General features: G+C 40.8%; 1 protein-coding gene across 1 annotated transcript; it reads left to right on the forward strand.

Moving 5' to 3' along the window:
- The first annotated feature begins 16,364 nt into the window (after nt 1–16,364).
- tbxa2r (thromboxane A2 receptor) lies at nt 16,365–44,169 on the forward strand. The gene is made up of 3 exons (XM_072594090.1): nt 16,365–16,634; nt 39,390–40,237; nt 43,813–44,169. Exons 2-3 carry the CDS (start codon nt 39,413–39,415, stop codon nt 44,062–44,064), a joined length of 1,077 nt encoding a protein of 358 aa, XP_072450191.1. The 5' UTR covers nt 16,365–16,634; nt 39,390–39,412; the 3' UTR covers nt 44,065–44,169.
- The last annotated feature ends 27,920 nt before the right edge of the window (nt 44,170–72,089 follow it).

The raw sequence follows: 72,089 nt of genomic DNA on the forward strand, positions 1-72,089 counted from the left end.
TACAAAGTTAAAAATCACACGACACCAGGTTATAGTCGAACAGGTTTAATTGGAAGCACTAGCTTTCGGAGCACTGCTCCTTCATCAGGTGGTTGTGGAGTAAGAAACAGAATTTATAGCAAAAGCCAAGTGTGATGTAACTAAAATTATACATTGAAAAAAACCCTGATTGTTTGTTATGTCTCTCATCTGTTAGAGTGGCCATGTTAGTTTCATTTCTTTTATATGTAAATCACATAACTTTTTTTAAAAGTTACGTTCTCTGGTTAACTTTAACAATTGGTGTCAGCCCAATAGCTTCTCTTTCAGTCCATTCTGGAAGATCAAACACAGTCTGTCTGTCTTGCAGTTGCAGTTTGCCTGCTGTAAGTGAGTTTTAAACCACAGTTTAATTTTTAATTAAATCTTTAATATTCCTATTCTAAACACTTTCCATTGCTGATTTTCCAAAATCATCTTTTGAACCCCAATGATGAGTGCAAAATTCAATCATTATGCAACACTACCATCTGTAAACAAAACTTGTTTAGAGGGGACATTACTTTCTTCACTTTGCATTTCCTAATCTGTCTCTGTCACTTTTCCCTCGATTTTTGGATGTAAGCATTTGTTCAAATTATCTACATCAATATTTAAGCTTCAATCGATTATCTCTCCCCAATCCTGACCTTTTGACTTTACTCTGCAATTTGAGAGGGAGAAGATCAAATCAGAGGTTTGCAGCTGAATAAAGGCAACTGCAGAGGCATGAGGGAGGAGCTGAGCACAATTGACTGGGAAAGGAGCCTAGCAGGAAAGACAGTGAAACAGCAATGGCAGGAGTTTCTGAGAGTAATTCAGGAGACACAGAAACAATTCATCCCTAGGAAAAAGAAGCATGGTACAGGGAGTTTGAGGCAACCATGGCTGACCAGGGAAGTCAGGGACAGCATAAAAGCAAAAGCAAAAGCATATAATGTGGCGGAGGGCAGTGGATTGAGAAGCTTATGAAAACCAACAGAGGGCAACAAAAAAAAGAAATAAGGAGGGAGAAAATTAACTATGAGGGTAGGCTAACCAGTAACATAAAGGAACTGTAACAACTTCTTTAGATATATAAAGAAAAAAAGAGGCAAAAGTGGATATTGGATCGCTGGAAAGTGACACTGGAGACATTGTGATGGGGATCAAGGAAATGGCTGAGTACCTGAATCATTACTTCATGTTAGCTTTCACTGTGGAAGACATAAGCAATGTCCCAAAAATTCAAGAGAGTCAGGGGGTAGAGCTGAGTATGGTGGCCATCAGCAAGGAGAAGAGGCTAGAAAAGTCTGAAAGTGGATAAATCACCTGGACCAGATGGACTCCACCCAGTGTTCTAAAGGAGATAACTGAAGCATTAGTGGAAGCATTAGTGGTGACCTTGAGTCAGGGAGGGTCCAAGAGGACTAGAAAATCATTAACATGACATCTGTGTTTAAAAAGGGAGTAAGGTAAAAGATGAAAAATTACAGACCGATTAACCTAAACTAAGATTTTGGAGTCCATTGTGAAGGATGAGATTTCTGAATACTTGTAAGTGTGTGGTGAAAAAAGGGCAAAGTCAGCATGGTTTCATCAAGGGGAGGTCAAGCCTGACAAGTCTGCTTGAATTATTTGAGGAAGTAACAAGCAGGTTAGACCAAGGAGAGCAAATGGATGTTATCTACCTGGATTTCAAGAAGGCCTTTGACAAGGTGCCACACAGAAGGCTGCTAAGTAAGATAAGGGCCCATTGTGTGAGAGGCAAGATGCTAGCATGGATAGAAGATTGGCTGTCTGGCAGAAAGCAAACAGTGATGATAAAAGGGTTCTTCTCAGTGGTTCTGGAAGGCTCAGTGTTGGAACCACAACTTTTCATTTTATACATTAATGATCTAGATGAAGGAACTGAGGGTGGGCATTCTGGCTAAGTTTGCAGATGACACAAAGATAAGTAGAGACGGGTAGTATTAAGGAGGCATGGAGGCTGCAGAAGGATTTGTACAAGTAAAGAAAGTGGTCAAAGAAGTGACAGATGGAGTATAATGTGGGAAAGTGTGAGGTTATGCACTTTGGTAAGAACAATAGATGCATGGACTTTATTTTCTAAATGGGGAGAAATTAGAGAGGTCTGAAGTGCAAAGAGAGTTGAGAGTTCTAGTCCAGGATTCTTTCGAGGTAAATTGACAGGTTGAATCAGTAATTAGGAAGGCAAATGCAATTTTGGCATTTATTTTGAGAGGACTTGAATATAAAAGCAGGGATGTGCTTCTGAGGGTTTCAAAGGCTCTGGTCAGACCACATTTAGAATATTATGTGCAGTTTTGGGCTCCATATCTCAGGATGGATATACTGGTCCTGGAATAGGTTCAGAGGAGGTTCACGAGAATGGTCTCAGGAATGAAAAGCTTAACATATGAGGAATGTTTCAGGACTCTGGGACTGTATGCAATGGAGGTTAGAAGGATGGAGGGGGATCTAATTAAAATTTACTGAATGCTGAATGGCCTGGAAGATGTTTTCATTGGTAGGGAGACTAGGATCCAAGGGCACAGCTCTCGATGGTGAATCTGTGCAATTTACTGCCACAGGGTGCTGTGGAGGCTAAGTCATTGAGTATATTTAAAATGGATATAGATTGGTTGTTGATTGTCAAGGGGATCAAAGGTTACGGAGAGAAAGTAGGAGAATGGGGTTGAGAAACTTCTCAGCCATGATTGAATGGTGAAGCAGACTCAATGAGCTGAATGGTCTAATTTCTGCTCCTATGTCTTATGGTCTCTCCCTTTTTACAACCTTCCTTTGCCTCCCTCCTGTGTGAATGACCTTTTAGAGGTAGCATTGACACCATTGATTGCTTTGTCTTCCCTAACCAGTGGGCTTCTTTAACTGCCTACAAACATTTGCTCAAGGAATTGTACTAGCTCTTTCAATTTAATTTATTGTTTGTATGTCTACTTTACAATTACCGAAAAAGTTCAGAATACTGTAGGATCATACCTTTCCTTCTACATTTTACCAAATAACAAACTTGGGACTGTGGCTAAAGTAGGCCTTTCAAAAAATGCCCCTTAGATTACTTACAGCGTGGAAACAGGCCCTTCGGCCCAACAAGTCCACACCGCCCCGCCGAAGCGCAACCCACCTATACCCCTACATCTACCCCTTACCTAATACTACAGGCAATTTAGCATGGCCAATTCACCTGACCTGCACATCTTTGAACTGTGGGAGGAAACTGGAGCACCCGGAGGAAACCCACGCAGACACGGGGAGAATGCAAACTCCACACAGTCAGTCGCCTGAGGCAGGAATTGAACCCAGGTCTCTGGCGCTGTGAGGCAGCAGTGCTAACCACTGTGCCACCGTGCCGCCCACATTATCAAAGCTTATCAAAATGCTTTTAAGTTTAGGACTGCCTCTTTACATAAACCTGATTAAATTCCCTGATGTTTCATCCTATTGAGAATCTTATCTCATCCATTATCTCTAGATGGAGACCAAAAGTCTGGCTGTGATGTACGTCTGGAAATTCCTTTTCAGCCATGTTATGTCAACTGAAAGACCTGAGCAGCCAATTGTTAACTTTAGTCTTGAGCCACTACAACACCATGTTCTTGTGCCAAAGTGTATCAGATCACACTTCTCTTCATTGAACTTCATTTGTCACTGGTTTGCCTAGTTCATAAATATGTCAATGTCCTTTTGAAATTGTGCACTGTGCTGATCACTGTTGCAATCGTCTCCAGTTTGGTGTCCCAAAGGGATCTATGAGTGAATGTGAAAGTAGCATCTGTTAAAAAAAAGTGAACATGTGGTGTTGGCTGGCACCTGGCACTGCTTATTTTAATAGTTTCCTGTCACATATTGAAAGCTGCTATTAATGGACAATCACTGGCAAAATGCACACAGGAAGGAATACCAGACTGTCTTCAACTAAGGACAGAGAGTGCTGGATTCAGTTAAACTAAGTGAGTTGCCAAGTTGAAAACTTTGCAGCAACATTCACTATCAATATTTATCCATTATCAGATAGTGCTACAGATTCAAGGAAGGCTGTGTTTGCTAGCTCAGCTGCTGAATGCCTAATCCTGTAAACTTTCTGGATACAATGGTGGTTCAGTGATTAGCACTGCTGCCTCACAGCACCGGGGACCATCCTAGATTGTATCCTCAGGCGACTATTTGTGTGGGTTTGCATATTTTCCCTGTGTTTGTGTGGGTTTCTTCCAGTTGCTCAAGTTTCCTCCCATAGTCCATAAATGTGCAAGTCAGGTGGATTGGCCAAGTTAAATTGCCCATAGTGTTGAAGGATGTGTAGGTTAGGTGGATTAGCCATGGGAAATGCAGGGATAAGGTAGAGGGGGTGGGTCTGGGTGGGATGCACTTCAGAGGGTCAGTTTGGATTCTGTGGACCAAATGGCCTACTTCCAGACTGTAGGGATTCTATGATTCTATAACAAGTGAAGAGGGAAATGCACCACTTCAGTACTAGCCTGACGTCCCGTTTATTTATTTATGTTGAGCTTAAAGTTGGGCACGTGCATGGAGACTTATAATCTCACAAAGTAGCAAGATCTAAAAACATCTCTGATCTTTGTAAACATGGACACACAGACACTAATCTCAAAGGACAGTTGCGCACTGTGTGAAGTTGATCATTGTTTATATTTGACCTCAGCGAGGATCATATTTTAACTTCAGTGCTTCTGATAAATCATCCAGGGCTACTGCTTCTAGTTAACACATTTGGTGATAATAAGATAGAAAAAGGTGAAGGAGCCCCTCTTTGGCATTTTAAGTGTGAGCAGCAGTGGAGGTAGGATGAACTTGGAAGACTGCAGATAAGGTAAGGCAGTTTTTATTAAAATTACCTACCGGAAACGGGCAGCGGTGTTTTTCTCTTTCACAGAAGGAGCGGGAGTAGCGGAGGAAGTGACGGGGACCAGAGGGGAGCCGGGAAGGTAAGCAGTGAGTATAAATATTCACCCTTCGACGCCAACGGCTATTTTAAGTGCGAGCAGCAGTGGGAACAACAGAGGAAGTGACGCGGACCGGAGGGGCAGCCGGGAAGGAAAGCAGTGACCATATATATCAGCAAGGTGGCTAAACCCGAGACTCTACTACTGTAGTGTCTTCCACTCACCATCCTCCTCTAACCTAGTTAATAAGTAAGAAGAGCGGGAGCGACAACCAGGGGACTGCCAGTAATATATCTGGGCAGTGGCTGAACCCGAGACACTACACGGGTCGTGTCTCCCACCTCCTCCCCCCACTCCCTCCCACCACCCAACCAAAAATAGGACTCTGGTTTGTTAAGGTAAGGATTTTCTATTTCTTTATCAGTGAATGGTTAAAAATTTACTTTTTATGGGTTATCTATCAATTGGTTTTTAGAAAAAGACTATTGCAGAGAGGTATCAGAAAGTATTTTAACTCAAACCTATACAAAGTAATAAAGTAATTAACTAAGCAGGGATGGCTGGGCAGGTGATGTGCTGTAGCTGTATGATGTGGGAGCTGGTTGATCCCATTGTGAATGGCAGTGACCACATCTGCAGCAAGTGTTGGTTGCTGGAAGAACTCCGGCTCAGAATTGATGATCTGGAATCTGAGCTTCAAACACTGCGGCACATCCGGGAGGGGGAGAGTTACCTGGATGCCTTGTTTCAGGAGGCAGTCACACCTGGGAGATTAAGTAATTCACATTCAGTTAGTGATCAGGGACATCAGAGTGTGACTGTTAGTGAGGCAGGTAGGGGGAACCTGAGTTCAGGAGTGCAGGAGCCTCAGCCCTTGACCTTGTCCAACAGGTACGAGATTCTTGCTCCCTGGACGGATGAGGAAAAGGGCTCTGAACAGGATGAGCCAGCTGACCACAGCACCATGGTTCAGAAGGCCATTCAAGAGGGTGGAGCAAAAAGACAAGTAGTTGTTATAGGGGATTCTATAATTAGGGGGACAGATAGTATCCTTTGCAAGCCAGATTGGAGGTCTCGCATGGTGTGTTGCCTGCCCAGTACCAGGGTGCGGGACATCTCTGACCGGCTTGAAAGGATATTGAAGCGGGAGGGGGAGGATCCAGTTGTTGTGGTCCACGTTGGGACCAACAACATAGGCAAAGCTAGGGTGGAGGACCTGTTTGGGGATTATCAAGCACTAGGAAGGAAATTGAAGTACAGGTTCTCAAGGGTCATAATCTCTGGATTACTGACCGAGCCACGTGCCAATTGGCATAGGGATAAGAAAATTAGGGAAGTAAACACGTGGCTAAGGGATTGGTGTGGGAAAGAGAGATTCCATTTCATGGGGCATTGGCATCAGTTTTGGAGCCGGGGGGATCTGTACCGTTGGGACGGTCTCCACCTGAACCGATCAGGTACCAATGTTCTCACGAAGAGGATAAATAGGGTGGTCAGTAGGACTTTAAACTTCTGAGTTGGGGGGAAGGGAAAGTGAAACTCCACACAGGGAGTGTGGAGTTAAATGGAAAGATAAGCAGGAGGATAGCATGTATGCAGGTGGATTTAACGTTGAGGAAGATTAGGAATGCAACAAAAAGGAAGGATAATTTAGGACATCTTATGACTTCCAATATCTCTAATGAAAAGAAAGTTAGCATTAAGGCACTTTACCTGAATGCTCGTAGCATTCGTAACAAAGTAGATGAACTAACGGCACAGATCTTCGTGAATGATTATGATGTGGTAGGCATCACAGAGACATGGTTGCAGGGGGTTCAGGACTGGCAATTAAACATTCAAGGATTTACAACTTATTGAAAAGACAGGGAGGTGGGCAGAGGGGGCGGGGTGGCCTTGTTAGTTAAGAACAAACTTAAATCTATGGCACTGAATGACATAGGGTTGGATGATGTGGAGTCTGTGTGGGTGGAATTGAGGAACCACAAAGGCAAAAAAGCCATAAAAGGAGTTATGTACAGACCTCCTAACAGTGGTCAGGACCAGGGGCGCAACATGTACCGGGAAATAGAAAAGGCATGTCAGAAAGGCAAGGTCACGGTGATCATGGAGACTTCAATATGCAGGTGGACTGGGTAAATAATGTTGCCAGTGGATCCAAAGAAAGGGAATTCTTGGAATGCTTACAGGATGGCTTTTTGGAACAGCTTGTCATGGAGCCCACAAGGGAGCAGGTTATTTTGGACCTAGTGCTATGTAATGAACCAGACTTTATAAAAGATGTTAAAGTAAGGGAACACTTAGGAAGCAATGATCATAATATGGTAGAGTTCAGTCTGCAGTTTGAAAGAGAGAAGGCAAAATCGGATGTAATGGTGTTACAGTTAAACAAAGGTAATTATGAGGGCATGAGAGAGGAACTGACGAAAATCGACTGGAAGCAGAGCCTAGTGGGGAAGATAGTAGAGCAAAAATGGCAAGAGTTTGTGGGTATAATTGAGGACACAGTACAGAGGTTCATCTCCAAGAAAAGAAAGATTATCTGGGGAGGGATTAGACAACCATGGCTGACAAAGGAAGTCAGGAAATGTATCAAAGAATAAGAGAGATCCTATAAAGTGGCCAAGACCACTGGGAAATCAGAAGATTGGGAAAGCTACAAAAACAAACAGAGGATAACAAAGATAGAAATAAGGAAGGAGAGGATCAAATATGAAGGTAGGCTAGCCAGTAATATTAGAAATGATAGTAAAAGTTTCTTTCAATACATAACAAACAAATGACAGGCAAAGGTAGACATTGGGCCACTTCAAACTGATGCTGGAAGGCTAGTGATGAGAGATAAGGAAATAGCTGGAGAACTTAATACGTACTTTGCTTCAGTCTTCACAGTGGAAGACATGAGTAATATCCCAATAATTAAAGGGAGTCAGGGGGCTGAGTTGAGTATGGTTGCCATTACAAAAGAGATAGTGCTAGAAAAGCTAAAAGGTCTTAAAATTGACAAATCTCCTGGCCCCGATGGGCTACATCCTAGAGTTCTGAGGGAGGTGGCTGAGGAAATAGCGGAAGCATTGGTTGAGACCTTTCAAAAGTTACTGGAGTCAGGGAAAGTCCCGGATGATTGGAAGACCGCTGTTGTAACCCCATTGTTCAAGAAAGGATCAAGACAAAAGATGGAAAATTATAGGCCAATTAGCCTAACCTTGGTTGTTGGTAAAATTCTAGAATCCATTGTTAAGGATGAGGTTTCTAAATTCTTGGAAGAGCAGGGTTGGATTAGAACAAGTCAACGTGGATTTAGTAAGGGGAGGTTGTGCCAGACAAACCTGTTAGAATTCTTTAAAGAGGTGACAAGTAGGTTAGACCAGGGAAATCCAGTGGATGTGGTCTATCTAGACTTCCAAAAGGTCATTGATAAAGTGCCACACGGGAGGCTGCTGAGTAAGGTGTGGGCCCATGGTGTTCAAGGTGAACTACTGGCATGGATTGAGGATTGGCTGTCTGACAGAAGGCAGAGAGTTGGGATAAGAGGTTCTTTTTTGGAATGGCAGCTGGTGACAAGCGATGTCCCACAGGGTTCAGTGTTGGGGCCGCAGCTGTTCATGTTATATATTAATGATCTGGATGAAGGGACTGGGGGCATTCTAGTGACGTTTGCCAATGATATGAAGATAGGTGGACAGGCAGGTAGTACTGAGGAAGTGGGGAGGCTGCAGAAGGTTCTAGACAGTTTGGGAGAGTGGTCCAGGAAATGGCTGATTAAGTTCAATGTGAGCAAATGCGAGGTCTTGCACTTTGGAAAAAAGAATACAAGCATGGACTACTTTCTAAACGGTGAGGAAATTCATAAAACCAAAGTACAAAGGGATCTGGGAGAGCTAGTCAAGGATTCTCAAAAGGTAAACATGCAGGTTGAATCAGTGATTAAAGAAAGCGAATGCAATGTTGTCATTTATCTCAAGAGAGTTGGAATACAAAAGCAGTGATATGCTACTGAGACTTTATAAAGCTCTGGTTAGGCCCCATTTAGAGTACTGTGTCCAGTTTTGGGCCCCACACCTCAGGAGGGACATACTGGCACTGGAGCGTGTCCAGCAGAGATTCACACGGATGATCCCTGGAATGGTAGGTCTAACATATGAGGAACGGCTGAGGATCCTGGGATTGTACTCATTGGAGTTTAGAAGGTTTAGGGGAGATCTAATAGAAACTTACAAGATAATACATGACTTGGAGAGGGTGGATGCTAGGAAATTGTTTCCGTTAGGCGAGGAGACTAGGACCCGTGGGCACAGCCTTAGAATTAGAGGGGGTCAATTCAGAACAGAAATGCGGAGACATTTCTTCAGCCAGAGAGTGCTGGGCCTGTGGAATTCATTGCCGCGGAGTGCAGTGGAGGCCGGGACACTAAATGTCTTCAAGGCAGAGATTGATAAATTCTTGATGTCACAAGGAATTAAGGGCTACGGGGAGAATGTGGGTAAGTGGAGCTGAAATGCCCATCAGCCATGATTAAATGGCAGCATGGACTTGATGGGCCAAATGGCCTTGCTTACACTCCTATGTCTTGTCTATTCACAGAAAGGGATATACTAGTTCAGTTAACCTTCATTGAATAGTTATGAAGCTTTTTCTACCAATAGGCTATTTGCTCTGATACCAGTCAAAGTCATAAATCTTTGTGTGAAGTTCTTCCTGACAACCTTATAAACTTATATGCATGCATTCTAGTCTCCTAGATAAATCTAATCCAGCCAAATTAAACACTTTGTAAACTCTGTTGAATTCCTTTTTCAGTATTTAAAGCTGAAGGGCTTTAATTTCTCCACTCTAGATCAGCTTGTGACATCTATGTTGCTATCGCAGTCTGGTATTGATAAAAACCTCTTGAAATCGAGTTGACCACATACCTCTTTATCCCATGTTCAAACCTTGATTATCTTCAGTGAAGGTACATCAGAACCCCTGTGGCTTAAAATATGAAGGATTGATGTCAGGGTGTATCTGGAGCTGATACCTATTAGTTTTCTTCTTGTATTCTTTTCTGCAATACCTCTTGCATCACCCACATACCCAAAAATGTTTACCATGGGGAAAATAAACTATAGCATAGGAATTACCTGGCCTTTAGCAGGCAAATACAAATGATGAGAGAGTGCTAATGCAGAAATAACTGCTGCTTGCTGGGGTATCACCATAATCAGGCATCATAATCCCAGTCCGAGGATGCATAGTATATGTAAAATGAAGAAAATTGCCTGCATTTACAGAGTATGTTTTACAACATGAGGACATCCCAAAGCATTTTACGTCAAGTTTGAAATGCAATCACTGATATGTCAAAAAAGATAGTTGTCAATTTGTACAAAGCAAGCTCACAGAATTAGCATGTGATATTGATCAGATAGTCTATCTATTATTCCAAGATGGTGTTTGAAATATCCAATAAGAAATTATTAGGGTTAACATTCTGGGAAACCAGTTTTCACCAGTAAGCACAAATAGAGTTGTTTTGTATAATATGTTGGCAGAAGAACCACAAACTCTTCAATTTTTCCAGATGCATTTCCAAAAGCAAAAATATGTGCACCATAAAATAGCAAGAACACAGAATAGGCTCTTCGGCCCTTGATGTTGCATCGACATGTGAACTAATCTAAGCCCATCACCCGACACTATCCCATCCTCATCCACGTGCTTATCGAAGGACAGTTTAAATGCCCCTAATGTGGCTAAGTTAACTACATTAGCAGGCAGGGCATTCCACACCCTTACCACTCTCTGAGTAAAGAACCTGCCTCTGACATCTGTCTTAAATCTATCACTCTTCAATTTGTAGTTATGCCCTCTCGGACAAGCCGACGTCATCATCCTAGGAAAAAGACTCTCACTGTTAACCCTATCTAATCCTCTGATCATTTTACATGTCTCTATTAAATCCCCTCTTAGACTTCTTCTCTCCAATGAGAACAGACCTAAGATACTCAGCCGTTCCTTATAAGGCCTTCCCTCCAGACCAGGCAATATCCTGATAAATCTCCTCTGCACCTTTTCCAGTGTTTCCACATCCCTCCTGTAATTGGGTAACCAGAACTGTACACAATATTCCAAGTGAGGACGTGCTAGCATTTTGTACAGTTGCAGCATGAAATCACGGCTCCAGAACTCAATCCCTCTACCAATAAAACCTAACACACTGTATATCTTCTTAACAGCACTATCAATCTGAGTGGCAACTTTCAAGGATCTATATATATGGACACTAAGATTCCTCTGCACATCCACACTACCAATAATCTTGCCATTAACCCAGTACTCTGCCTTCCTGTTATTCTTCCCAAAGTGAATCATCTCACGTTTATCTGCATTGAACTCAATTTGTCACCTCTCAGCCCAATTCTGAAGTTTATCCAAGTCCCCCTGCAACCTGCAACATTCTTCCACACTGTTCACTAATCCACCGACGTTTAGTATCATCTGCAAACTTAGTAACCCATCCATTATGACTGTGCCCAAGTCATTTATAAAAATGACAAACAGGAGTGGTCCCAAAATGGATCCTTGTGACACACCACTAGTAACCGGACTCCAAGCTGAATATTTTCCATCAACCACCACTCGCTGCCTTCTTACAAAAAGCTAGTTTCTAATCCAAACTGCTAAATCTCCCTCAATCCCATGCCTCTGCATTTTCTCCAAAGGCCTACCATGTGGAACCTTACCAAAGGCCTTACTGAAGTCCATGTATACCACCACGTCAACTGTCCTACCCTCATCTACATGCTTGGTCACTTTCTCAAAAAACTCAATGAGGTTTGTGAGACATGATCTGTCCTTGATGAATTTATGTTGACTATTGCGAAGCAAATTGTTGCTTGCTAAATGACTATAAATACTATCTCTTATAATCCTTTCCAACACATTTCCTACAATAGGTTGAAGGCTCACTGGGCTATAATTACCTGAGTCATCTCTACTGCCCTTCTTGAACAAGGGCACATTTGCAATCCTCCAGTCCTCTGGTACTAAACGTGTAGACTATGACGACTCAAAGATCAAGGCCATCTCCTCCCTCGCTTCCCAGAGAATTCTCAAAAAAATCCCATCCGTCCCAGGGGACTTATCTATTTTCACACTTTCCGGAACTGATAATGCATCCTCCTTACTAACCTCAATCCTTTCAAGTCTAATAGACCATATCTCAGTCTTCTCCTCCACAACGTTCTCCTTTTCCTGACTGAAAACAGATAAGAAATATTCATTTAGCACTTTGCTAATCTCCACAGGGTCCACTCACAATTTTCCACTTCTGTCTTTGACTGGTCCTGTTCCTACCTATGTCATCCTTTTATTCCTCACATGCCTTTAAGATTCTCCTTTATTCTACCTGCTAAATATGCTCATGTCCCTTCCTTGCTCTTCTTAACTCTCTCTTTAAATCCTTCCTAGCTAATCTGTAGCTCTCCATTGCCTCATCTGAACCATCTCGTCTTAACAAGAGATACAATTTCTTTAGTAAACCACGGTTCCCTTACCTTATCACTTCCTTCCTGCCTGATACGGACATACCTATCAAGGACACACAATATCTAAATTATGGTCACTCTCCAAAATGCTCACCGATCACTCAATTAGACACCTGGCCTGGATCATTACCAAGTACCAGACCCAACGTGGCCTCCCCTCTTGTTGGCCCTTTGACATACTGTGTCAGGAAACCCTCCTGCACACATTGGAAAAAAATTAATCCATCCGACATATTAGAGTTATAGCATTTCCAGTAAATGTTGGGGAAGTTAAAGGCCCCGATAATGACCCCCCTGTTCCTTTCACTCCTGCCCAGAATCAATTTGTCAATCCTCTCCTCCACTTCCCTGGAACTTTGCGGAGCCTATAGCAAAAACTCCCAGTAATGTGACTCTCCTCTCCTGTTTCTAACCTCAGCCCATAAAACCTCAGTAGACGAGTCCTCGTTTAAAGCTCTTTCAGCCACTGTTAATACTGTCCTTGACCAAGCAACACTTCCCCCCCTCTTTTACCACCTTCTCTATTCTTAATGAAAGATCTAAACCCTGGAACTTGCAACATCCATTCCTCACCCTGCTCTATCCATGTCTCAGAAATGGCCACAACATCGAAGTCCCAGGTCCTTATCCATGCTGCAAGCTCACCTACCAAGCTCATCTGGATACTCCCGGCATTAAAGTAGGCACACTTCAAACAAGCTTGCTGTCTGCAAGCACACTCCTGTGACCCTGAAATCCTGCCCATGTCCTCCCTACTTTCATCCTCCTGTGCACTGGAACTACACCATTGGTTCCCATCCCCCTACTGAGCTAATTTAAACCCACCCAGATAGTACTAGCAAATATTTGTGCCATTGCCAACTGTAGCAAGAGGCAGAATTCAGAAAACAGATGGGCTCAAGGCATGTCTATATATTTCAAAATAAAAACAGATCTAATAGAAAGGAATAAATGGTTATGATTATTTTTTATTCATTTTGGGTATCATCAAAACTAAATTCACTACAGAGAGTTTCATTTTCATTTTAACTGGAAACCAGATATTTTACAAAAAGATTTCTATCAGCCACGATTGTTCTTAACTCCTAAACATAAACTGTAGCAAGTTCGAAAAATGCTAGGCCATTGTTCAAATTGGGAGGGAGGTTTTATCTAAAATCCCTAATCATATTATCAATTTAAGTTTATTTTGATTGCTTGAGGTTCCACTGCTGTGTTGCATAACAAAGAAGAATACAAATTAGCTTGATATCTGTTTTATGGACCTTTGATCTTTATTATTAGCCAATTTTGTCATTTATACGGTACACAATGATGTGTTTCAAGTTTGCACAGAACACTGACGGTCAAGTAAATGGAACATATTTTATTTATGCCTGGTTTGAGTGATTTGTTCAGTTAGAATGAAAGAATGGATTCTGGCTTCTGTATCTTTTGAACCCTCTGAAAACTTGTTGAAATCATCACCAATTATACGTCACATTTGCTGTACCTCAGAGGAACATTTTTCAGATAAGCTGTCATGATATTTCTGTTCCTGAATTCTTGAAAGACAAGCTGTTCATGCGGCCGTTGTATTTGTTTATTCCAAAGTTACTTCCTAAACACAACTTCCGGATGTAACTATTCTCGATCTCTTTTTATATAGCATTACCTTTCTTTTCCACAGTTAGGGATCCCTCCAACCATATTTAATATTCCCGTTTCTAAAGGCGGGCTATACCTCACTCACGGTTGACTTCACTACTGTCACGTTTTTCCCTGTATAAGTATTTTTTTTACAGAGCACTTCAGATTCCGAAAGCAAAAGATAAAGTTTGTTTTCTTCTCACAGCACTTCAAAGCCATCTCATTTATCTTGAAAATATCTGTTGCTCAATCATACAAATAAACTTAACTTATAACCCTCACGTCTCATGATGTCTAACATGCAACACTCCACTATGTCCAATCGTTATAAGAAACCGACTTACAACTCACATCAAGTAATGAACTGCTCCCCATTTCAAGTGCAGAAACTTTTAAAAAAATATACATATTAGCATTGTATTTGTGGGAAAATTAATTGCAATTTAACCAAAATAATTAATGAAATAATCTGATAAATATTAATTGTTTATTTTTAAAGAACTAATCAATAAGTCTTTATCTCATGCATTATGTCCCACCTTCATACAGATTCCATATTCCAGCAACCAATTTAAATCTCCATACAATTGCACACATACATATATTATAATATTTATGAATCAAGAGTTCTACAACATAAATCACATCTTAAAGTGTCTAATTTTATTATTGATAGGAAACGATCTTAAAGTAAAAGAGAAAGCAGACCTTAGCATGGAGTAGGAAACTTGGAAGCGATTTACTGACCCCAGTTACATTGTCTTTGGTAACGTAGTCACTAATAAATATAAATAATTCAGAGTCATGTTCCAGATTCCAAATTAACCATCACATTAGCTGCTGCTTAATCACTTAAATGCAGCTGCCGTTATGAATGGACATTGTCAATCTTACCATCTTTTGGATGACATGTGACATTAATGCCACAATTGCTTATTCAATTGAATGTAAAAGGACCCATTTCAATGTTTGAAGACAGGAAGGAGATCTCCCAGTGGCCTAACAGAGTGTGAGTTTAACTACATAACACCACTTCAACAATAATGCATTAACTATAAATGTTTCGGTTCATCCTGCATATCTAATAAATCACTATCCAAATGCAGAAACAAAACCAGAAATTACTAGAAAAGCTCAGCAGGTCTGGCAGCAACTGTGGAGAGAAATCAGAGTTGACATTTCGGGTCCAGTCACCCTTCCTCAGAACTGGTCCCGAAACTTTGATTTCTGCTGCTAAATCTGCTGAGCTTTTCCAACAATTTCTGGTTTTGTTCCTGATTGACAGCATCCGTAGTTCTTTCGATTTTTATTGTATGAACAGCCATTCTTCCTTCCTTATTCCTCCAAAGAGAGAGCGTTGGAAGATACCTAATACAGTGGACCGAAAACCTGCTTCAATTGGTCTGCCTGCTTTTTGGAGAAATTATATTGGGGTAGTCAGCGAACATATTAACTGCATGGTGCTTTAACTTTTCATGGAAGGGGCATTGTGTATTTATGAATTCTATAGGTCAATGATCAATTCGACAAGTCGATCATAATGGTCGACTTTCTGAGCGATATATTAACTCCTCCACAATCCACTGCCTCGAGCGAAAATTAGGGCATTACAAATGTCAGGGAACATCAGAACCTGGCAAATCACTTGATGAAATATGAATATTGAGATTTCAAACCACAAGCCTGTCTACCCAATCTCCACCCCAGAGGTATGCAATATGAATGGGTAGGTGGTTTAAGAACTGTTTTTGAACTCCGGGACGTTATATGAACATTGATGAACGTTGCTATTGGACGGCCTCGCACACTGTGCTCTGTTCACGTTTCAGAAACAAATAAACCAAACAGGTCTTTTTTTTTCGTCATTTTGGGGATAAACGTCAATAATTCCCTCGGGTTCTCCAAAACGGATCCGTAAGCAAAATTCTGGAATTCTGACGGACTTCCTACATTTTTTTTGTAGTTACTAATTGTAACAAGAATGGTCATTGGGAAACGGTCTATATCCGAGGATTTATCCCGCCTGTTTCCCCCTGGATGCTGGCATCAATCCTGTGTGACATGTTCCTGTTGGTACAACCTGCTGTGAGGAGGTAGGGCGACCAGAATGGGGCAAAGTTAAAAATCACACAACACCAGGTTATAGTCCAACAGGTTTAATTGGAAGCACTAGCTTTCGGAGCGTCGCCCCTTCATCAGGTGGTTGTCAGGAATGGTTTCTCTTCGGAAAGGGACAGGCGCCAGCTATTGGGGACTTGCTTTGAGTTGTGGGATCTTGCTGTACCCCCTACTCTCACTGGGAAGGACCTCAATTTTCAGGGGGAGGGGGGCGCGGTTAGAGGAATGCAAGGGCAACGATTTCAAAGAAGCTATATAATCTGAGGAATGTTCCTTTGGAATCGTTCCGCCAACCACTGAGCTCATAACATGGAGTGGAAGCTGACGTCTGCAAGTCTGGGGAATTAAACATCCTCTTCAGCTTCCTCGAATGCACAGTCAGTGGGGACAAAGGCTGCAACTCCGAGGGATCGCATCTTCAAACAGTCAGACCAAGGTAAAGTCTTTTGTTTAAGTTAAAAAGCGAAGATGACAGTGGGAAATGTGTTGTTACTGAGACTCCTGGAAGTTGAATGTAGTTGCTAACGGTCACAATAAATTAGGAGCCAGCGAGAGTCGCTTTGTTAAAGTTAAAGTCGCTGGTTAAAGTTCGCCCACATAATGTGCAAACTGGTGTCATTCATATTTGCATTTTTGCTACTCGATCACAAAAACAAAAGCGGCGTGGCCATTAAAGATTAGTCTGGTGGGATGCACTATGAGATGCCACAGTTACTTCATTATAATCGAGGTTGATAGATGTTCGGATTTAGCAGCGAGTTTCATTGTGTTTACAAACAGGGGCATGGAAGGGCGGAGATGCAAGTGGTTTTCCGCGGTTATCTGTCAAGACTGAAGCAGCATTGTCTGTGAAAATGTTTCCTAGAATGACAGGATGCGGGACGGGTACAGATATGTGTGTGCGAGCGCGTGTGTATGTGTATCTATATTGTTATTCCGGAACTATTGAGTTTAGGGCGATACAACGAGCCCCATAGATGCAGCTGACGGGACTAACTAGGCTGAGGTGAGTTCGACATTTCAAGCATCACTCTAATCATTGAAGTGGAAACAAACACTTGGATAGCTTTGCTCATTTATTACGGTCACCGTATGTTATGTTTTCTTTTAATGTGAAACCTAGAATCGTGGGTATTTACAGCACAGAAAGGAATCAGTTGGGCCATTGCGTCATGTCGGCAGAAAATACAATCTTGTCTCTTTCCCACTCCTGGGCCCTTCCCTTGTAGGTTTCCCTGTTCAATTGCACATTCAAGTATGTCTTAAATGTAGAGATCAGTTCCGCTATCCATTTTGAAAATCAATTCTGCATACCAATGGGTTAAAAATAAGGCTGTTTGTCTTCTGGCCCATATTCTAGTGTAAATTAGGAGACAGACATATGAAAGGTACCACTCCATTTGCAGTGTCATCTGAAATCAACTGGGATATAGTCAAACAATTATTTAATTTAGCTTTACTCATGCCAATGTTTATAATAGTCAGGATTGTACCAATGTGATGTGCCTGCTATCTGTCATGGGATCATAACATGATTACAGGACAGAAAGGGCGTCCAGTCCATCAAGTCCATGCCAGCCATGAACTCTATGCCTTTTCTCTGGAACCTTCCAAGTCATTCTTTCACTTTCAAATGTGAATCCAATTCCTTTCTAGAAAAACAGGCTTAACATGCCTCCCCCACCCTTTCAGCAATTGTCTTCAAGATCATAACTATTCATTATTTACATCTTGGCCTTCGGTTCTTAGCCAGAATGGGTCGCTTCAAGTTCTTGACCTTTCTGTCTATGGGAACAGTTTCTTTCTATTCTCTCTGTGTTTACCCCTAATGGTTTTGAGCACCTCTATCAAATCTCCTCACAACGTCTCTAGCTCTAAGGAGAACCACCTCAGCTGATCTGTTCTGCCACACAATTGAAGCCCCTAATCCCTAGAATCATTCCAGTAAATCTTTTCTCCATTGTCTCTTAGCTATTCACATCATTCTTAAAGCGTGGACCCAAGAACACTGTGCACCTACATGGCTGAACAAAAATTTAGAGATGCTCTTAATAATTTTGTTTGCTTTTTTATTGCCTCTGCTTGTAAGACCCAGAATAAGGTGCTTATTTCACCAATTTTTTAACCTACCCTGCCATATTCAATGATCGGTACATACATATACCACCAAGTTTCTTTATTCCATTACTGCATTTATGACTGCACCTTTTATTTTATATTGTCTCTCCTCATTTCCTCTACTGAAAAGTATAATTTTACAGTTCTATGGGTAAAATTTCATCTGCCACATGCTTGCAAGTTTGTCTACGTCCTCACAGTCTATCACAAACATTCTCACAGTTTGCAATATTTTGTGCCATCTACCAATTTTAAAATTGTGCTCTGTATATCAAGCACTAGATCATTAATAGATATCCTGAAATGTAGTTATCCTGGTCCTGACCCCTGAGGAACCTGACTGTGTAATTTTTCCAGTCTGTAAACAACCACCATCAATCCCTTTTTTTGTCTTTTACCAAGTTTCATATTCATCTGCTCCTGTACCTGCTATTCCATATACCACATGCTTTGTGATAAACGAACTTAATAAGTGGCATCTATGAAATGTCTGTTGGATGTCCACACACCACATCAAATTCATTCACATCAACCCTTCCTGTTAGCTCATCAAGAAGATCAATTAGTTAAACACAATTCATTTTCAACATACACATTAATTAAAGTGCAATGGTCCAAGTTAGTGTTAATTTGTCCCCGATTATCATTTCTAAAATCATCCCATAACTGAAGTCAAGCTGACTGACTTATAATTACTAGGTTTATCCGTACATTTTTGTCCTTAACCATTTCTTGAATAAGGGTTTAATACTTGCAATTCTCTAATATTCTGCTTCTAGCCAGTTTGTCCAGGGAGATAGTAAGATTGTGTCCAGCAGCTCAGTAATCTTGACAGGCCAGCCCATTGTGACTTGATGGAACATCTACTTTAAGTCAAATAACCTTTCCAGTGCCTTCCTTTTCTCAATTATTTTAACCCATCCAATGTGTCCAATATTATGCCTGTGACAAGATCTTTTACCTTGGGAGGGCACTTGGTTAGATTCTTAGGTATACCTTCTGCCTGCATGTAAATCATCATCAGACAGCCCATTTACTCTTTGTATGCCCATAGAATACTTTTGAATTCCTTTTTGCTTCTATTCTTATACTCCCATTTCCTTTTTCACTTCCCTCTGAGCATCTTATATTCATCCTGGTTCTAACTTGTCATTCCTGAAGAAGGGCTTATGCCCGAAATGTCGATTCTCCTGTTCCTTGGATGCTGCCTGACCTGCTGCGCTTTTCCAGCAACACATTTTCAGCTCTAACTTGAATTGGGTAATTATCTGAAGTGAAAATAATTTACGTGCCACATGGGAAAACTGAGTAAAAGCTCTTAAAAGGGAGGAAGCATGGACATGATGAGCCAGATAAACCTCGTCTGTGTTGTTATCATTCTATTGTTCTATGCATTATCAACCTGCCAGCTGTCACATGACCTCCTTTCCTGCTGGATCTTTCTTTCCATCTCTTTCATCATCAAGGGAGCTCTGGTTTTGCTTCTCCTACTTCCATCCTTCCCCTACCATTTCTTTGTGGAAAGTATCTAGACTGTATCTAAACAATCTGATGGCAATTGATAACTGATATATTTCAGTAGCTTTAATAAAATGGGATTGGTAAGGAATTAAGTTTGCTACTTTCTGAGTGTCCGAATTTGTTTGAGCTTTCAAGATATACCGTTCTACATGATGGTTCACTGCAGACACAGCAAACAAGTGACAACACTTAAATTATGTGCATTAGAGAGCATAATGGATATTCAAAGCTTTAAGTAAAATGACATCAAAACAACTCAAAACATAGGCACAATGTTTATGTCTCTTGACTAGATGGTCCAAAGTTCAAAGTTTCTAAAATGCAGGTCCCTCAGCATAATTGGCCTTTTCAGGTGTGAATCAGCTTTCAATGTATTTCTAGAAGGTTTTTCACAGTTAAACGTGTTAACATTATATCTCTAGAGTCAAGTAATATGCAAATAATTTTTACTGATTCTTGAATTGTTCCATCAGAATTTGAGGATTACATCTAAACACAAGGACAGTCGCAATGTCCGCACTTGCAGTGAATCAGTTTGTATTTCACTGGCAATTACTGGAAAACTCTGCTGTGGTATTGACTAATCATTGAGTTATTTACAATATAATACAAATTAGATTAAATCAACCATTCTGTTTCTGCAGGGCACAGCAGGTTACTTTTGAAAGGATCATTTAAAAATTTTCTACCTCTTATCAGCTGCCAATCATTTAAAAATTTTCTACCTCTTATCAGCTGCCAACCCACATTGGAAATTTGGTAATTTGCTGCTGTTAGATTTCATGATAATTTAAACCAGTGTGTTCAGCAAATGATTTGTGAACAGACCCAAACTTCCAACATGCGCCAACACTTTGTAGAATCTTGGCTAAAAATTGTGTTATATTAGCTGGGCAAGATGACATGTTAAACTAGAAATCATACAACACCTGGTGAAGGAGCGTCACTCCGAAAGCTACTGTGCTTCCAATTAAACCTGCTGGACTATAACCTGGTGTCGTTTGATTTTTAACTTTGTACACCCCAGTCCAAATCATGGCATCTCCAAATCATGTTAAACTAGTGTAGCAACTTTCAAATGCATTAGTGTGTTATCTATGTAGTGGTAGGAAAGCAAACATGGAAATACTTCTCAAAACAACAGTCACTTCATCTTGAACATTAAATGTGATGATCGTAAGCAATTTCTCATTCTATAAAGAGAGAGTGGTGATTAATTTCTTATTTCACAATCACCAAAAAAACTTATAATAACAAGAAACCAGTCACTGGATGAATAAGTTAATATACTGTCTTCCCCCCTCTGGTATTTGACACCAATTTGAGCTGGTAAGGTCAACATTACAATCTGATTATTGTACAAATCCTGAGATGTGTAAGTACCTGATCTCGAGTGAGCATGGAACCATAATACAACAATAGTGCGAATTTAGGTAGCATCTTTTATGTAGTAAAATGCAGCCAGGCCCTTCACGGAAGCTGGAGGAGATTACAGAGATACAGTGGATGGATTTGAAAACAAGAATGTGAATTTGAAAATTGAACTATTGCTTAACTAGAAGTCAGACTAATGTTGCAAGTGCAAGGATGATGGGTGAACAGGGCAGGGAACAAGTTAGGACATGAGAGGCAGAATTTTGGATGGTGTCAGAGTTATGGAGGGTAGAACATTGGAGGCCAGGAAGAAATGTGTTGGAATAGACAAGTGAAGGTTTCCTTCATAAATGAGCAGAGGCAAGGACAGAACTGGGCACTGTTAGCAAGGTAGAAATACGGATGTATATGTGGAACACTCCAATATAGCACCAAATTGGAAACCATAAGGACGACTGGCAAAGGAAAGAAAATTATTATAACTGGTGAAATAGCATAGTTGAAATTACGCTATGTTACTCAGTACACTATCATTTATCACCAATCCTTTTCTCAAAATGTTGTCTTCCTGCCAGGGGCACTGGTCATCCTATGGCAACTTGCCAAAATAGCTCTTATCCAAATGAGAATCATGATACTAAATATCAGACTAACCAAACACAGACAGCATCACTCAATGCCCTACATGTTTATTTTGAAAAGGGTTGCATGACTATTCAGAGCGCGGAATCAGTAAAAAATTGGAAAAATGCAATAAATCAATATTTCTCTTTTCAAATGGACATTTGTCAGTTAAATGTAAAGACATATTCAGAATGTTCACTGACAATCTGTCTCCATTAGTCATCAGTGAGTTAATATTGAGTGATTTTAACGTGCAATACCTGATGCAAGTCAGGCAAGAGTCAATTAAAATGGAGTGGTGGGCTTACCCAATCCTTTATTGCCCCGATCTGATAGCCTATGATTTAAAATTGTAGGTGCCCAAAGCTGCCAACAATTTGCCTCAAATATGTGCGTTTGGTCATCTAATATATCATTCCCAAATTCCCCAAATTTGGTGGAAGTAGGATTGTAGGTCAGAAGAGATCCAGCCAGGTAAATTACTTTATCTTCTAGAGTTTTGCCTGGACCAGGGAAACAGGACTAATCCTTTGGCCTCTAAGTGGAAACATCAGACCTTTACTTGTGTAATGTGAGCCAATATTTATTGTCCATTCCTAATGCCTTTGAGATGGCAGTGGTGAGCTGCTTTTTTCAACCACCTTAATCTATATGGTTTAGGTATCCACATGTGCTGATGGGGTGAAAACTCCAGGATTGTAACCCATCAGCATTGCAGGACCACTGAAATGCTTCCATGTCAGGGAGTGAACTTGCAGTCAGTGGCATTCCTATGTGACTATTGCCCTTGTTGGTCTCAGAAGTAGAGGTCATGCGTTTTGAAGTCTATGGAGGCAGTGATCTGCTTCAACCAAACCAGCTTTCCTGTCTGTCAATCTAGCTAGTGATTTTGACCAGATTTTGAAGGGAGCGGAGACAGGCCCAGATATAGAAATAGAGCCTGAGAGATGAAATCTCTCTGGACATTGGCATGCCTCATGTTGCTAAGCCCAGGCTATTTGCATGAAATGTGACTGCTCCATAATAAAGTTGGAGATGTGGATTTGGTTATGATTTTTAAAAATTGGCAAACTTTAAGAAGATGTATGTGCATGGACAGCAATTGTTGGAGGTGAATCTTTTTGTGGAATTTCTTCAATGGTTACTGTAACTTCAGGGAAGGTTGGTGGAAATCCCAGTTTTGTGAATAATAGCATTAGTTCTGGAGGCAGAGAATGAGGAACCAGTCAAATTCTTTCCTCCAGATTAAGGAGGATTTTAATCATTCATATAACTCCAAATCATAGTACTTTACTAAATTATTATATATTAAAGTCCACATTACTTCAATCAGTTCTAGAAGCAGCCTAAAATGGAAATTATTGGCAGGAAATGTACAAATTAGATCTAAACACATCTTGAAATAATGGAATATACCTACAAATTATGTCTTTTTGCAGAAATGTTAATAATGCATCATCTTTAAGTACAGGAAGATCAGTTTTTTTTAATGTTATTAATTGAAGTATACCCAGTTGAGAAAACACAGCCAGCCAAATTACTGACTTTAAAAAAGTGAAACTTTCCAGGTCATGATTAATTTTTCAGTAAGGAATTACTTTCTTCTGAAAACAGCAACAAGACTGAAAGTTGTTCAGTCATTTCTCTTCACAATGTTCAGTGTTTCTTTGAGTTATTTTTAACCATCCTGGTTAAACATATTATGATACCTCTCTGAAGCAGGTGGGACAAGAACCTGGCTGTCCTGGCTCACAGGTAGGGACACTGTCATGGCCACTGTGCCCTATGTGACTTTATCTGGAGAATAAAGCATCTTAACAGGTAATAATTGAAGTATTACACATAAAAACAATAGTTTGTGTCTGACTTGTAAATCAGTGCTATTAATTTCATATTTTGTGTTGTTGAGTAGCTATTATCAAACAAATATCATTCCAACACCATTGAATACTGGACATGATATTTAACAGGATTGCAGCAAGTACAATGATGATGGTAATGCTGTGATTTGTTTGAATGAGAAACAGATGGAGCGTGTGTGTTATGAATTACAATGCTTGTATGGTTTCAGGACATAAACCAGTTGACTTGGCTGACATTTTATATTGTTTTGAAATTGAACGCAACTGTCCAAGTTGAATCCAAGTCAATCTTACTGGAGACTATTAACTTGTGTTTCAGCTTTGAGTTCATATTTCACATATCAGTCACGTGAGCTGTTGCTAGGCGAGTTCACTTTTCATGGTTACCCTGCCTGACAAAGTGAACACATTTAAAGGATTTGAAAGGGACTGGCTGTCTGAAAGGAACTGGTTCACTTTTATCAAACTTTTACCTTGAAATAATTTCCAAATGGAGCTTCAGTTGTTCATGAGGTCTTGTTAAACCACATCAGTTTTTTTTTTGTAATTCATCCATCCCATGTTAAAGTCAGGTAGACCTGGTTATATATATATTGTTTCAAATCTTGAAATCTGCCCAAAGAATAGAAACGCAGATAATCTGGGCTGGAACTGTAGCTAGCATGAGAAAAGTTTGGTTTCTCTTTTCTCTTCCGGAGCTTCATTGGTTGGACAGGTGGCAGTTTTGAGAGTCTGAAGTTGGAAACAGGAAAAGGGCTGGAAGGGATGAGAGACATTGGGTGTGTTTAAGTCAATAGTCTATCATCACACCATCAGCAGTTGGTTCAGCATGCTAAATAACCGTTTGACAGAGAGCAAGGAGTTGAGAAGAAGCATAAAACAGGAGCATACCATCATTCTGGATATTGTCAGTGACAAAGGGTGCCATGGATTCTATCACAGCTGATCCTATGATTTGGAGAGTCATCTCTTCCACAGGTCTCAGGTGTCCTTTTCTCTGTCAGCTCTTCCTTGCTCCCTATAGTTACAGAAGACCTTATCTTTCAAAACTTGAAATGGCCTGGTTGATTGTATGGCATTGTGCTTGAGTGATGTGTCAGCCACGGTTCTGCTGTCAGTGGTAGATGGAAGCAGCATGGGCTGTGTGTGTGAGTGAGGCAGTCAGTTTGGGTGAGAGGCACGCATGCTGCTGCTGAATGATGGGATGTGGTGCAAAATGGGAGGTTAGCAGTGAGGTGGGTGTGAGGTCCTTTAAAGATGCACTCAATTGCCTTTACCACCTTTGTGAGATTGTCAAACTTCTTATGCCACTGCTGCTGGATCCCTGGGGCCAGAGCACTTGAATCCACCTTCCTTGGCACCTGCTGCTATTCCCATTGTAGGGGTTTTTTGTGTGCCTCTGGCAAAACTGTGGCTTTTCTTCTCCTGTTGCCTCCATAATTAAGGCCCCTAGATTGTTTCCCTGAATTGAAAAGCCCCCTCGCCTCCCCAGTGCTCCATTTATGCACCTCTTACATGGAGCCAGTGCTACTATAGGCATCCAGCAGCAACTCCCTTACATGGGAGTTTAGCTGCCCTTTAAGAGAGAAAGACTTGTTGCTCAGGTGCTATTGGTTCAAGCTGCTCAGAGCCCTGCTGAGTGGTCAGTCAGCCAGCAGCATAGGCCCCAAGTGGAACCAGACTGCAATCAGCTAAATGAGGAAGCTTATGTGTTGTTTGCCTTTTCGGGAACAGCTGTGGGCAGGTCCTGAATTGGGTCTTGAATGTTTTTAGCCTTTTTTTTTGGTGGTTGCCATTTTAAAAACCTTCTTGAGTTATGAAATAAAAATAATCCCTTCGCTCCTCAGTTGTTGTGTATTTTGAGATTATTTTTCCTGGTTTTAGTTTTGGAATTACAGCATTTTATTGTTGGCTTTAATTTTAGGAAATGGGTATTGTCAGCAAGGCCAGCATTTATTTTCAATTCAGTGGAGTCTTTTTCTTGAACTGCTGCAATCCATGTGATGAAAGTTTTGATAATCCCAAAAAGTATTCCTGTGAATACAGATAACACAGCAAGAGTCACAATATTCTTGTCAAATTAGGCCTTTAAATCAGACACATTGATATACACATGAGACCCCATCGTTTCACTTTGTGCAAGTGTCTGAATTTGAACATGACAAATAATAATAAAACAGAATCTCGTTCAGTTTTTTTGCCGAGTCAAGATTCAGGATGAAAGAAGACTCATCAGTCTCGAAACATTAACTCGGTTTCTCTCTTCATAGAATCTGAAAGACCAGCTGAGTTTTCTTCTGCTATTTTCTGTTTTTAATTCAGGATAGAACCATTGACTAAACCATTGAACCTGAGCTAAGTGGCAGACCAATTTATGCTTTCCATTCATTTTCAGTCTGTTCTGCCTGGCTATCCAGTTCAACTGTGACAGCTCATTCATATGTCAGTAGAACAACATTGTGTGCTTTCATTTAAATGCTGATTGATAATGGCTCGCTAAAATTCTCAGTTTCCATAATTATTTTTATTTTACATCCTGAGTCCCTCTTCCTCAATCTCAATTACTGCTTTCATTTTTCCCAGATATCCTATGCCTACACCTCCCAGAGGTTCTTTGTTTGCCACAACTGACTTTATAATTCTTTTGTAAATAATTGTTTTTCTCCATGCTTTTTCCAAACTTTCACTAACCTACTTTTCTTTTTTTTTCTGAACGGGAGGCCCATAAATGTGTAAACAAATTGGTTCAGTTCTTGAGTATACAGCTTTGAAAATGAGCCAGGAGATTATCATGGTTAAATAAATGTGATTACTCAGTGTTTACGTAAGAACTCTTTTGTATCGTCTTTACCAGAGCTATTTTGCAAGGCATAATACCCACTACTTAAAACAGGGAAGAATATTATGCAAACCCATTAAACGTCCAAGCATTAAAATCGGTACTAATAATTTCTATTTACTTCTGAAGCACTGTTATTAAATATTTGGCATTAAGTTCAATATATTAATTAACCTGTTTTAATTTTTACATCAGTTGTGAATAGATAATCTCTATGTGGTGTTTCCTGAGAGTTAAAATATTTACGTGGCATTTTTTAGCTGCAACTTTCACCACAGTTGTCTAATGTGTACTATTGGATACATTGGATTGCAGACAGAGATGAGAAGGAATTGAAATCCTTGACCCTTCTCTTACTGCCATAACCTCTGCGTCTTTTGAAAAGAAAGAGCTATGTGTTTCTCAACCGCTGAATATCTGGTCTATTTGTCAAACAGCAGAAAGATTTTTGTGGGTTTACATAAAGAGGATGGTGTACTCATCGCAAATATCTAACACTACATCATTACATGATTAGAATTGTTAAGTGTTGTTCTTGACCAATGCAGACTCAATGGCCTTTTTTTATTCTGTAGACCTTCATGACTTATTGACTATCATTCACACAACTACACGCATACGTGTACACGCACATACACACACACACACAAAACCTGTTGAACTGTAACCTGGTGTTGTGTGATTTTTAGTGTTATGTAGAATATACAGTTAAAGAGAATAGTTTGTTTTTCCAAGTTATGAACAAAAGTATAGTTTGTAATTCACATGATTTGCTCCTTTGGAAAAGTATCCAAATGGAAAAGACGGTTTTTATGTAGTATGTAGTTTAATAATAGTTATGTAGTTTAATAATCAAAACCATGTGCCACACTTGATGCAGGATTCTCTTGAAGAGATGGACTTCCTGCAAGTCATGAAGTTATTTACATGCAATGTTTTTACCAGAAGTTCAGTTTGATTTATTGACTGATTTGAAGCTTATAACACTGTTACAATTTCCATCTCTTCAAACACGGTGTGCAGTTGTGTCTAACATTGTTGTAATTTGCATATTTTACACTCATGATTTATGAAATAAATAAGGAGAACACCATGGCTGCTATGCAACATGCTTTCTCACTGTTCCTCTTTCCATATATCCAGAATGATAGCCACAATTGAGATTATTGTTTGCAGGCAGTCATTTAGCAAACATTTATTGCACATACACCACGTGGCTTTAGGACGGTCACCATCTTGGTTCCTGAACAGCCATTCGATTCAGGAGATACTATTTTGGATGGTTGATAAGTAGTGACACTTCTAAGTTGGCATGTGTCCTTTTATCCTCTTAGGACAATGAGGCAGATTATTGAACATATTCAAGGGGCGGCTAGATAGAGCATTTGAGGCGAATGGGACCAAAGGTTACAGGGAGAAAGCAGGATTAGGCTATTGAGTTAGATGATCAACTGTGATTGTGATGAATGGTGGAGCAAGCTCGAAGGGCCGAATGGCCTCCTCCTGCTCCTATCCTCTACATTTCTATGTTTCTATGAATCCATCATGTGATCCTCAGCAGTTATCTTTTGCAAGCTATCATTATTCATTTTAAAATGAAAAGTCAGTTCCAAAGCTACATTAGTGAGTACAGTTCATGTTTAAAATGTTATGGATATGACTTCCCTTACTGAGCATGACAGGATAATTTATTTTTCTTTTCTAATGGTGCCCCTTCCATAAATGGAAACAAGTAATTTCTTTTGGTTAAATGCTATGGGGCTAGGGAGCATCAAATCCACTAACTGGATTAGAAATAATTATGTTGATATTTGATATCTAGCCTCTTAGTTTTGTATCACAGTCCATTTAAAATAAGATAATATGATTGGCATTGTGCCTTAACAGAGTTCAAAGTCAACAAAATAAAACAACATGGTTATAAAAGCTTGTATCAAGTATACAAATTATCTCCTGAGATTGTACAACGATGTAATACATCCACATAATTCAATACTTCTGTATATAAACAAAGCATTGCTATTTGATGATATCATGTTCTTAGAGACCCTCTGTCTCTCTAGTTTTCAGTTTCAAGTTTTTTTTGGACTTCCACAAAAATATTAAGTCATTTCAAACTACTTCATTTCTGTTAAGTGCAGGAAAGTTTTTTAAAAAGGCATATTCAAACCCTTTAACATTCATGCTATCCCCTATGGAGAAATTTGTACTTTTTTAAATCTCTTGGCAATAACAGGGGTGTAACTTTTGAGGACAGATTTAAAAAGTTGCTAAAGGTAGCACTGAAATCCTGCTTGAAGAAGAGAGTTCCATAGTGTTCAGGCAGAATGGCTGATGTGTTTAGCTTGTTGGTTTTGTTACCGTTGGTAGAATGAAAGTCAGGCCGTACATAGCATTGCAGAGTCATTGGGGTTTGTGCTGAGACACAGAATTGAAAATGATCACAGTGGTGGCATGGGAGAAATCAAGGTTAATTTGACTGTAAGGGCAAGAAAAGCAACACAATGGCATTGGGGAACAAGAACAGAAGGGTGTAAGGATCAGAGGTAGAGAGGTATGAGACATGGTGAAGAAAGAAAGAAAGTCTTCTATTTAAATGCCTGTAGTGCCTTGCCAAGCCAGATAATATCATTAGATTTTATAACCACTTAGGTATTTTTGAAGTGCATTCACTGTTGTAAGAAATGCAGCTAATTTGTGCACAGCAACCTCCCACAAACTGAAGACAGAGGAGGTACTGTTCTTAGCTACCAAGATAGCTTGGTAGCAAAAAGCACAATTCTATTACTAGGTGAGCATAATTACTAGGAGTATCAGTAGTAGTACTGAATACAGCTGCCTGCCCCCTGTGAAGATTATGTACAACTACTCGCCTCCACCCAAGGACATAGCCATAATTTTTCTTTTCTTTATTTATTCATGGAATGAAGGCATCACTGGTCAAGCCAGTATTTAGTGCTCATCACTAACTGCCCTTTGAGAAGATGTTGGTGAGCGATCTTTTTGAACACAGCTGTCATGCTATTTCAGAGTCAGCCACCTTATCATGGCTCTGGAGAAACCTTTTGATTAGAATAATCCAATAGTCTCATGATCACTATCACTTGCAATCATTTTTTATTCCAGATGTTTTGAATGGAATTTATATCCTCCAACTGCTATGATGGCATTTGAACTCAGCTCCAGATCCTTAATTCAGTGATGGCATCAGTCTGTCGGAAATGAACGACTGTGCTCTGAATAGATTTTGTGCAAACTAATGGTCCTTAAGGAGATAATGCTCATTGAGCTCCACCCATTTTGCAGGTGTCACGCCAAGTCCATGGGTAGAGACAAGTAATTGCACACTTAACCTTCACATGAGGCAGCTGTGTTCAGTACTGCTCCTGATACTCATGGTAATTATGCCTGCCTAGTAATGAAGTTGTAATTATTGCTATAGGCAATAAACTATTCTGGTAACTAAGATCATTGCCTTCTCCGTCAAGATTGTACACCAGCATATCTTCTACCACTAATCATTACATGGGGCTGTAGGATCGATAGCAGCAAACTGATTTCGATAACTTTGACACCAATATACTTTGATATAGAGTCATAGAGTCATAGAGATGTACAGCATGGAAACAGACCCTTTGGTCCAACCCGTCCATGCCAACCAGACATCCCAACCCAATCTAGTCTCACCTGCCAGCACCCGGCCCATATCCCTCAAACCCTTCCTATTCATATACCCATCCAAATGCCCCTTAAATGTTTCAATTGTACCAGCCTCCACCACATCCTCTGGCAGCTCATTCCATATGCGTACCACCCTCTGCGTGAAAAAGTTGCCCCTTAGGTCTCTTTTATATCTTTCCCCTCTCACCCTAAACCTATGCCCTCTAGTTCTGGACTCCCGGACCCCAGGGAAAAGACTTTGTCTATTTATCCCATCCATGCCTCTCATAATTTTGTAAACCTATAAAAAGTGACTAATACCACAAATTGACAGCAATGGCAATCAGGATAATAGCACGTGGTGATCTACAGTGGACATTGTTGTTGTGAACCTAAAATTTCAATGATGAAAGGTATCTAGAAGATTCAGAAGATAAAAACACATTTTCAATAAAAGTAAATATACTATTTTATGAGCATATGGCTTAAAGAAAACATAAACAGCAGCTTAAACACAGTGACTAACAGTGACAGACTGTAGCAGCCATAGAAGCAACTACAAGGCAAGCTCAGCACTTCATCATTAAAGTTGGTTGGGGAGATGCAGAGAGAGTGAATGTTTAAGTTGAGAGAGACGTCAATGAATATGTACATTTGTGCGAGATGCTATCAATGCTATGGTGTAATGCTGATCTGTACTCTTGTGAACAAGTGAAGGGCAATGTATCACATGCCTGACCTGTGCCTTGAACATGGTAGACAGGTTTTGGGGAGTTCAGAATCTACTGACTCCAGGATGCTGATCATCAGCAATTCAACAATGGTAAATGCCTTTGACTACCAAGTGGAACTGTTTAGAGATTTTTCTGTTGGAGATAGTTATTGAGTGGTATGAATGTTATTTCAACCATATTTTCCCATCCTGAGTGTTATCCTGGTCCATGCAGGCCATGGATATTTCATGAGCTGAGGAATTACATTTGCAACTGAATACAGTGCAATCATCAGCAAATATTCTAAGTTTGGATTCAAATTGGATGGTAACTAATAGGACCTTAAGTTCAGAGGAACACCTGCAGCAACAATCTTGGGTCTGGGTTGATTGACGTTCAGCAATGACAATCATTCTTTCCTTGTGAAAGGTATGACTGTGACTATTGAAGAATTTCTGCCTGATTCTTGTGGAATTTAGTTTTGTATGAGCATCTTGATACCACACCCAGTCAAATGCTGCTCCATTTTGGACTGTATTGAGGTCTTGAGCAAGTGGTCACAGTAGAATCTAAACTGAGCCATTGTTCAGTGGAAGACTGAGACTTGCCTGATTAGATTTGTCATTTTTATTTATTTGTGGGCAGGATGTACTCAGACAATTTTCCACATTGTCAGGTAGATGTCAGTGTTGTAGCTTTACTGGAGAAGGCTACTACTGGAGCAAAGGCGACAAGACTACAGCCAGAAGTTTGTTTGCACTCATTGCCTTTGTTGCATTTGGCATACTGTGAAGATCAAAATATAACCTCAACCCAATATATTTCAGTTAACACAAGTTTATTTCTCATCAGCCTCTGCTGAGCTCTCCACTCTCGCTCTCGCCGAATTATAAGCTTTCATAGATTTTTTACTCAGCCCATTTGCATAAGACCGTTAGACATAAGAGTGGAAATAAGGCCATTCAGCCCATCAATCCACTCCGTCATTTAATCATGGCTGATGGGCATTTCAGCTCCACTTACCCAAACTCTCCCTGAAGCCTTTAATTCCTTGCGAGATCAAGAATTTATCAATCTCTGCCTTGAAGAAATTTAGCATCCTGGCCTCCACTGCACTCCATGGCAATGAATTCCACCACTCTCTAGCTTTAGAAATGTCTCCTCATTTCCATTCTAAATTGACCCCTTCTAAGTTTAAGGCTGTGCCCACGGGTCCTAGTCTCCCCGTGTAATGGAAACAACTTCCCAGCGTCCACCCTTTCTAAGCCATGCATTATCTTGTACGTTTCTATTAGATCTCCACTCAACCTTTTAAACTCTAATGAATACAATCCCAGGATCCTCAGCTGTTCATCATACGTTGGGCCTACCATTCCAGGGATCATCCGTGTGAATCTCCACTGGACACACTCCAGTGTCAGTGTGCCCTGCCTGAGGTGTGGGGCCCAAAATTGGACACAATATTCTTAATGGGGCCTAACTGGAGCTTTATAAAGTCTCAGAAGCACATCACTGCTTTTATATTCCAACCTTCTTGAAATAAATTACAGCATTACATTCACTTTCTTAATCATGGGCTCAACCTGCATGTTTACCTTTAGAGAATCCTGGATTAGTACTCCCAGATCCCTTTGTACCTTGGCTTTATGAACTTTCTCACCGTTTAGAAAATAGTATATGCCTGTATTCTTTTTTCGAAAGTGCAAGACCTCACATTTGCTCACGTTGAATTTCATCAGCCATTTCCTGGCCACTCTCCTAAACTGTCTAAATCTTTCTGCACCCTCCCCACCTCCTCAGTACTACCTGCCTGTCCACCTAACTTTATATCATCAACAAACTTCGCCAGAATGCCCCTGTCCCTTCATCCAGATCATTAATATGTGAAGTGAACAGCTGTGGCCCCAACATTGAACCCTCCACTTGCAACTGGCTGCCATTCCAAAAAAAGAACCTTTTATCTCAACTCTCTGCCTTCTGTCAGACAGCCAATCCTCAATCCATGCTAGTAGCTCACCTCAAACACCATGGGCCCTCACCTTACTTAGCAGTCTCCTGTGAGGCACCTTATCAAAGTCCTTTTGGAAGTCTATACAGATAACATTCACTGGGTTTCCCTGGTCTAAACTACTTGTTAACTCTTCAAAAGAATTCTAACAGGTTTGTCAGGCATGACCTTCCCTTACTAACTCCATGTTGACTTGTTCTAATCTGACCCTGCACTTCCAAGAATTTAGAAATCCCATCCTTAACGATGGATTCTAGAATTTTACCAACAACAGAGATTAGGCTAATCAACCATATTTTCCATCTTTTGTCTTGATCCTTTCATGAACAAGGAATTACAACAATGATTTTCTAATTATCTGGGACTTTGCCTGACTCCAGTGATCTTTGAAAGATAACAACCAATGCCTCCACACCTCCACGATTTCCTCAGCCACCTCCATTAGAACTCTAGGATGTAGCTCCTCGGGGCCAGGAGATTTATCAATTTTTCGACCTTTTAGCTTTTCTGACACTTTCTCTTTTGTAATGGCTACCATACTCAACTCTGCCCCCTGACTCTCCTTAATTGTTAGGATATTACTCATGTCTTCCACTGTGAAGACTGAAACAAAGTACTTATTAAATTCTTCAGTTATTTCCTTATCTCCCATCCCTAGCTTTCCAGCATCAATTTGGAGCAGCCCAATCTCTACTTTTGCCACTCGTTTGTTTCTTATATATTGAAAGAAACTTTTACTATCATTTCTAATGTTACTGTCAAGCCTACCTTCATATTTGATCCTCTCCTTCCTTAAAAGTTAAGATAAAATATCCAAAAAATGATGGGCTTCTGTCCCATGTCACAACAAGGTCTTTGATAAGAGTGAAAGGCAGAAAGACTAATTTCAGCTGGGAGTTTCATACATCATACAGCTGCACAATTTAACATGGCTGGATGCACCCACCTACAGTTATGCCTCCAGATCTCATACACACACATGATCAAGACATGCTACTACAACTGCTGAACACTGCAATTTCTAACAGCAGTGTTGCAATGTCCACCAAGTGGACATCCACCCACCCCCATGGATTATCTCCCAAACTGCATACATATTTTGTGTGTTTTCCCTTTACAAAATGCACAAGGACAGGGGTGAAAATATTAGTTTTAACTCTACTACTAGGTGCTATTGGGATAGGATATTTTCATATGTCATTGCCTGGGTTCAAAAAAATAGTGTACTGTAGAGGTCACAGTCAAAGAACTGTCCTAGTCCTCTAGTCACCCCTGTGTTGTAGATGAAGACACTGTCTGATTCTCGAGTTCTCAAAATCAGCGAGCTAACAACCAGCCAAGCTCAATCCAACTCAGCCTTGAAATTGTGACCATGATTGTTTACTCAATCAAACATTCAGTCACACAATGTTTTCTTAGCGCAAACACTCTAAAGCTATCTTTTACCCCTATGTTCCCAATGCTCAGTGTGGCATGTCTGCCCCACTTCACAGCACACTGGGCCATTTCTTGCTCTCATGTAGAATGAAAGAAATTGACTGAAATGTGGCTGAAGTGATGGTGGGAACCACTGGAGGAGGTTAAAATTGACCATGTACCTTTTGGACAGGAGTTGTTGGAAATGATAAGGCTATTCTGACTTACACTTCCTTTAAGTCCATATTTCGTTTCTTCACTTGTCCTATTACTGTCCTGTTTTGCCTTGCACTAGTATCCCTTTTGTCATCTAGTCTTTCTTGCCTTCCACTATATCAACGACGTTGTTATGACCATGGGACGGAAGCCCATCGTTTTTTTTGGATATTTTTAACTTGTAATTCCAAACTATATTTTTTTTTAAAAAGAGGCTGATACAGCCAAAAATGGCTATGAATATAAATTACATGGCTCTGAAGAGAGAAGCATCATGGAATATCCCACCTACAGATGCAATGGAAACTTCAAAAACATAACATTTCAAAGGTTGGGAGGGAAAAGACTAGACTTGACTATAGTATCTTGCCTACAAAGATAATAAGGAGTGAATAAGCTGCTGCTCAACTGTAAGCTATACCCCACCCCCCACCCCTGCCGTGGATTATCTTCCAAACTGTGCACATATTTTGGGTGTTTTCCCTTTAGAAAATGCACAAGGACCAGTGTTAAAATATTGGTTTAAACACTACTACCAGGTGCTATTGGGATAGGATATTTTCATGTGTCATTGCCTGAGTTCAAACAATTAGTGTTCTGTGGAGGTCACAGTCAAAGGGCTGTCCTAATCCTCTAGTCACCCCTGTGTTGTAGGTAAAGACGATGTCTGATTCTTGAGTTCTCCAAATCAGCAAGCTAACAGCCAGACAAAGGAAAACAGCACAACAGAAGGCTTCTCTTTCACTCTGAATGCTGCAATTCGATCGCAGTCAAAAGGAATCAGAATTAGAGAATCTGAGCCAATCTAAAAATCTAAGGAGTGTGAAACTAACTGAAACCAACTAACTACCAATGCCAACATTACTAGTAACCTCCTCTACTATGGCCACAACTATCTGGTCATTGAAAATGATGCCAATATACTGATCAGTATATCTTTTTTAAAATGTTTATTCTTTTGGACTCAACTCATATCTAATCTGCGTGTACATACATTGTGACTAATCATTATTATCCTTAGCAATTAATTAACTCATGCTTTGTTAAAATGAGAGCCTGTTTGGGTTGAAGGCTTTTGAAACACAAGTCCACGGGGATCTGGGAGAAAGGAATCTACAAGGCAAAGGTTCCATTTTTTAACTAATCAAGTCAGTTCATATGCCATCTGGAACATATTTAGGAACCTTGCATGGGGTCTGGGCATAACACTGTTTTGTTCTTCTCTTTTTGTCCTTTCTCTACTTTGTAATTGCTGTTTTTCCAGTCCTGGTGAAACACTAGTTATGTTTCTGTTTCTGTAAATGCTGTCTGGCTTTCTGTGTATTTACAGCATTTTTTGTTTCATTTTCTTTTAAATGTCCAGCCTTTACATTATTTTACTTTTGCAAGATATTGCCAAATAATGATACCCTACACCTTTTAAAGTGTGGTGGCGTACCTTAACTTCAGTAAGAGTGATGGCATCATTTTGAACTGAATATTGACAATATTGATGACATGTTAAAATATCTTTAAAATTTTATCTTAAAATGATAAAGCACAATTACTTTTAACATTTGGTTCAATCGATCACTCCCAAGCTCCAATGCAAGCTACATTACATCACAAATATGAATGTTAGGAATCAGTCATTATCCCCACTGCCACTGGTCCACATTTGATTTAAAGTTTTCAGCCTTACCTTCATATCACCCATTGCCTCATTCAACCTTCCTTCCAATTTCCACCAGCCTTGCATCTCTTCCCACACCATTCATGTATTCATCTTTTTGCCTGCATGTTCATACAGCCTGGAAGATGGTTATTCACCTTGTCTGCCCTTTGCTAACTCTTGAAAGAGCTATCCAATTAGTCTCACTCCCTTGATCTTTCCCTTTGGTCCTTCAATTTATTTCAGTTCAATTATAAAGTCAATACACTTTGAAGGATAACATTGATCTGCTACCACTACCTTTTGAAGCACTACTTTCCAAATCATAACATTATTCAAGGTTTCCTAGCCTTCACTTTCCTCATCCTAGCCTCTTGGGAATTGCCTCTCTGAATTTATTCAAGTTTTTACTTCCAATTGACCTTTGAAAGTTTTCTTCAAGGTAAATCTTTCTGGTTAAGCTTTCAACCATTTGACATTTACCTTCATACATTGAACATTACTGTTTTTGACTGTTGTGTACAAAATGTAAGTTACATTTTGGTATATTTAGGTTAGAGGTGCTAAATAAGCTCAAGTATTGTTGTTCCACACAATTTCCAGTACATATGCAACAGTGTATAAATATATCCATTTGGAATAAACATGATCAACCAAAATGAAAATTTAAGTATGATTCTTAAAAATCTTCATTTTTAATATGATTCTAAATTTAAAAGGCAGGAGACTTGTATAGGATTAAGGATGTTTCATTTTGCTTTCAGAAATAATGTGATACTTAAACTTTTAAAATTTCTGCCTCTTATTAGAGACCAGTTTAAGCTGTCATGAAGTATGTGAAATATGCATCATTGTCACTGTGAGATAAGATAAATATTTGCAATTTAAGTAAAAAAGTGAGAGAGCTCTGGCCATTCTTAGGAGAAGCAATATTTGTCCTGTTTCATTGCTGGTCATAATCTCATGACCTCAGTTATTTCTTTTGCCATGTATCTGATGGAAAATGTCATTCATAATATTTTGATGATATCAGAAATTTTGTATACAAAACATATCTCTACAATATACATGTGTTAATGTCAGACATATTCATGGTCCGAGGTTGCTAACACTGTGAAATATATCAAGCAATCAAACTTACATTATGCTTTATAAAAGATATGATTCAAATATGTTGAGATTATTGTGCTAATAGCAAGTGAGAAAAGTATTAATGTTGGCTATGACTATGTGGAATAAATAATAAAAATGGAAATAAATACATGTTAACCTGTTAGATAGTTGACAATATCCTATTCAGATGGAGTTGCATAATTTGTAAGTTATTTTTCAATGGAGTATAAATGGTCATTTATTTTGTTTAAAATCAGCATGGATTAATTCCACTCCATGCAACAAGCACAATAATATTGAGTGGCTTGTCTTCTCTGTCATGCCTTAAACTATCATTCATTATTTCCTCATAGTTGACATCAATGCATGATTTATAATTTAGTTATCGAGCAGGAATATAGAGACTTGATTACTTTTTTAGCCAGTACATGAGGCAAGAGAATTTAAAGAAAGATGATAAATGGAAAAGTAATTTAAAATACTTTTTTTAAGAATTGCACTCCAACCTCCCTATCACAATTACCCCCACCTGATCCACCTATCACCTTCCCACCTACCTTCCCCCCAACCCCCCCCCCCCCCCCCCCCCCCCCCCCCGCCCGCCACCCCAGCCCGATTCCATGTCCTATTTATCTCTCATACCCTTTACTCCTCCACATTCCTGATGAAGGGCTTATGCTAGAAACATCTACTCTCCCACTCCTCGGATGCTGCCTGACCTGCTGTGCTTTTCCAGCACTACCCTTTTTGACTCTGACTCTCCAGCATCTGCAGTCCTCACTTTCTCCTCATTAAAATTAATAGTTTGCCTTTCCAAGTGAGAAGATATATTTGCAGTTTCTTTGTTTAGACTGCCTGGTGTATTGGGGCAAAATTGGTACAACCTTCTATTATCTTCATCTTAGTGATGAAAAATTATGGATTTTTATAATTTTGGAATCATTTTCAAAATAGTTGGAGGATGGTGATTCCTTTCAGAAGTGTATTATATGTCTGTTTCTAAACTGTAACTAAAATTTAAATGGGAAGAAAAAAGAAAGTTGACACTTTTCTCGGGTTTTATGTCGAATAACTGACTAGAATAATTGAATTCTGAAGAATGTCATTGTGCTTGGTTGTTCAGATATCTCCCAATATCTTTTTGCAGTTCAGCCTAAATACTATATTGCATAGTTTATTTAGACTTTGAAAGAAATAAATGAAAATTTCTTAGAAGTTTGTGATTGATAAGCTGCAACTTGTCTTCCAAAATCAGTTTCTAAATTTTTTTTACCCTTAGGACATTTACATTCTCTTGTCAGGCAATTGGCAATTTTTAATTTCTATTTCAAGATGCTAAGGTGGAACTAGGAATGAATACTGTAAACTTTACTGTAATTCAGAAAACATGAATTGCCTAAGCTGGAACCAAATGTAAATTGGATGTTATGAGGTTCTGAGTTAGCAGGTTGAACTGAGTCATTGTGTCAGCAATCTAGGTTTGATTCCAGACTTGGGTGACTGCGTGGAGTTTGCAAGTCGTCCTTGTGTTTGTGTGGGTTTTTGTCCAGGTGTTCTGTTTACCTCCCACAGTTCAAAGATGTGCAGGTTAGGTGGATTGGCCATGCTAAATTGTCCATTGTGTCCAGGGATGTGTAGTTTACATGGATTAAGCATGGGAAATGCAGGGTTGAGTCTGGGTGGGTTTGCGTGGTCTTGATGTACCAAATGGCCCACTTCCAGACTGGAGGGATTCTATGATTCCAATGTAACAATTACTTTGTAGAGGAGAATAATAAAAATGCATCTTGCCTAAAATAGTATCACTGTTTGTGCCATTCACGATATTTAAAAGATTTTTCAACCTTACTAACAATAATTGTCCTCTTAGCTTATCTGTATTCTGGTCCAAATTAAACATTATAATCCCACATTAGAAAATAATATCAAGAGACATAATATTTCCATTGTTTTACGTACATAATTTTATAACAGTTTGGAGTGAGACGCTTTTGGCAAATTGGAGATTTGTTAGAATTGTTATCAGTGAAGGCATCTTATATTTACATATGCTAACTTTGGTTTCTTGTTTTGTAGGGTTCCTAAAATTAAATCAACCAATGCACAGTTCCAAGAAACTAAACCGAACCTTAAACATCATGAATGAAACCACTGTGATGCCAACTATGTGCCATTTTACGAGGCTGAGCCAGAACAGTTCTAATAGCACACATGCTTCCCCTTGGTTCTCAACCGCGTTTGCAGCTGTCGGACTTATGTCGAACCTGATTGCTTTTGTGGTGCTAATTAGTGCATACAGAAAAGCACAAAGCAGATCAAGATCCTCCTTTTTGATTTTCCTATGTGGCTTGGTTGTGACAGATTTTTTAGGTCTTGCTACAACTGCATCTATAGTTGTTACTTATCATCATTTGGATTTCAAGTGGGATGAAGTTGATCCTCAGTGTCACCTTTGCCGATTTTTGGGATTTTCAATGGTGTTCTTTGGACTCAGCCCTCTGTTGCTTGGGGCAACCATGGCAGTAGAACGGTTTTTAGGAATAAACAAGCCATTTTTACGTTCTACCAATTCCTCAAAACGACGTGCTTGGTGTACTGTGTTTATTATTTGGCTATTTTCTTGTTGTATTGCACTGCTTCCCATTTGTGGACTTGGACATTACACACACCAATGGCCGAATTCCTGGTGTTTCTTTAACATGACAAACAGTCCAGGCGATGTTGGATTTTCGATATTGTTTTCTAGTGTGGGATTGCTGTCTCTGGCAATATCTGTTTTTTTGAATACAATCAGTGTGGTAACACTGTTCAAAGTTTGCTTCAATCGATTAAGCGTTGAAAGGAGCAGAGACTATGAAGTGGAGATGATGGTACAACTGTTGGGTATAATGGTTATTGCAACAGTCTGCTGGGCACCATTGTTAGTAAGTACGAATTCATTCAAATTCTGTTTTAACATCGTTAATCACTAAATAGCTTGCTAACTGACCTTTCAAATACCACATACAAGTTAGTAATAGAAGGGCCCATTGGTGAAGCACAGGTAAATGTGATGGACCACATATTTCAGCTACTCAGATTAAGTATTAACTTCACTGTGTAGTTCTTTAGCCCTGGTTATTCTTTCCCTTGTGTTTTTTTCCATCAGATTTTTGATGTGTTTAAAATGTGAGTTTATGAGGGTGGAAGCTTCATCTTGCTATCTAACTGGACACAGTTAACTAAGTGAAAGGAACCAATTCTGATACTCATGGAAATAGTGAAATACAAGCCTGATGTCCAATAGTTTAAGAATATAAACCGAAAGAAATGTGGATGCTGTAAATCAGAAACAAAAACAGAAATTGCAGGAAAAGCTCAGCAGTTTGGCAACATATGTGGAGAGAAATCAGGGTTAATGCTTCGGGTCCAGTTCTGAGAAAGGGTCACTGGACCCAAAGCATTAACTCTGATTTATCTCCACAGATATTGCCAGATCAGCTGAGCTTTTCCAGCAATTTCTGCTTTGCTTCAGAATATCATTGAGTTTGCACTCACAAACCTGAGATTTTATTTTCCAATGTTCCTTGCTAATCCAGACATATTATCAAAGCTCTTCAAAATATAATTGCAGAAATATGGGGGCATAATTCTTGTTGCTAACTTGTGGCTGTCTAAATTTGCTCTGTGTTATCAATGTTTCTGGCATACCATTTACCACAATGAATCTAAACTCGGAATGACACCGCTGCAAGATTTTGAACTAAAGCCAGGAAAGAAGGAATTATATAACTTTTCATAATCTCAAGACATCACAAAGTACTTCACAACTAATGAAGTACCCTAGAAATTTCCTGACTGTTACAATCTAGGGGAATGGTGCAACCAATTTGTACACAACTTCCTTGAACAGCAATGAGGGAGCAGACAATCTAATTTTTGGTCATATTGTCAATAGATAAATAATGGCAGAACATTGGGTGCAATCCTTGTTATACTATGAATAGTGCTAATACATTATATTTACCTCAGAGAACTACATAGCTGTGATTTAATGTCTCTTTTGCAGAAGGCAACATCCCTAAAAGTACGGCAATCCCTCAATACTCCAATGAAGTGTGAGCTAGGATAATTGAAATAACTGCACAGAGACTGGTATCCCATCACCAAGTCATTCTTTATTCACAGGTGGATTGTACATGGGCTGTGACCAGCCAGCTCAAAGCCAGTCCCTAGACCGAGAAGATCTTCTGAATAATTAGCCCAAATTAACAACTCCAATCAAGGATCTCATAGTCAGCGAGATCAACCTGGTCCTGGTTCCAATCCTACAATAATAAACTCCTATTCTCAGCTCTCATTACCACTTATTCAGCTTCTCTTCTGTCCTGGCCTATTATGAATATATCAATAATCCCCTCATCTTCCTATTCTTTTCATATCTCTCTCTCTCTCTGGGCTCCATCTCCAATTAACCTTTACCACCATTACCGCCACTACCCTCAGCCCAACACACCCTTAACACAACTTCGTCTTCACCTTTTCCTACCTGCTTTCTGTTCTGATGAAGAGTCACTGAACTTGAAATATCAACTCTGCCAAATTTGCTGAGTTTCACCAATAATATTTGTTTCAGTGTTAGCCAGAATTGTGCACGCAAATCTCTGAAATGGAGATAAGAATCCAGACTTAGCTCCTCTACTTATTGAGATGTAACCAAATGATGGCATGGCAACACTTGTAGAGTGCTTTTGGTCCATCTAAAATGTCTTCCTAAATCAATATCAACTGTTAACGAACCATGAATCTCATTGCTGTTTGTGGAGTTTTGCTTTTCACAAAAATAGGTTGCTTTGCGTGCACTCAAAGAATCATTGCACTTCAAACAGATCACTGCCCGTGAACCATATTCAGGCATTTCCACATGATCTGATAAGCAGTGAATGAACCTAAGTTATTCGAATTAACTCTAGTGAGCACTTATTATGTTTTGCCAGTCAAAGCTAATGGGATTACAAGGTAGTTTATTGTCTGGTTTCATAATGTGGTCTATTCCATTTGTTTTATGTAACAATGCCTGTCTTGATAAAAATAAAAATTGAACTGAGATTATGAAAAATATTCAAGGAATTGAAAATTATATGAATTATGAAGTTCTGTAAATTAATATTATTTGACACTATTCAAAGAGAGTATTATATATGAAAGGATGCAAATATTAATAACAATAGATTAGATTCCCTACAGTGTGGAAACAGGTCACTGGCCCAACAAGTCCACACCAACCCTATGAAGAGTAACCCACCCAAACCCATTCATCTCTGACTAATGCACCAACACTATGGGCAATTTAGCATGGCCAATTCACTAACCTGCGCAGTTTTGGATTGTGGGAGGAATTGTGCAGAGCCTGAAGGAAGCCCATGCAGACACGGGGAGAATGGGTAAACTCCACACAGGCAGTCGCCTGAGTTGGGAATGGAACCCAGGTCCCTGTCACTGTGAGGCAGCAATGCTAACCACTGAACCACCATGCATAAACTATTATAAAGTCTCCTCTATAAGACCATAAGATGTCGGAGCAGATGTAGGCTATTCAGCCCATCAGGTCTGCTTTGTCATTCAATGAAATCATGGCTGAATTGTCCCTACCTTATCCTTATAAATCTTGATTCCTTTATTGATTAAAAATCTGTCCATCTCAGCCTTGAATATACTCAATGAGCCAACCTTGATAGCTCTCTGTGACAAAGAAATCACAGCTTCATTGAAGGGTAAAGTTGCCATAGTCCGACTGGACTGTAGGGTTGCTCTCTCATTTGAGAAATACAGCTGGTGGTGGTTTAACCTGAGGTTCACGGCACCTCGGATGAAGGGAGAGGTTGAGATGGACATAGTAACCTTAGCCAGGGCAGGAATTGAACCCCACTCTTTTGCACTGCTCACCAATCATCCAAGCTAACTGACCCCGATGACACATTCACTATCTTCTGAGAGTAAAAAATTTCTCTTCATCTCAACCTCTTCTTCTGAGTTTATGTCCGATGATCCTAGAACCTCTCACAAGAGTATTCACCCTGTCAAGACCCCTCACAATCTTATATGTTACAAATATCAATGAGTATAGGCCCAAACTACTCAATCTCCTCTCATAAAAAAATCCCTCCATACTTGGGGTCAACCTAGTGAACTGTCATCAATGCCATGTAATCGTTCCTTAGATAAGACTAAAACTGTTCACAAACATTTTGGTGTGGTCTAACTAGTCCCTTTTTTGGTGTTAGCAGGAATTCCCTATTTTTATACTCCACTTCCTTTGAAATAAAGGCCAAAAATCCATTGTCTGTTACCCACTGAACGTATCTGTTAGCTTTTTGTGATTGTGTCTGTTCTGTGTCTCATGTTGCATTATTGAAGTGCATTTACTGTTTTCATGTAGTCAAGCTACATTTGCAACAAATATAAAGTCAATGAAAATTTAAATTCAAAAGAAAATGACACTTTTTGTTGATTTTCACAGGTACTTATCCTCAAGAAAGCTTTTACAGATACACCAAATGGCTTAACCCTGAAAAAAATTCTAGTTACTTGCATTCGAATTGCTACTTGGAACCAGATCCTCGACCCTTGGGTTTATATATTATTCAGAAGGTCCGTTTTGAGGAGATTCAGCCCAAGTCTTCGAGCAAGGCCTTCAATCTCATCATTATATCCATCTGTAAATGCATCATATACTCGAAGATTTACACAAGCGTCAATGACAACCACATAGTCTGTTATTGCAGCTGAATTCAGCAGAGGTGCCACCACATTAGACTGATTTGTACTTAACTATAAATGTGTATTTTAGATTACATTAAAGCATACTTCATCTAAATATGGGTCAATCATAAAATGGCTTCCTGCCCCGACCTTGATTTTCAGAATTGCACATGCTAAATAATTTTTACATCAAACTATGCTTGTTATATAAATTCAGTGTTCAGGTTTGGGTTTTACATAATAACAAGGCTATGCTAAATTGGCTAGCAATCCAATGAAGCTTGTATTGTAACAATGAAAAGAACTTCAATTGTTTTAAATCAGAAACAAAAGCTGAAAAAGCTCAGGAGGTCAGACAGCATCTGTGGAGAGAAATCAGAGTTAACATTTCGGGCTGAGTGATTCTTCTTCAGAACTGATGGTAGCTAGGAAAATGTTGGTTCATATCTTGAGCTTGCATTGTGTCCATTCAAACCAGCTGAAGTTCAATTGGCTACTGAGAATGTCTTAAATATGCTGGTTTAAAAGAAAATATATTTTGAGGGTTTTGAAACATAAAAATGAACTTGGTAAGCTACCTTTCAGTAAAAAAAATACATTAACACATCAGTGAGTGTTTGAAATAAAGGAAATCATTATTTTGTTACCACTTGAGACACAAAGTTAAGTATTAATATTACAAATTTATTCAGCCACTACCCTTGCCTGGTTCCTGCTCAACACTGAGATTTCCATGGCATTTAATGCTGATTTTAGTTCATATTTAAATCACAGTTATTAGTGGTCATCTTCCAGAAATCTAATTGTTTTTCAAATATACGTAACACTGAAGCGATCACATATTTATATTCTGTGCTATATGTTTCTATGATTCTATAGTTCTATTATTAAACAAACTGTATGAAGAAGACCTAAGCCCTGTGGCAATCTGAAAACCACCCATGAGAAAGAATAACAAGATTCACATCATTATTTTCATCAAAGATGGCAGTCATATACTGCTTGATGAATGATGACCAAAGGATCTGATGACTAATATCAATAAGGAGAGGAAGGCAGAATGGATTAGATGCAGCCCAGAGAGAGAGAGAGAGATACGTAAGGGATAAATAAACAATGCGATTATGGATAGCAGGCCAGGACAGAAGAAAAGCTGAATAAGTGATAATAAAAGAGCTAAGAGAGTTATACTGAAAGCAACCCAAATAATGTGATATAGGCCTAGGAATAGGTGAGAATAGGTAACTATGCTAAAAGCAACCTATGTCATCACAGGAGCATGTGTGTGATGGGTAAAATCATGGAAGGATAGAATAAGGCTCTAAAGTTATTGAACTCGATGTTGAGTCCTAGAGGCTACAGAGTGTCTATGAGGAAATTAAGAAGTTTTTCAGGTTTGCACTGAGGCTTACTAGAATGCTGCAGTAGGCCTGCGTCAGAAATGTTGGTGTGGGAATACGGTGGTATGTTGAAGTGGCAGGCAACTGGAAAGTCTTTACAGAGAACTTAGCTTGGAGCAGCAGAGTTGCTGGGTGCAGGGAGAGACACAGTAACAGGTAATCCTAGTCTTTACAGGCACTAGTCTTTACAGGCACTTAGCTTGGAGCAACAGCAGCAGCAGCAGCTGGGAGGTAGAGAGGGACACGGTAAGCTGCAGGAACACTGTGAGAATCTTCTGTGTAGCTCCTGTTGACATCATAGAGCTTCAAAAGGTGAGAAAGGCTCCCGATTGGTGAGTACTGGACACCTCACAATTACTGGTTCACTTAGGGAACTTAGTTACATTTAACTTTGTGACAAAGTAGGAAATCCAACAACATAAGGCTAATAATTCTCGTCTAAGGCACTAATTGTAATTTTAAGAGATATCAGGAGAGGCCAATCATGCAGAATGTGTGGTCTGTCATAGGTGGGGAGTCCTAGGTGCTGACAGTGTCCTAGGTGACCACCTATGCAAGAAATGCTATCAGCTGCAGAAGTTGGAGTTCCGGATTTCGAAGCTCGAGCAGTGGTTGGAGACACTGTGGCACATCTGCAAGGCTAAGAGTTGTGTGGCGAGCAATTTTCAAGAGGTGGTCACACTGCAGCTCAAGGGACTAGTGGAAAGAAGGGAATGAGTCAGTCCAGAAAGAACAGGCAAGTAGTGCAGGAGTCCCCTGGGGTCCCACATACTATCCGGTATACCATTTTGGATGCTGGTTAAGGTGTGGTACCTCAGAGGAATGTAGTCAGAGCTATGCTTTTGGTACCACAAGCGGCTTGACAATACAGAGGGGGTGGGGGTGTGGTGGTTGTGTGGAGGAAGAAGAAAGCAAGACCAATAACGGTAGGGGGTTCTTTAGCCAGGGGAGCAGGCAGATGTTTCTGCAGCTGAAGAAGTGACACCGGGGTGATGCATTGCCTCCCTGGTGTCAGGGTCAAGGATATCACTGAATGGCTGCAGGGCATCCTGAAAGGGGAGGGCAATGAGTTAGAGATCATGGTATATGTTGGTACCAAGAATATAGGCAAAGTGAGGAATGAGGTATTGCATCAAGATTTCAGGGAGCTAAGCAGTAGATTAAAAAACAGGACCTCAATGGTTGTAATCTCCGGGTTACTCCCAGTGCCATGTGCTAGTGAGTTTAGAAATAGGAAAATAAAACAGATGAATGCATGGATCAAGAACTGGTGCAAGAGGGAGGGTTTTGGATTCCTGGGTTTTGGGGAAGGTGGGAAATGTATAAATAGGACCATCTGCACCTGCACTGCACTAGCACCAAGATCCTTGCAGATAGATTTGGTAGTGCTGTTCAAAGGAATTTAAACTAGTCTGGCACAGGGTTGGAACACAGGACATCAATGAAATAAGATACATCATGCTACAGCAAAGGAAGCAAGTCACAGTGAGTTCAACTCTATTGAGTGATGAGAAAGTAAGGCAAGACTGGATAGTCTTTACTTTAATGCGAGGAGTATAACAGGTAAGACTGATGAGCCTATGGCGCAGATTGACACATGGAAGTATAACATTGTTGCCATCACAAAATCTTGTTTGAGGGAAGGTCTGAACTGGCAACTCAGTGTTTTGGGATATAAAATCTTTAGACAAAACAGAGGAGGGTGTAAGAAGGGTGGTGGTGTTGTACTGTTAATTAAGGATTTAATTAACAGTCTCTCCACAAAGCCTCATTTGAGGACCCTTCCAAGACATCATCTCTCCTTATTGCAGGATTTAATTACTGCAATAAGGAGAGATGATGTCTTGGAAGGGTCCTCAAATGAGGCTTTGTGGAGAGACCTTTGGAATGTTAAGAGGGCAGCCACTTTACTGAAAGTGTATTCTAGGCTCCCAAAGAGTCAACAAGAAATAGAGGAGCAAATATGTAGACAGTTCACAGAGGTGTGTAACAGTAATAAGTGGGTAATTATACCAAGGCGATTTCAACTTTCCCAGCACTTACTTGAATAGTCATAGTGTTAAGGATTTAGAGAGGGCAGATTTCTTGAAATGTATCCAGGAGAGCTTTTGGGTTTACTATATACATGGGACAACTAGGGACGGTGCAGTGCTGGATCAGATTCTGGGGAAAGAAGTTGGACAAGTGTTGAATGTGGCAGTAGGGGAACATTAGGCAATATCAACCACAACTAGAGACGTTTCAAATTTATTCTGGACAAAGGAAAAGATGGCCTTCAAAAGATGGGAATGTGGATTGAATTAAAATAAAGCAGGCTCTGACCACAGTAGACTGGGAACGGCTGCTTGTGAGGAAGTCTACACGAAGCAATGTGAGGCATTCAAACAGTAGTTGGGGAGAATGAAGTCCAACATGTACCCTTAGAGGAAATGTAGGAACAATAAATTCAGAGAACCCTGCATGTCTGTGACAATTCAGGACTGGATAAAGAAGAGTAAGGCTTTCAGTGAGTCCAAAGAGGGAATTCAGCTGCAGCCCTAGAGGAATGCAATAAGTACAGGAGGGAACTTGAGAAAACAATAAGAAGAGCAATGAGAGACATAGAAAAGGACTTGTGAACAGGATTAGAGAGAATCCTAAGATATTTTATCACTACTTTGAAGGGAAAAGGTTAACCAGAGAAAGAGTAGGGCCCATTGGCACACCCTGTGTGCGAAGTTGCAGGATATTGGAAGAGAATTGAAAGAATACTTCAGTCTTCACTCTAGAAAAAGTGTGGGAGGCGAGGCTGAAAATTGCTGGAGCTCTGAGAAAAATTTTAAATTCTCTCCAGCTGCAGGGGAAGTGCCAGAGGACTGGAGGATGACTAATGTGGTTCCACATTTTAAGAGGGGTGGTAAAGATGAACCAGCAAATTATGGACTGGTGAGTCTCATGTCAGTGCTGGAGAAACTATTGGAGAAAATTTGGAACGAGCGAATTAATGTCTACTTGGAAAGGCATGGGTTAATGAGGGATAGTCAGCGTGGCTTTGTCAGAGGGAGGTTATGCCTAACAAATTTGTCAGAATTTTTTGAAAATGTGATCAAGTGTGTGGATGAGAGAAATTCAGTTGATGTTGGTTATATGGATTTTAGCAAAGCTTTTGACAATGTCCTGCATGAGTGACTGATTGAGAAGGTTAATGCACATGGAATTGAGAGAAACTTGGTGGGATAGATTAGAAATAGGCTTAGTAATAGGACACAAAGGGTAGAGGTCGATGGCAGTTTGAGTGACTGGAGACTGGAGTCCAGTCACCACAAGGATCAGTACTGGGACACTTATTATTTGTTATATAAATAACTGATATACATGAAAATGTGTGTGTGTGGGGGGGCGGGTGGGGGGGGAATATTAAGCAAAATTGCAGATGACACCAAGAATGGTAAAATGGTTAACAGCAAAGAAGTTGGCTGTGGATTACAATAAGTTTGAGGTGAGTTGGTCAAATGGACAGGTCACTGGCAGATGGCATTTAACTTTGGTAAGTGTGAGGTGACGCGCTTTGGAAGAAGAAACAAGATAAGAATGTATTTAATGAGTGGCAGGACAGCTTAGAGGAACTGAGGAATCTTGGAATAATGATTCATAGATCCCTGAAGTCGGCAGGCCAGGTGAATAGGATATTTAAGAAGGCATATGGGACACTTGTTTTCATCAGTCATGGAATAGAGTATAAGAGCAAGGAGATAATCTTGGAATTGTACAGAGCATTGGTCAGGCCCCAGCTGGAGTATTGTGTGCAGTACTCGTCACTTCACTGCAGGAAGGGTGAGATAACACTAGAGGGGGTACAGAGGAGGTTCCCCAGGATGTTGCCTGGAATGGAGAAATTGAGCTCTAAAGAGAGACTAGATTGGCTTGAATTATTTTTGTTAGAGCAGAAAAGTCTGAGAGGGGACATGATTGAGGAGTATAAGTTTATGAGAGGCATGGACAGGGTGAATAGAGAACAGCTGTTCCCCTTGGTCAAGAGGTCAATCATGAGGGGGCACAATTTTAGGATAAGGGACAGGATATTCAGAGGGGATTGGGGAAAAAAAAACCTTTTTATTCAGCAGGTGATGGGAATCTGGAATGCTCTGCTTGGGAAGGTAGTGGAGGCTGGAATCTTTAAAAAAATACTTGGATATGCACTTCAAATATCATAACATTCAAGGATATGGGACAAGTGCAGGAAATTGGGATTAGTGTACTTTTAGTGGTAAATTTGTCAGTGCAGACTTGATGGGTTGAATCTATGAATCTCTGAATCTCTGAGACTACATTGTGAACAGTGAATACAGTAGACAGATTGAAGAAAGTACAGGTGAATCGATGCTTCACCTGGAAGGTGTGAAGAAGGAGGAAATGGGACAGGTGTTATACCTTCTGTGGTCTCATCCACATGCTGGAGAGCTGCAGAGACCCCTGCTGCTTCCTTTCAGGAAGCCCCATTGCACTCAGTGCCACTTGAGCATTGAATAAAGGCCTCCGGTGGGGGTGAGGTGCAAGGATCCTTCAAGGCTTCCCTAGAACAGACTTGATTAGGCTGATTGTGGGAAACTGAGAGGGTTTGCATTCAGATTAACTAATCCCTTCCAACTAAATATGATGAGGAGCACCTGATAATTAATACTGCCTGGCCACATAGTTTCAGAATAAGGGATTAACCCTTTCAGACGGAAAAGGTATATCTTCTATCAGAACGTTATGAATATTGGAGTTCTCTATCATACAGAGTTGTGGTAGCTGCATCATTGATTATATTCAGAGCTAAGATAGACCAATTGTTGATCTGTAAAGTTGTTAGGAATTATGGGAAATGTTGGGAAAGTTGAGTTAAGGCCAATAATTTTATTGAATTGGGGAGCAGGGAAAGCGGTGATTAGTCTATTCCTGCACCTATTTCTTAAGTTCTTCTTGTTACTGCTCAATTACCACTGATGCTTTTGCACCCTACCATTTTGAATGGGGTGCCATTGGCTCAAAAGTCTGAATTTAACTTTGTTGATACCAATACCCAAGATAGTACTTTGATTTAAATTATATGGGTCTGGAAGGAGAAAAGGTGCACCTCCGAGTACAGGTGGAATAACATGAGCTATTATCTCCTCTGCTTTCCAACTGTTCTGTCCTCACAAGCTCCCCCAGATGTTCTTTGCTGTCAAAAAATTGAAAGTTTACCAAAACAGAGATTTAAGCTGACAATGTTGCTCTGACAACCAGCAGTACCAACTTATTGTCTTTAATTTGCACTAAATCTTTGTTTGAAATGAAAGATGTCCAATCCAAGTTTTACTGGAGCTCAAAAGAGCAGGCCATTTTGAAAAGTACCTGATATTATTTCCTTGTTGATTCTACCACTGGTGAAGGCATAGCGGATGATCAGCTGCCCCTTGATTGTCTTGGCCAGACGTTATAAAACACACAATACCAGGTTATAGTCCAACAGGTTTATTTGGAAGCACTAGCTTTCAGAGCACTGTTTCTTCATCAGGTAGTTGATGAAGGAGCAGTGCTTCAAAAGCTAGTTCTTCCAAATAGACCTATTGGATTATAACCCGGTGTTGTGTGATTTTTAACTTTGTCCACCCCAGTCCAAAACTGGCTCCTCCACATCTTGGCTAGAGGTTGTACATGGCTGAGCAGACCATCCAGAACAAGATGGAGGCTTTGCACAGCTTCACCAAAATTTTCCACCAGGACGATGTTAAGATTGGCACAAGCCAATACTTGTTCCAAATACTCAAAATACAAAGACATGAATGAAGACTTTCTAAGACCCTTTATGATATGCTCAATTCAACAAGTTTCTGTGGAAATGCAATTACTCCTTGTTCTGTAAGTAAACACGAGAGCCAGTTTGTATACAACAATATTTCATAAACAACAAATGAAATCAATTGTTGTAGTTAAACTCATTTTGTTTGAGTTAAAAATGCAACATTCCTGCAAGACTGCATTCAAATGTCAGCCAAAAAGTGCTTTTAAATTCTGAGGTGTTGATGTTCAACTCTAATTCAGTGGCAACAGGGCTATCAGTAAAACCAAACCAAACATAAATATTGTGGTAAAAATGGAATGTTAAACAAGCACATTAATCTTATCCACCATAATAACACCTTAAGACTTTGGCAATTCAATGTGTTCTTGAATTGAATTTTTAATGCATTTACTTGCTAGCAGAATTCCTCACAATTTTATTCTCTTATCAAGGCTATCATAAACAATGGGCAGAATGTTCTCAGCCACTGAACAAAGTGGGCATTGGAAAGAAAGGTGGGAGAATTGTGTGCGATTGGCAGGAAGGGAATTCTCACCTTTGAGAGCAAAAGGCCCCATTTTCCAACATATTGTCCAACAAGGGATGACAGATGAGATTTGCATTAATAAGGCCTATTTGCATGTATTGAAATTTCATTATTACATCATCTTGTCTGATTAATATGCAGTTTTCAATTCTCCCATTCACTGGGTAGAAACCAGACAGTGACAATTCCCAACATGGAAGTCAGAGCAGACTTCAGCTCATGCTTGCTTCTCCAAACCTTCATCCTGAACAATATTCACCAATATCTTATGGCACACACCCTGTGGTAGTGACCACACGGATCCATCACCCAACTTGTTGGCAAAATGGGATGTCAATTTCTGTCTGTCCAATATGTCTGGAGCAATTGACATTCAAAAAAGGGAATAGGGATAACCCCGGGAATTACAGGCCAGTTAGTCTTACTTCTGTGGTAGGCAAAGTAATGGAAAGGGTACTGAGGGATAGGATTTACGAGTATCTGGAACGGCACTGCTTGATTAGGGACAGCCAGCACGGATTTGTGAAGGGTAGGTCTTGCCTTACAAGTCTTATTGAATTCTTCGAGGAGGTGACCAAGCATGTGGATGAGGGTAGAGCAGTGGATGTAGTGTACATGGATTTTAGTAAGGCATTTGATAAGGTTCCCCATGGTAGGCTTATGCGGAAAGTCAGGAGGCATGGGATAGAGGGAAATTTGGCCAATTGGATAGAAAACTGGCTAACCGGTCGAAGTCAGAGAGTGGTGGTAGATGGTAAATATTCAGCATGGAGTCCAGTTACAAGTGGAGTTCCGCAGGGATCAGTTCTGGGCCCTCTGCTGTTTGTAATTTTTATTAATGACTTAGATGAGGGAGTCGAAGGGTGGGTCAGTAAATTTGCAGATGATACAAAGATAGGTGGAGTTGTGGACAGTGAGGAGGGCTGTTGTCGGCTGCAGAGGGACTTAGATATGATGCAGAGCTGGGCTGAGGAGTGGCAGATGGAGTTCAACCCTGCCAAGTGTGAAGTTGTCCATTTTGGAAGAACAAATAAGAATGCGGAATACAGGGTTAATGGTAGGGTTCTTGGTCAGGTGGAGGAACAGAGGGATCTTGGGGTCTATGTACATAGATCTTTGAAGGTTGCCACTCAGGTGGATAGAGTTTGTAAGAAGGCCTATGGAGTATTATCGTTCATTAGCAGAGGGATTGAATTCAAGAGTCGTGAGGTGATGTTGCAGCTGTACAGGACTTTGGTTAGGCCACATTTGGAGTACTGTGTGCAGTTCTGGTCGCCTCACTTTAGGAAAGATGTGGAAGCTTTGGAGAGGGTGCAGAGAAGATTTACCAGGATGTTGCCTGGAATGGAGAGTAGGTCATACGAGGATAGGTTGAGAGTTCTCGGCCTTTTCTCGTTGGAACGGCGAAGGATGAGGGGTGACTTGATAGAGGTTTATAAGATGATCAGAGGAATAGATAGAGTAGACAGTCAGAAACTTTTTCCCCGGGTACAACAGAGTGTTACAAGGGGACATAAATTTAAGGTGAAGGGTGGAAGGTATAGGGGAGATGTCAGGGGTGGGTTCTTCACCCAGAGAGTGGTGGGGGCATGGAATGCGCTGCCCGTGGGAGTGGTAGAGTCAGATTCATTGGCGACCTTTAAGCGGCATTTGGATAGGTACATGGATGGGTGCTTAATCTAGGATAGAAGTTCGGCACAACATCGTGGGCCGAAGGGCCTGTTCTGTGCTGTATTGTTCTATGTTCTATGTTCTATCATTCAGGGCAGTTGCAGATTGCCAGGACTAAGCTGGGCTTTAAAAATGACACCAATGCCAGGAATCTCAGGTAGTTTGGGATTGGCCAATGCTTCCACCAGTGGTTACTGGGAAAATGCCATAGGCGCGGTTCCCTAGGAGCATGGTGCATTATTAATGAGGCAAGTTGCAGAGATGGTGTGAGAAACTTCATCGAGAATCACAGAGAAACTCTCCAAGAAAATCGCCAAAAGTGAAACTTAGCTGATTTTTGGTAAAAATTCAGCTGAACAATTTTAGATGTTTTTTCTTGGATTGAATAGTCTACAATAATGCCAGGATATTTTGCAAAATGATTTTTAACCGCTGAGTCCTGAATTTAAATGTCTAGCTTAGCCTAACTTAATAAAGATTTGCTCTGTTTGAAGGGGCATGTTTAATAGAGTGGCTTTGTTCCCGTTCATAATGGGTGGGAGGTCACATTACCAAATTGCAACTCATTCTGCACTAACTTCTATGAAAAGACAAACCAGGGCAGGAGATGTAAAATTCAACCTGGTCAAGAAGAAGATGTACCTAAGCCAGATGTTGGTTTGTATTCCGAGGGGAGAGGACTATGGACTATGCAGAACCTGATTTTGAGGTGCATCATAAATTCATATTGGACACCCTTATATGTGAATGCAGCTTGCTATGATAAGAACAAAATTCACAAATTAAATTTTGAGCTCTTATTCACTTGCATTTGAGCTCCTTGTAAAAATAAATGATAGATGAGTAGAATAGATGTTTAAAGCTTTAAGAAGGTTCCATTTCAAGTAGGAAAACAGATGTGCATGTGTGAAAATGTAAACTGTGTTGGTAACAATAAGCAGTGAAATCGCAGAGAGGCTACTGCTAAAGCTAGCGACGCTGATTAATGATCTTTTCAGCCTAAGCAACATATCTAGGTTTTCGAAAGTCTTGATAGTCTAAGAGAACAATGATCCAGATGTCTTCTTGGCGACATCTGTTGCTTTATTTCATACATGAATAGTTGCCCTGACAAATAAAGAAGTGCATGCAGCCAACCTGAAGTCCATCTTCATAGAATCCCTACAGTGTGGAAACAGGCCATTTGGCCCAACAAATCCACACTGACCCTCCAAAGAGTATCCCATCCAGACCCATTCCCCTACACTATCAATTTTACATTTTCCCCTGACTAATGCACCTAACCTCCACATCCCTGAACACTATGGGCAATTTAGTACAGCCTCGCTTTCTCCCAATTCACCTAAACTGCTCATCCTTGCATTGTGGGAGGTAATCAGAGCATCCAGAGGAAACCCACGCAGACACAGGGAGAATGTGCAAACTCCACACAGACAGTTGCCTGAAGCTGGAATCAAACCCAGGACCCTGGCACTGTGAGCCACCATGCCACCTGTGAACCTCTCTGTATGTCATCCAATCATAGAATCTTAGAATCTCTCCATGTGAAAGCAGCCAATTCAGCCCATTGAGTCCACATCAACCCTCTGAAAAGCATCCCACCCAGACTCACCTGCCTACTTTATTCCTGTAACTGTATTTCCCATAGCTAATCCACCTAGTCTGCACGTCTCTGGACATTATGGGCAAATTAGCACAACCAGTCCACCTAACTTACACGTCTTTGGAATGTGGTGGAAACCAGGGTACAAGGAGCAAACCTACACAGACACAGGGACAATGTGCAAACTCCACAGAGAAAGGGGGTGCAAAGCTAACCCCTGAGCCACGGTGCCACAGTCAAACTCTTGAGACTCAATTCTGTTTTGGCTCCCCCTCCCAATTTGTAATATATCAACTCTGAGCGCTGTTGCCAAAATAAGTAATTAAATTCAAACTGTGAGAGAGTCTCACTTTATTTACTTCACAAGTGGTGGAGCCCCAGGTCCACCAGAGAGAAGAGAAAGGATCAGAGAGATACAAGGTCAGCAACAGGTTTTCCTTTAACAAGGTAAAAATGCCCCAAGTGTCTTACTTCTTAAGGGTCTAATAGAGAGAGACAGAGAGGAGGACAGGTTTAGAGCATGGGCCCATGCAGCTAAAGGCCTGGTTGGCAACAGTGGAGCAATGCAAATTGAGAGTCTGCAAGAGGCCAGTTTTGGAGGAGAATGGAGATCTTGGAGAACTGTGATGCCAGAAGAGGTTAGAAAACTAATGAAGCATGAGGTTATTGTGAGATTTAAAAACAAGAATGAGAATTTTTAAGTCCAGGTGTAATCTGAGCAGAAGTTAATATTGGCCTCGCTGCACAAGGGGCTGTGTGAAGAGTATTTGGTGCAATTCGGGAATACAGACAACAGAGATATAGATGAGCTTGACTTTAACAAGGAAGGATGGGCAAAGTAGCATTGCAATAGTTGAATCTAGGACTAACAATAGAATGTATGAGTGTTCAGCAGTGAATAAGCTAAAGCTGGATCATTCACATGGAGATGGAAGTAATGATGTTAGCAACAGAAAGAATACAGATTCAAAAGCTTGGCTTAATGATACTTAGGAATCTGAGATTGTGGTGCATGGGCTGTTCAGACAGAAGTAGGGGAGAGCAATGGAGCTGGTATATAGGGAACTGTATTTCCAGTGGGTACAGAGGAAAATGGCTTCAGTATTCCCAATACTTAATTGGACCAAATTAATGCTGATCCAACACTGGATGAAAAGTAATATGGCAAATCATTGACAGTGGAAGAGTCAACAGCAGGTGGCATCATGCAAAATTTGATTTGGTTTTGCGATGAAATGGCTGAGGGGTAGCACATCATTGAGAGATTTGAAGGAAGCAAATAAACATCTTACAGCAATGCATGGGAGCTGGAAGAGAAGTCACTAATTCACCAGTTTTCTGTCGAAAAGAGGAACCAGTCTCAGCCATCCAGATAGCAGAGGAGAGACGATGGATCAGGATGGTGGGGTCATCTGTGTCAAAAACGGCAGGCAAACCAAGAGGAATGAAAGGCATAAGTTACCATGGTCACAGTTACCATGGATGTGACTTATGACAAATTCATTAGAAAGGAAAGGGACATTGGAGACGATACAATAGCTTACAAGGACCATAGGATGTAGGATGGGCTTTTTAAAGAGGGGGGTTTAATGTCGTCAGATTTGTAGAGTAGGGAGATCTTTCCCTGAGGAGATAGGCCATTCATGTTATCCGCTTGCATAGGGCCGAAGCTGGGATGATGTGTGATGAATACTTTAACAGGAATAGCATTGAGGAAGCAATAAGTGGATCTCAGGGATAGAACGTGCTCAGAGAGGGCATGAGGGCAAATGAAAGAGGAAATTGAAGAAGATGTAAAGTTATGGCTTGGGAAAGTTGACTTGGTGGTGTGGGAATCGACAGAGGCAACTGGAAAAATGCTTTCAAAGTTAGTCATACAGTAGTAAGAAAGGTGGAGAGAGAGAGGAGAGGAACAGAACGATCATTTTTAAGGGAAAAGGAAGAACAGAGGGACGTTCTTGAGTAGTGAGGATGTGGATATCTGACTTGTTATAACTACAAGTTCCAGGGATGTAGAGAAAAGGATAGCAAAGATGAGTCTCAATAGGAGCGAGAGTAACAGGGTCAGTTTTTGTTCAATGTATGTACGAAGGTTTTCTGACACAATATGTGGACAGGCCAACAAGGTGAGATACTGTATTGGATTTGGTATTGGGGAATGAACCTGGCCAGGTGTTAGATTTGGAGGTAGGTGAGCACTTCAATGATAGTGATTATAATTCAATTATGTTTACAACAGCAATGGGCAGGGATATGTATATACTACAGGGAAAGAGGTATAACTGGGGGAAAGGCAATTAAGATGCAATTAGGCAAGATTTAGGATGCATAGGGTGGGGAAGGAAACTGCAGGAAATGGACACTCTTGAAATGTGGAGCTTATTCAAGGAACAGCTACTGCAGGTAGCTTGATAAGTATATACTTATCAGGCAGGGAGGTAGTTGTCGAAAGAAGGAGCCATGGTTTACTAAAGAAGTTGAAGCTCTTGTCAAGAGGGAGAGGAAGGTTTATGTGAGGATGAGGTGTGAAGGCTCAGTTAGGAGGCTTGAGAGTTATAAGTTAGCCAGAAAAGATCTAAAGAAAGGGCTAAGAAGAGCCAGGAGGAGACATGAGAAGTTGTTGGTGGATAGGATCAAGGAAAGCCCTGAGGCCTTCTTTAGGTATATCAGAAATAAAAAAATGACTAGAGTAAGATTAGGACCAATCAAAGATAGTGGTGGAAATTTGTGTGTGGAATCTGAGGGCATGGGGAAGCACTTAATGAATACTTTTCGTCAGTATTCACATTGGAAAAGGGCAATGTTAGTGAGAATACAGAGATTCAGGCGACTGGATTAGATGGGATTGAGGTTGACAAAGAGGAGGTTTTAGCAATTTTGGAAGATCTGGAAGTAGATAAAACCCCGGGGCTGGATGGGATTTATCCTTGGATTCTCTGGGAAGCCAGGGAAGAGATTGTAGAATCTTTGACTTTGATCTTTATGTCATCATTGTCAACAGGAGTAGTGCCAGAAGACTGGAGGATAACAAATGTTGTTCCCTTGTTTAAGAAGGGGAGTCGTGACAACCCTGGTAATTATAGGCCAGTGAGCTTTACTTTGGTTTTGGGTAAGGTGTTGGAAAAGGTTATAAGAGATAGGATTTATAATAATCTGGAAAGGAACAATTTGATTAGGGATAGTCAACACAGTTTTGTGAAGGTGAGGTCATGCTTCACTAACTTTATTGAGAAGGTGAGAAAATGGGTGGATGAAGTTAAGGCAGTTGATGTAGTGCTTTTGGACTACAGTAAGGCATTTGATAAGGTTCCACACAGTAGGGCATTGCATAAAATAAGGAGTTTCAGGATTGAAGGTGATTTAGCAGTTCGGATCTAAAATTGGCTAGCTGAAAGAAGACAGAGGGTGGTGGTTGATGGGAAATGTTCATCCTGGAGCTCAGTTACCAAAGCGTGCTGCAAAGATCTGTTTTGGGCCAACGTTTTTTGTCATTTTTATAAATGATCTGGAAGTGGGTATAGAAGGATGGGTTAGTAAATTTGCAGATGACACTAAGGTAAGCAGAGTTGTGGATAGTGCTAAAGGATGTTGTGGGTTACAGAGGGACATAGATAAGATGCAGAGCTGGGCTGAGAAGTGTCAAATGGAGTTTAATGTGGAAAAATGTGAGGTAATTCACCTCGGAATAAGTAACAGGAATGCAGAGTATTGGGCTAATGGTAAAATCTTGGCAGTGCAGATGAACAGAGAGATCTCGGTGTCCAGGTACATAAATCCCTGAAAGTTTCCACCCAGGTTGATAAGTTGTTAAGAAGGCATATGGTGTGTTGGCGTTTATTGGTATGGGGATTGAGTTTCAGAGCCATGAGGTCATGCTTCAGCTGTACAAGACACTGGTAAGGCTGCACCTGGAGTATTGTACTGGATTAGTGGTGCTGGAAGAGCACAGCAGTTCAGGCAGCATCCAACGAGCAGCGAAATCGACGTTTCGGGCAAAAGCCCTTCATCAGGAATAAATCCAGTATTTGCTTTCCAGCATCTGCAGTCATTGTTTTTACCTGGAGTATTGTGTCCAGTTCTGGTCACCGCATTATAGGAAGGATGTGGGAGCTTTGGAAAAGGTTCAGGGAAGTTTTACTAGGAGGTTGCCTGGTATGAAAGGAAGGTCTTAATAGGAAAGGCTGAGGGAACTGAGGCTGTTTTTGTTGGAGAGAAGAAAGTGACTTAATCGAGACAAATAAGATAATCAGAAGGTTAAATAGGGTGGACAGTGAGAGCCTTTTTCCACGGATAATGAAGGCTAACACAAGGGGACAAAGCTTTAAATTGAGGTGTGATAGATTTTGGACAGATATCAAGATAGTGTCTTTACTCAGACAGAAGTAGGGGCGTGGAACAGCCTGCCTGCAATGGTAGTAGACATCGGCATTAAGGGCATTTAAATGGGAATTGGACATACATATAGATAATAATAGAATAGTGTAGGTTAGATGGGCATCAGATTAATTTCACAGATCGGTGCAACATTGAGGGCCGAAGGGTCTGTACTATACTGTAACGTTCTATGTTCTATGATCAAAGGCCAGTTGGGATTTTCTGAGCCCACATTCTGACGTAGATTATCTCTGATTCTTTCTAAGAAATATCACAGGAAAACAATAACATTTGGAATCATTTTAGCTGCAAACCTGGAAGTTTTATAACAATATGTGAGTAACTGTTTGAAGGGAACAATTTGAACAGTTACTTTGGGTTGGTTCAATTCCTGGATTATTTAGGATGTCTTTATTTCTGTTGTTTACACAAAGAAAAAGAAAGCAGTGCAAAACTTGCTCAAAGGGAAATGTTCTGGATTATAGTACAGCTTCTATTAAGCACCATATTAATTAGCTGAACCATTCTGTTTTGTATTCAGTGTGCAGAACATTAACATGAACAAGTGGATAGAAAGTGGACAAAGTATCATTTTAAAATACATCAAATTGTAAAATGTTCTTGCAGAAATCTATCGCCATACTTCATATAAATGTTTAAGACAGTTATGAGAGCAGCCTTGTTGTATCGTGTAAAATGTCAGGCCATGTCGAGAAGAGAGGAACCAGGTATACATGAAATGCAGATCTTGAGGTGTCTGTGTGAAGTAATGAGAAAATACATTATCTGAAACCAACACATCAGAGAATCTGTGATGAGTGGGGAAGTACCAAAGAAAGTAGGTGATTGAAATGGCTGGTTATCTGTTACGCCGAGAGGGGACACATTGTGAGGCTAGTGATCTGAGACTGTCAGGACAGAGAAGCCTAAAAAAGGCCTCTGAGCAGATTGAAGTATATGTGGTGTTGAGAGATTTACAGGTATATGCTAAAGGATTGAAAGAAGAATGAGTGACCAACAGGGTGGTCAACCAGCGATATGGTCACCTCAAGTAAAATGGAAGAAGATGAAAGAAGAAGATTGACAGCACCTAGATATATTTAATCTAGTATATTTAATCAGCTAAGAAGTTCGCTGAGGCTCTTTGTAAATAGATTCCAGAGCCTGGATTCTGAACTATAAACAAAATGGTCAGAAATTAAAAGTAAACAGTGGGCTTCGCCTGAGGCCCACTGAAGATGTTACCTAGTAGGATGACAAAATGTCTGGAAATGAACCTTCCAGCTCAGCGAGCAAGCCTACATTCAAAACCTCAACCTGAGCTACAAATCTTCTCAAAACTCGCTAAGTAAACAGAAAGGTTTGGTAAGATTCAAAAACATTGTCATCTACAAAAAGTAGGTGCATTCTACTGAGTAGACATTTAGTTGTAAATATTTTAAAGTATCTATTTGTATTTTAATGTTTTTTGTGGCAAAGCAATTTTGCTAAGCACCAACCATAAGAATACAGTCTGTTCTGACATAAGGCAATAGTTCCATTCCCATGCAATCCTACATTGTAAGAAAATTGCATAATAGCAGCACCGTTTAAACCAGTGGGACCAGAATCGCATTATAGCCAATACAGGTAAGGAAAGTCTGCGTTCTGTAAATAACAGTCTAAATTCTTTAATCGGTTTATAGCCAATTCACATTGAAGAAATGTATTTCATAGCAGAACCGACTATACTTAATATAAGTTTAAAGTTTCTTCCAGAAATTCTTGGCCCAAATTGCACTGGGATCAGGTTGGAAACTCACTCTGGATTTTAGTATCAGTGTGAAACTGCATTGCACCAATTTTAAACATAGCCTTTTTCACCCGGCAAAAGGTTCCTAATTAGGAGCATTTTGCATGGAATTCCTCACCTTATCATAGTAATGCTGCAGTAGGCAATTATTAGGTGAGTTCTGTATAAGATGTTCTCTCCTAAGATAGCAATCCTTGCTTTCATAAAATGTATAGCTACAGCAAAAAGAGTAGGTTATTTTGCTATAAATTCTGTGTCTTAGAATTGTGCACTCCACAACCACCTGATGAAGGAGTGGTGCTCCAAAAGCTCGTGCTTCCAGTTAAACCTGTTGGACTATAACCTGGTGTTGTGTGATTTGTAACTTTGTGCACCCCAGTCCAACACCGGCATCTCCAAATCACAAAAAGAGGAGGCTGAGAAAGTGATAAGAATTGTCCAGTGTTGACCAAGTACTCTCAACAGCTCCTGTATCTCAATTGGCCATCATTACATTAAAATATTTACTCTTGAATTAAAATTATTTCCTTTTGTATGTTTCTTTGCATTGACTCACCCCTCTCTATCTCTCTAACCTTCTCCCGTTACTAATAGCCCTGCCTTCAAACATTTGGACCTTTCTTACAACCCTTTATTTCTATACCTCCTACTCCTCAATTAAGACCGTTCTTTAAACCATTTCCTTTGACCAACATTTCAGTCAGGCTGATTACAATCTCGTTTGGTCCTTTATGCTTCTCTAAAGCGCACTGTGTTTTTTCCTGTGTTAACCTCGTTTCACAAATGCATACTCCTGTTTTTACATGAAGGTGTTCTTGTTGTTTTGATTTTATAATGAAAAGTAGGCCTCAGTCTTTGTCACACCTACACATTCACACATACATTGGACTGCACATTTCATTTCATCGGCAACTACACTTTACAAAGCAATTTACTCTTCTGCTCAGATAAAATCTAAAACATTGGCAAGAAGCCTGATTCCTCAAGGTTAATAATCTAATTTCCTTTGGAGTTGAGACTTGAATCTAAGCCAGACTGATAATGAATGTCTTCTCTTAGGCAGCTATAAGTGCCTTTATTGAAGTAAGTTTAATTAGCCTTTATCCAGAGCTAACTGATGTGGATGATATGGTTTGGAGATGTCGGTGTTGGGCTGGGATGGACAAAATTAAAAATCACACAACACCAGGTTATAGTCCAACAGGTTTAATTGGAAGCACTAACTTTCGGAGCGACGCTCCTTCATCAGGTGGTTGCGCTCAGGAGTGGCGCTCCAAAAGCTAGTGCTTCCAATTAAACCTGTTGGACTATAACCTGGTGTTATGTGATTTGTAACTTTGTACATCCCAGTCCAACACTGCCATCTCCAAATCATGCTGGTTTTAGTTCTTTCATACGTAAATCCCAGAAATGTTTTTAAAGTTACATTTGCAAGTGAACTTTAACAATAGGTGCCATATCAACTCATAATGCATTGAAGGTGTGAGGTGCCCTGTGTGAGATATCTATGCCCCAATATTCAGACTGATTCTCGTCTAAAAAAGGGATTTACAGAATCTTACATGGATTCATGCAGTTTTTGAGGAAAGTAAAATGTAATTCTGCAAGTATACATTCACCCTTCATTGTCCAGTAATTCCCAGGAGCTGAAAACCAACACCATGCTCTTGGCAGCTTGCAACACATTATCATTGAGGATGTGTACCATGCCAAGACCCTTCCCACGCCTCCACTTCTCACCTTTAAACAATCACACGTGTGTGCGTGTGTGTGTGCGCGCATATGAGTGTGTGTGTGTCGGGGTGTGAGTGTCTGTTAGAGAGTATGTGTATGTGTGTGAGTGTAAAGGGGTGTAAGTCTGTGAGAGGGTGCGTGTGTGAGTGTGAATGTGGGCGGTGTCTATGTGTGAGTGTATGAGAGAGCTTGTGTATGAGAGAGGGTCTGTGTGTGTTTGTGTGTGTGTGCGCACGTGTGTGTGCATGTAAGTGTGTGAGTCTGTGAGTGGGCGGGGTATGAGTGTCTGTGAGAGAGTGTGTGAGTGTGAGCGTAATGGGGTATATGTCTGTGAGAGGGTGTGTGTGTGGGTGTGTGCATGTGAGCACATGAGAAAGAGCTTGTGTATGAGAGAGGTTCTTTAGGAGTGTATGAGTGTGAGAAAGAGAGTGTGCAGAGCAGTGGGGTCAGCTGTAGTGTGACACGTACCCAAGATCCAAGTTGAGACCATCACCATGGGTACTGAACGTGGCTATCAGCCTCTGCTCGGCCACTTTTTATTGCTGCCTGTCCCGAAGTCTGCTTTGGATGATGGTCACTTGAAGGTCCAAGACCGAAAGTCTCGGACCGCTGAGGTGTTCTCCGACTGGGAGGGAACACTCCTGTCTGTTGATTGTTGTGTGGTGCCCATGCATTCTTCGCCATAGCCTCTGCTCGGTCTTGCCAATGTACCATTCCTCAGGGCATCCTTTCCTGCAGCGTATGAGATAGACAATGTTGGCTGCGTCACATGAGTACCTGCTGTGTAAATGGTGGATGGTATCCTCACGTATAATGGTGGTATCCTTGTCGACTCTCTGACACGTCTTGCAGCATCCGCCGTGACAGGGTTGTATGGTGTTATCCTGAAAGCCGGGCAGTTTGCTGCGAACAATGATCTGTTTGAGCTTTCGTGATTGTTTAAAGGTGAGAAGTGGAGGCGTGGGAAGGGTTTTGGCGTGGTACACATCCTCACTGATAATGTGTTGCAGGCTGCCAAGAGCATGGTGTTGTTTTTCAGCTCCTGGGAAGTACTGGACAATGAAGGGTACCCTGTCAGTTGCAACTTGTGTCTGTTTCATAAGGGGGTTTCTCACTGTGGCACATTGGAACTGGCGGTCGATGAGTTGAACATTATACCCCATTCTTACGAGGGCATTCTTGAGTTCCTCCAGGTGTCTATCCAGGTGTAAAGGATCTGAACAGATCCTGTGTATGCGTAGGGCTTGTCCATAGGGGATAACTGTTTTAATATGTTTCAGATGGAAGCTGGAGAAATGTAGCATTGTGAAGTTATCCATGTGTTTGCAGTAGAGTGAGATGCTGAGGTGCCCATCCTTGATGGAGATGTATGTGTCCAAGAATGAGACAGATACTAAAGAGTAGTCCATGGTGAGTTTGATTGTGGGATGAAACTCGTTGATATTACTGTTGTTTCTCAGTGACTCCTCACCATGGATCCAGAGGAAGAAAATGTCATCAGTCTATCTAGTGTATAATGTTGATTAGAGGTCCTGAGTAGAGAAGAAGTCTTGTTCGAACCTGTGCATGAAAATGGTGGCATATTGAGGGTGCAAATATGGTTCCCATAGCTGTTCTGTGTGTCTGGATGAATAACTGGTTGTCAAAAGTGAAAACATTGTGGTTGAGGATAAAGCAAGTGAATTGTAGGATGGTGCTCGGAGATTGGCAGCTGTTGGCGTTGAGTACTGAGGCTGTTGCCGCGATGCCGTCATTGTAGGGGATGCTGGTGTAGAGTGCAGAAACGTCCATTGTGTAGAGGAATTTTTTTTTTTTTTTTAGATTACTTACAGTGTGGAAACAGGCCCTTCGGCCCAACAAGTCCACACCGCCCCGCCGAAGCGTAACCCACCCATACCCCTACATCTACATCTACATTTACCCCTTACCTAACACTATGGGCAAATTAGCATGGCCAATTCACCTGGCCTGCACATCTTTTTGAACTGTGGGAGGAAACCGGAGCACCCGGAGGAAACCCACGCAGACACGGGGAGAACGTGCAAACTCCACACAGTCAGTCGCCTGAGGCGGGAATTGAACCCGGGTCTCAGGCGCTGTGAGGCAGCAGTGCTAACCACTGTGCCACCGTGCCGCCCACAAATGTTCCTGGTTCAACTGGTCCGTGGGCGCTGAGTTTCTGTAAGACATCTGTTGTGTTGCGACAGAAGCTGGGGGTCCCCTGTCCAATGAGTTTCAAAATGCCTTCAACATAGCCAGAGAGGTTCTCACACAGGGTCCCATTGCCTGATAGGATGGGAAGTGCTGGTTTGTTGGATTTGTGTATCTTGGGAAGGCAGTGGAAGCTCCCTGCATGCAAAGTACTTTAGATGAGGGCACGTAGTGAACTCTGAAGGACTGGATCAAAAGTCTTGATCAATGTGTTTAGTTCATGGGTGGGCTCTTTGGTCAGATTGGCTGATAGTTGCCTGTAGTATTCCTGGTTGTTCAGTTGTCAGTACATTTCCTGGCCGTAATCTGTTCTATTCTGAGTGATGAGGATGAGTGATTCATGAAGTGGCACAGACTCTGTTAAATTGGCAATGTCATGAAGAAAGTCAATTATAATGATAGAGAATGATGTAGGGAAACTGGATTGCTTACAGTTTGAATTGACATGGGGCAAACTTCTTACTTCATGAAAGTCTGACCTGTGGGTATTTAATGTTGCATATTGCCCCAAAAGTGCAAACATCTGTTTATTCTTCAATGCTCTGAGCTTAATGAGAGTTAGAAGAAGTTAGATGTCACACCTGTCTCCGAACCTGGTGATGAAAATGCCAGCTATTTCCAGCATTTCCTGATCCTGTTGGAAAGCACCATAAACTTTAAGGAGTTGGCTTTAAGGGTAGGCTGCTGAGGGGCCCTGTCATCCCAACACCTGGTGTATCCATCAAATTCTAATTTTACTGAAATCACTCCACACAGGCCGGTATCCCATCACACAAGTCACCCTTTATTTACATGTGGAGGGTCTCAGACAATAATCCAGCTCCCTCAGAGCCAGCTGTCAGGGTGAACAGGATGCCTGACACAGGGATCCCTGATTGGACCAGGTTAACAGCCCAGTCAGGGTTATCATATTCTATGAGGTTCACCTGCCTGACCTCGTTACAATCACTGCCTCTACCAAGTCATTTTTCAACAGACATTAATCCTGTAATAAGTTCTTATAGTGAAGTGGTAATTCTCGATCTCTAGACCAAGAGCCTGGGTTCAAGTCCCACCTGCTCCAGAGGTATGTAATAACTTCTCGGAACAGGTTGATTAGAAAAATAGGTTGAATGTTTAGTGGTAAAGTTCTAATGTCTGTTTTAAGCCTTCGGAATGTCTCATTAAAGGATCTGGGGGGACCATGCTTGCATCGTTTGGTCACAGACAGTACCAGTGCTTGTTCAGCATGCTTGAAGTTTGCCTGAGAAAACTGATATCCCACTTTCAACATGACCATTATTTGAGGTTCAGGAAACACTATCTGAACTAAGTTGAATTAGTATTATTAAGTAACGTGGAAAATATCTGCATTTCCCAAACATTTTAAAAGAGGTTCGCATTTTGGTGTCGCTTCCTCGTGCGGCAAAGAATGCTTTTAACCAGCATTTTAGATTTATCAGATAATTTACTGTTGAACTTGTCCCAGATTGTAGAAGGGTCAAGACTTTTTCATACTTTCCCACAGGATTTAAAGTATTTATATTTTCACATATCCTGTACTCAGTGTGAGTGTTTAATCTATAATTTAGACATATTTCCTTTTCCGGTTTCCCAATGATTGTTAGGTTCTGAGCCAAGTGTTTGTACGCCAGATATGTTTGATGTTGTGACCTCATTAGTGAAGGCAGAGTGTTGCCTGGGTGGCTGACATTTTAGCTTAGGTTCAATTTATCAACAATGACCAGTATTTATTTGACAGCTTTAACGTAAAAACATATCCCAAGGTGCTTTGTAATGGAAAATCTGACACTGAGCTATATAAATTAAGATTACAATAGATGTTTAAAAGCATGGGGAAAACAAAACTGTAACTGTTTACAGGGTAGAGAGTTGGAGAGGTTTATGGAGAGAAATGGAGAGTTTAGCGCATAGACAGCTGAAGGCAGGGTCACTATTAAACATGATCTACTCATTAAGGCATGGGTGTGTCACTGGTTAAGCCAACCAGGTTATTACCAACTCTAACTGCCTTTGAGTAGATGGTAGGGAAACAAATGAGAGTGATTATAATTGGGGCACTCAAAAATCCATGTGGGCAATAACTTCCGTGAGTTGGAGGACTGGGAAGGCATCACAAGGAGCGAGGAAGGATTTGGTAGCAGGAAAGAAGGAGAGTTTTGACATCACGGCAATGCAGAACCAGAAGCCATTGCAGGTCATGTTGTACAAGGGAGATGAGTGAACTAATAATAGAGCTTTGTATAACCTGTAGTTTAAAGAAGATGGCATGTGGGATGCTGCCATGCATGCATTGGAGGAGTGCCATCTGGAAATGATAAGAGCATAGGGAAGGATATCAGCTGTGTGACGATATGTGTCTTTAAAAAGGATTTGTTTTATCCTGGTTCTCTTGAAGAGGGTTGTTGTAAATCTGCTGGTGAGGTGTCTGTTGCATGGAAATCAGAGCAAATAATTTTGCTTTTAATTAAGCAAAACATAAGTGGTTGGAGTCAGGCTCCCACACTCCCATGGTTTTTGCTTTCAGTCGTTGAAGTTGGGGTTTTGGATTTGAAGCTGCTAGCTTCTCAGAATTCTTCAACCTCTCCCTGCAGCAGGCCACTGTCCCTGTCTTTTTCAGGACGGCCAATATCATCCCTGTGCCTAAGAAGGCTCATGCAAGCATGTCTCAATGACTACCGTCCAGTGGCCCTACCTTTGGTGGTCATGAAGTGCTTTGAAAGGCTCGTCATGGCATTAATCAACTGCAGCCTTCCCACTGCTCTCGACCCAATCCAATGTGCTTATCGGACCAAGAAATCCCAATTAGGTGCCATATCACTTGCCCTTCACTGCTTTTGAGACCAAGAACAGCTACGTAAGAATCCTACTCATTGACTACAGTTCAGCCTTCAACACTATTATCCCCTCAAGACTGATTACTAAGCTTAGTGATGTCAGACTAAGCCCCACTCTCTGTAACTGGATCCTCAGTTTCCTGACCCACAGGCCACAACCAGTGAAAATTGGGGACAATATTTCATCCTCACTAACACTCAACACTGGAGCCCCCCAGGGATGCGTACTCAGCCCCTACTGTACTCTCTGTATACCCATGACTGTGTCGCCAAATACCAGACTAATGCCATTTATAAGTTCGCTGATAAAACTACCATAGTCGGTCGATTCTCAGATGGCGACAAAACAAACGAGAGACAGGAGTTGGAAGACCTGGAAAAATGATACACTGAGAACAACCTAGCTCTCCATACCAGCAAAACAAAGGAACTCATTATTGACTTTCAGTGGGATGTTATTCATGTCCCCCTATACATTAACAGCACAGAAGTGGAACAAGTGGAGAGTGTCAATCTCCTGGGAGTGGTCATCCACAACAAGCTTTCTTGGGCTCTTCATGTGGACGCACATGTTACAAAGGCCCAACAACGCCTCTTCTTCCTCAGGCAGCTGAGGAAATTTGGCATGACAGTGAATACCCTTGCCATCTTTTATAGATGCGCTATCAAGAGCATTCTGTCGGGATGTATCACATGGCAATTGTACCATTTAAGATCAGAGACAATCACAGAGAGTGGTGAACTCGGCCCGGACCATCACAAAGGCCAACCTCCCAGCTACAGAATCAATCTATCAGGCCTGCTATCAAGGAAAGGCCGTCAGCATTCTCAAAGATCCATCCCACTCTGACAATGCTTTTCAACAACCTCTACCATCGAGGCGAAGGTACAGAAGCCTGAACACACGCACCAGTCGGTTTTGTATCAGTTTCTACCCTCCTGTTGTTAGAATACTGTTGTTAGAATACTCACAAACTCTTAGCATTCGCTTGTACCTGTGTTTTTGTTTTTGCCGCTGGTTGCCTATTATTTACTATCTATGCGACTTAACTCTGTGATCTGCTTGTATTGCTCACAAGACAAAGCTTTTCAGTGTGTCTCGGTACATGTGACAATAAATTCAATTTAGTTCAGATACAACTCTCTCTTTCTGCTGCTGAAAAAAAAACTTGAGTTCTGTCTCTGCTGCTAGACTTATTCTGGCAGTGTTCCTTCTCTTGGACTGGAGGAGGTAGCAAGTGAGGAAAATCTATTTTGCTGAATACGCCTTTGCCAAGGGTGTGGTCATGGGATCCTGCTATGTTGGAATAGTTGATGAGTTGATTAAGTACTTTAATAGAGTTAAAGTCAAACTTTTTTTTCTTTTTGTATTTTAACTGCAGTGTGAGAATAAAGTAGGTTTTGCTTAAAAGCTAGTAGTTTGACCAATTGACATGTATGGGTTCTAGGATATCTCCCTGATACATTTTGAGATGGTTTGGTCTGGTCCATAACAGCAGTAGCTAAACTAAGGAGAGACAGAATCAGGCAATATCCTGGAGATGGAATTAAGCTGTCTTATAACGATAGCACAAAGATGTAGCTGGAAGCCCATCAATTCTTTCAACAATTTTGTTGAGGTTTAGCAGGAGATTCTTTCCATATGCATTCCGTGTGTAATGAAGACTGATGCTTAGATACATCTGGCCTTGAAGTTAATCATACAATGCATTTTTTGAACAGTGCAACTAGCCTTCAGATCATACAACTCTTTATATTCATCAATATCTTATTTATAATTTTATTCGGAAAGGTTCAAAAGTAAGAGCTGAATCTTACCAGAAACTGGCTAAATGTCAATTTTGACAAGTTTTGTGGAGTGTTTATCTTTGTGAGCTCGAGCAGGGTTTCCTCACTATTCTCTGCTGCTCACCTCATTAGCTATATGCCACACCCCAATGATGCCCTGCTCATCCTCAGGAATAGCTGAAGAACATGTCACATCTGGGACCATTTGGGTCTACTGGTACCAGTACCATTTTTAAAACCAAGCCACGCACCAATACAATTGCTCCCAGCCAGGGATGCCCTTCCTGGCCCATAATGAGAGGGGAATTTTAAAAAACGCTTCTGAGCACACCTGGGTGATCCAGCTGTCACCTCATTGCAAAGATAAATGCACGTTTATAAATGCATTACTATTAACAAACCAGACTACACTTCCTTAGCATCATTCTAACACAGAACCTTGTCAAAGGGGGTGTCAATTTTTCACTAAAGCCCAGGGTGGCATAACATCTTCTCATTGTTCAATGTGGGAGCAGCACACACTGGAAAGCTTTCAAGAAGTTTAAACTTGTTCACTTTTATTTAGCACAGCAAAAGCAAAGCTAAAACAAACTCAAAAACTACTCTTGCTCTGAGAACAAAATGGGACTACTTGCCTTTTGAGCAGCAACAAACCTACAATCAATAAATGATCACTGCACCCGACTCACATCTATTGAAACTGTTTATTATTAAGCCCTCTCTCTGGCTTGGCGCAGCAGCATCTATCATGCAGATCCTGATGTTCCTTCTGCTCAGTATTGTCACTTTCCTCTTTGGATGACAGTAGCCACTGTTCCACCACCTCTTCAGTGTCCATTGCAGACCCTCCTTCCCCACTCCAGTTGTGTGGAACCACTCATATTATGCATGATATTCTGTCTGGTAAGTGCCCACAGAATGATCTTTGAAAAATTGGAACCTCATGTTCAGCAGGTCTATTGTCTGCTCTATCATGGCCCTGGTAGGAAATGGACTGAACAATACCGCTGTTTGGCCTCAGTCACAGGTTTTCATAATGGAGTCATCATTCACATTGTCAGAGTGCCCTTTTCTCCCAGTGACCATCCTTGTCAGGCATCCAGTCCTTGACTCGAACCATGAATATGAAAATTCTCAAGGACATGGGATCATGGTAGCTGGCACGCACTTTGAAGTTGTGATACTGATGGCCGCAGGAAGCTTGCACTTGTTGGAATGGAATCTTTTCTACTGACGAGCTCATTATGACAAGGCCCTCCCAAAGCAGCATGTGTACAGTGTATAGCACACTGTATCTGGGAAATGCCAGCTGTACTGGCAAAACTGCTGCTCAGGCTACATGTCTGACCTCATCACGGGAAAATCAGATGAGGCGGTGTGGTCTGGCATAAATTACATCAGTAAGGGCTTTTGTACATTTGTGGGTTGGGTGTTGTGGGATCTGACAGAGGTCCCCAGTGGATCCTTGGAAGCAGTCAGTTGCATAAAAGTTTAGTGCAGCTTTTGCCTTGGGAAAGGATGTCCATTCAGCTCTTCAGATTGCATGTCTTGTCCCAGTAGTCAGCATAGTTCAGTGTCTCCATCTCAGGACATCCACACTCTGCAGTGACACTGTAGCTCACTCATCTGGAGGAAATGACATCATGGACGATAGACGCTGGACCTTTTATGCCTCCCACACATCCTGAGGGGACCCTCAGCTGTGACCTCTTCCTGTAGAGGCTGTTCGTCAGGAGGTTGCTGCTGGCCCTGGGCTGACTGACACATCTGACCCTCCTTCATTTCTCTGCACTGTCATTGCAGCATCAGCGATGATGAGCCCTGCTGTGGCTGGTTCCAGTTATTCAGTGTTCCAATGTACCTCTGTGAGGAATATCAGAATCAGAACTGTTATCATTCACTGACTGTGGCCAACACTGCCCCTGGCTGACTTGTCAGACAACCCTGACTGATAAGTGACCTGGTCGCTGACCAATCTCAGTTCAGCTCCTGACTGACTTACCATGAATCCCCAGATTGATTAAACTGGATCTGCAGGACTGACCATGGCCTACTGCCATGACTGTATCAATACAGAACCCCTGACCCTACCACCCCAAGTGGCTGACTGAACGTGTCCAAGACCTTGGACTAAACTCAGAAAATGCTTTTGACTTACTTTGCTGGAATCCCTAACTGCAGAATATCTCCTTTGACCTTACTGAGGACTTCTCTCCTTAGACATGGTAGTATGGCCATTTGGAGAATCACATAGTATACTTGCCACATAAACTGCTGGCACATGGTGCTG

This window comes from Chiloscyllium punctatum, chromosome 24 (assembly GCF_047496795.1).
Source record: "Chiloscyllium punctatum isolate Juve2018m chromosome 24, sChiPun1.3, whole genome shotgun sequence".
NCBI lineage: Eukaryota > Metazoa > Chordata > Chondrichthyes > Orectolobiformes > Hemiscylliidae > Chiloscyllium > Chiloscyllium punctatum.

What these genes read in the sequence shown, in the direction of transcription:
- tbxa2r (XM_072594090.1), top strand. Translation starts at nt 39,413, where the DNA reads ATGCACAGTTCCAAGAAACTAAACCGAACCTTAAACATCATGAATGAA. An exon ending in TCTGCTGGGCACCATTGTTA is followed by an intron (nt 40,238 to 43,812) that starts GTAAGTACGAAT and finishes TGATTTTCACAG; the next exon opens with GTACTTATCCTCAAGAAAGC.